Source organism: Falco rusticolus, chromosome 2, assembly GCF_015220075.1.
Source record: "Falco rusticolus isolate bFalRus1 chromosome 2, bFalRus1.pri, whole genome shotgun sequence".
Classification (NCBI taxonomy): domain Eukaryota; kingdom Metazoa; phylum Chordata; class Aves; order Falconiformes; family Falconidae; genus Falco; species Falco rusticolus.
In genome coordinates, this window is record NC_051188.1 from 33,322,844 (window position 1) to 33,383,791 (window position 60,948).

Here is a 60,948-nt window from a genome sequence, read left to right on the forward strand (position 1 = left end):
GTGCTTCCTTTTGGGGGGACAGAAAAATATCAGCGCAGTTCTGCAGTTTTGTTTTAATTCCTCTCACCTGGTTGAGATTGATGTACCTACCTCCTCCTCTATACACAAAGTCTAAAACACCTCATACCAATGAAAGTATGGGAATCCATCTGCACCAAGACTTCCACAGCTCACGGCTTCCACTTAACAAGCTGAGTAACCTCTTCAACATCTCCCCATTCAGCGAGTTTAAAAACCGTGTTATATTTAGCCCTGGAATTAGCAGATGCCTGGTTTCATCAGAGATTTAATTTGTTGGAGTCAAAATGCACTGATAAATAACAAATATTCATCCCTTGTGCCTCAAGGTAACAGGGTTTGTTTATATTTGCAGAGCATCCTTATATAGCCTAAACAGCTTGCCTGAGCAGAGAGGAGATGAGCTGCCAGCGACTGCCTGTCCTCCTGACAGAGTGCCAGGACCGACTGTGCATTGCAGAGCGGAAAACGTAACAGGAGACACGGGGAGGATGTCATGTACCGCAGACAGGGCACAGGGTTTTTGGTGGTTAAGATGACAACAAATGCGCACCTCTGTCATCAATCCCCAGTAGGAAGCCATATCCATGGAGAAATTTAGAGAAAACAAAAAGGTCCTCAAAAACAACTGAGGTTTTGTTTTTTGAATAATGATAATGTACTGAGGAAAGCCATTATCCTATTTATGGTTTGTTGTTCAGACTCCCAGCCAGCAGCGCACCATACTCTGTGAATACATACATTCTAATGATATGATGGGGCAGGACACAGATGTTACGGGTTTGTCACACAGTCCTGCATGGTCTGGCTTAACCAGCGTGTAATCACCAAGCATCAGAAGCATTTGCAACTTTTGACAACTGCCAAGCCAGTGTCTACTAATTGCTGTAACATGATTGAACATGACAAGAAGAGAGAGGGAGGAGTAAGAAGGAAGCGATGGAGGGAAAGGTTCAGGGGACCAGCCCAAGGAACAGAAAAACTGCATTCAAAACAATTCAAGTTGAAACCACGTAGCAATTCTGTTCTGTTCTGTTAAAGCAGAACTGTGACTAATTTGATTGATTAAAGGATGAAAGAAGAGTCTGATCTCAAATACCATCAAAGACCATCCACTGCTGTTCTCCAGGGATGGCCAGTCAATAAGAAACTTTAAAGGTCAGGATTATGTATCGCTTTGCCTCTTCCAAGAGAACTGCTGAGATGCAGATGTTTCCCAATATTTTAAAAATTTGGGCATTTTAAATACAGGTGCCTTGCCCCTCAGGCCCACCTAATGTGACAACCTGAGCAGTGCTTTTAAAGGAGATAAATATTTGCAGTTCCACTTGTCTTTGATTGCAAATTCCTTTAAGTTCTTTGTCCCTAGTCAGTCCTCCAAATATTGGAGGCACCGAAAGTTAGAGGCCACTGCTGTCAGCTGAGTTTTTTTATGAATAGTCCAGGACTACGCAACATGAAAACTTAGATAAATACTCAGAAGAGTGATTAGAAGACAAAAGGTGAATTATTGATACAGTGCAAGTAAGGAGCTGCCTGTATTTGGGGCTGGATTTCCAAAGAGCATTGCCTTTCACGACATCTTAATGTCAGATTCCCACCTCTTCTATACATTTTTGTGTCTTAAGAGATAAACGAAGGAAGGCCGGGTGCCTGAACTGGGACTGGAGGTCCAGGTGAGCCTTTGTCCTCACTGCACAAATCTAAGCCCCCTTTAATAGCAGGTTTGCCTTCAAGTCAGCCACTGAGGGATGTCTGAAACAGTGCTGGAGAGCAAGCCAACTCTTCAGCACCGTTGGAGGATTGGGGTTCAGTGCTCAAGCTCACTTCCCAGCTCTTTCATATTTGGCAATGTAGATTTAACCTTAGAATCTTTCCACTGTCTATGAAAATGAACATGTACATCCAGCAGCCTATTCAAACTTTGGGAAAGTTGCCTTGTCTCCTTTGGGAGATGCCTCTGTCCCTTCATTTGCTATAGCAGGACTCAAGTCAATTTGGTGAGTAAATCTTCTTGTAAATCTAGTCATTTATGAAAGAAAGGAACAAACTGAGATTCCTGTGGGATTTAATTTTTTTTTCCACAAATATTTGAAGAGCCATCACATATTTATGAAGATGTTAAAAAGCCAATAATGTTTCAAGCACTTTAGAACATACTAGCTTATCTGAAATTTTAACCAGAAATACATTATTTGTTTTCATTATTATCTGGCTCTACGTGTTTCTAATTAGAAAAAGAAATGGGGTTTTTGATGACCAAACACATATTGTTTGTGTAGGCAACACATATTGTTTGTGTAGGCAAAATGAATAGGTTTTCAACAATTCATAAGCAGAAACGTCTTTAGGCAAAGAGCTGACCAAAAAGAGGAATTTCTATCTAGTGAGAAAACTGGGTGTGTCCAAATCTCTGCACACTTCCAAGTGGGGGAAGAAGCATGAAAACCATATTTTAGGGAGTTACAGCTCAGGCAACTATCTAGGCTACCAGGTCAGATTGTACCTCCATGCTATGTGACAGCCACAGATATCTGTGATGCATCTCACAGAGAAGACAAATTCTAGTATGTCATGAGTCTTGAATGGCAACTGGAATGCTCTTCCCTTTGAAAACAGGGGGGCTCTAGGACTCAAAAAAGAATCCCTTTAGCATTTTACATAATCACAGACTGGTCAGGGTTGGAAGGGACCTCTGGAGATCATCTAGTCCAACCCCCTGCTAAAGCAGGTTCACCTAGAGCAAGTTGCACAGAATTGCATCCAGGTGGGTTTTTGAGTATCTCCAGAGGAGACTCCACAACCTCTCTGGGCAGCCCGTTCCAGTGCTTTGTCACCCTCAGAGTAAAGAAGTTTTTGCTCATATTCAGATGGAAATTCTTGTGTTGCAGTTTATGCTCGTTTCCCCTTGTCCTGTCACTGGGCACTGCTGAAAAGAGCCTGGCCCGTCCTGACACTTGCCCCTAAGGTATTCGTATGTGTTGGTCAGATCCCCTCTCAGTCCTCCCTTCTCCAGGCTACACAGCCCCAGCTCTCTCAACCTTTCCCCATAAGGGAGATGCTCCAGTCCCTTAATTGTCTTGGTAGCCCTCCGCTGGACCCTGTCTCTCTTGAACTGGGGAGCCCAGAACTGGACACAGCACTCCAGATGTGGCCTCACCAGGGCAGAGTAGAGGGGGAGAAGAACCTCCCTCGACCTGCTGGCCATGCTCCTCCTAATGCACCCCAGGGTCCCACTGGCCTTCTTGGCCACCAGGGCACACTGCTGGCTCATTTCAGAGGACATGATTGATATTAATACTAAATTAATGTTGGGTGGTTTTGTTTTTTTTTTCATTTGGGTTCTATCAAGCAACTTACCAAGCATCCTGGTTCATCTCAACTTGAGGCAACAAATGTTACGTGTTGATGGAAACATTTCAGAAAAAAAAAAATAAACCTTTTTCCTGTGGTAAATTTTGATTTTTATGAGAACCACATTTTCCATTTTTAAGACAGAATTTCCAAGCAACTCTTAACTATGGCTAACAAACATATCCATAATCATCAGAAATCATTGGTTAGCAAACGGAAAGAAATCTCAGGTTCAAAACAAACCATGTGGGTTTGCAACCTTTTGCGGTTTCATCATAGGTATCATGATAACTAGACTTTTTTCCCCCTAACATCCAAGAGAATGAATTAATTCACTGTCTCAAAACCTTACAAAGAAAACAAAAATGTGAGCCCTGAATGCTCAACCACCAGCAAGCAAATAAAAACAACACAAAACACATTCTTCTCACGTCTCTCAGTTTTTACTGGTTGGGGTCCTGACTCATGAGTGTCGAAAGTCTGGGGTTGCCAAAACTTCTTTTGTTTGTCACTAATAATCACTCATCCCGAGGAAAATGTGGTTTACTGTCTCATGCCAGGCCTCCAGTGCTAGGGGCTGAGGTTCCTTGGTGAGACAGCCTCTCCCAGTTCCAAGACATAGTCTTCCGCATTATCGGAATACTTTTTTTTTTTTTTTTTAAGCATCAAATGTAAAATAAATAGGTCTTTCCCTTGACAGACATTATGATTTATTTTTTTTTTAAGATTAACTTTGTTAGCCACAGAACTTTTGCAATATTTCAAGACCACTGATAACTGAGCAGGATGGAAAAGAACACAAGTACATCCAGTCCGCTGTTTGTTTGGTTTTACTTTCTCTGCTATGGCTAGAGACTTCTGGAATTGTCCTCTTGGTGGAAATAAAGTAAAGCAGTTGGGCTTTTCTATCAAAATACTGAGTCATAAGGGTTGGGGAAAAAGTAACGCAGGATAAGCTGACAGTTGTATTGAGCCGCCTGGTAACCAAAGGTACATTCTTCAGAAGTGCCCAGATAAGTTGCATTTTCTAACGTGATTTCATTACCTGCCCTCTCCCTTCCAGAACAGTCCCAAGACTAGTCACGTGGTTTTCTGTATTGCCTCTTGCAGGCAGATTCAGGCTGTCTATAAATACCACCTGCCCCAGAGAAGCCAACACCGAATCCTTCTTTGGCAGCCATTCCAGGAAGAAGCTCCCACAAGAGAAGACTCCAGTCCATTTTCTACTTGACAATATCTCTGCACTAACAAGCAAGTCCGCTTCAAGTACTGACCATGATCAATGCCCATTCTCTCCTCCCGATTTCTTCCAGGACTATGGTCACCTCAGAACTAGCCCTAAAAATGGTCCTACAAGGAGGTCGTATAGACAGAAATTTAGTGTAAACTGTGGGACTGAGCAGTTTAGCCAAAAGCCAGATGCCTAAAGCAGGATTCATCTCTACTAACATCAAACAACTACTACATAACCATCCCGATACAAGAAAGAGAAGTTTTATAGTGAGTATGGTCATTCACTGGAACAACCTCCACAGTGACATGGTAGAGTTCCCATCACTGGAGGTTTTCAAGATGCAACTGGACAGGGTGCTAGATGAACTCATTGAGGCTCCCTTTCCTACGAATGATTTCTTGAAGTGTCTTCCAACCCGGCCTACTCTGTCAGTCTATGATACATATCAACACATTAGCTAGTAATCCAGACTGCTGTATGGTTAAAAGAAATACAGCCCAATTCATTTGACCTGTTTTCAGATTTCTACACGAAAATGAGACGAATCATGCCGTAGAAGGAGACTTTTCTGTTTGTTTTTGTTTTCAATGACTACTACAGGGAACTTGTGGCAACTGATTCCAACACACGCTGCAGTCCTCCAGCAAGCTGAATCACCCCTTACATGCCTATGTTTCTCACAAACAGCATTTCAGCTTTGATAAGACTTTGCTTTTGAACTAGGAATCTTTTATTACATTGCAGGTTTTATGGTCAGGGTCTCATCTACACCCCAAATCTCTGCTGTAGTTCCAAACAGGAGAGGGAAAGGCTCCAAAACCCTGCTAAATTCACTAGGGAGGCCAGATCCAGTCTGCTCAGTCATAGAGATCTTACTTGCTTCTTGGTAGGAACACTGTTCCCAGAAAGGATATGCCTACTGCTAGGCATGTCTCATCTGAGGGGGCTTTAAACCACCAAGGTCTTGCACTCCAAGAGGTGGTCCTCACTGCTGGACTCCATCACAAAATTAGACTTAGCAGTTTTAATCAAGCCTCATCTACTTGCTGCAAAACATCCTACAGATATCATGGAATAAGCAATAGAAATAACAAGAGTGATCGGACTGTAACCCCATAAACTGGCATCTTCCCATAAGACAGGGAATGTCTTGGCCTCACCTCTAAGCCTGCTTATGCATTTTAGACCTACTGCTTTGGCGAAAATGCATAAACAGTTGTAACAGAGCTGCCAAAAGGCGGTCTCCGGCCCGTTTCTGAAAATAAGACTTAAATCCCTCTTAGCAAAAAGATCTTGGCCTGACTATTCATCTGGCTGGAGCTTTACTGTTGTCAAACATGCCAAAATGAACGAAGGGGAGATGTTAAAGAAGAAGAAAAAAAAATCCATCAGCAGAACAGGTGTTTTAGCTTCTCAGCCCTTCAGAAGTGCACTACAGAAGTTTTCAGGGGGACACCTGACTGAACTGGACTCATGGCAGATCCTCAGCCTGTCCATCAACGGTCTCAAGCTGCCTTCATACCTGAGGACAAACAAACCAACAGAGGTAGTCAGCAGTGTGCCTTGGGCTGGGATAAATGTTTTCCATTAGTGGGCTGATAATGCTATCTTCAGCATGAAGCAGTGCGTGCCACTATATTGCCAAATACTGATATTTATACACAGGCAAAAGGTCATTGTCCTGCATGTTTCTGGAAAGTAAAAGCAAAGTGCTGTAAAATCAGCCTCTAGCGGAAGAAACAGATTCTATCTACGTAAACACACTGCTTTTAAATCCTGCTAGTAATGTTTCAGTCCAATAAAACAAATCTGATGACACCGCTGTGTCTTTATTTGACTCTGAACCTCAAAAAAGCCAATAACCCAGTAAGGAGCCCTAGCTTTACAGTTTTCTCTGGATTCTTACCCATTAGTGTAACGAAGTGGTCATTTTCCAAATAGGCATTTTGACAAATGCATTTTACTGATCCCTTTTACAGAGGACAGACATTGGGGGATATGTAGAAATTTCTGCAGAATATAAGTTCACTGTTAAGTAGTAAGGACATTGGATGTCTCCATCTCAGCTATCTGTAAATCATCTTGGTTTGTCTGATGCATGAGCTTTTAAAAAAGCTCAAAGGTAGTAAGGATACCCACAGAACAGCAAGCCTTGTCAGCTTCATTCTGATATGTTCTTAGCAACAGTCAGTAACAAAGGTGTCATCTTCCCATAGGATTCCTGTACTTCCAAAAATCCTCCTTCATTTACATAATGCTATCAGTCTTGAAAGATTTTTCCAGTAAGTACAAACAATCTCACAGTTTAAATAGTTGCCTAATCAGAAATCACTACCAAATTCTTCAGCATCCAATTCAGGGTTCGAAATATGTAGATTGCAACCATCTGTAACGTCGGTTACAAATGAATCTCTCCAAGTAACCCAAAAGCTTTGCGAATCTGTGAACTTGAGAACTCAGCTTATCTTCCTTCTCTCTCCATCTAAAAAATCCTGCCAAAAGGTGGAACTGGTGATGCTGCACACATTCTCTAAAGAGCTAAAACCTGTGGACAGCTGTAGAGTCTAAACCCTAAAGTTAGATACGCAGAACTGAGTTCATAAAATGCACACATCTTCAGCTGGCCTTAAACCTGGGTATTTGCACATTCATAGCAATTCGGGTGTTGAGCTGAACATGAGCTTATGCTCATAGCCAATCTGAAGAACAAGCAGACAGGCATAAGGTAGATGATGTCTGATTTGGTGACATAAATAAGCATGTTCATATTTGAAAATCCATTACTGTCACTGGGTTTTACTACACCTATAGTTTTAACTTAAAACTTCTATCTGGACTTTTATTTCTGGTTCTATAACCTGTGTCATTTTCTTCTTTAATTGTACACTGGCTGGGAGTGCACACATACAAATTAATAAAAGATCCATACTTTTCTCCGAGGATTCATATTGAGTCCTCACAGCAAAGTTATCTGGTTTCATTTTGCATTACAACTCTGACATGTTACATTGCCTGGTTTTTGCTGTGACTTAACATTTCCCCAGCTCCAACACCTCTTTGTTGTTCCAGTAATCTCTGCTTTTCCACTGACCCATATCCCCGCAGTTCTGCAACTGAGCCATACTGGGTGCACCACTGGTGCCTGTGGGCAACCTCATCTACCTCTCGGCCAACTGCTCTTCTCACTCTCTTGCAACACTAATCAATTGGGGAAATTCCTTTTGCAGAAACCTACCTCTGTCATCTTCACAGCTGGGTAAATCTGCATTTTCTTTTAAATCTAGTACTGAAAGCACTAGATAATCATAAGATTTGTAATAATTTCCTACAATCTGGAATTGCTCTTGCTGCAGTGAAGAGAAAGGTGACAGGGTTTTAAAACAACACAAGGATTTTAAAAGTAAACGCAGCTGTGAGCCAGATTTTGCTGTAATTTCTAGAGCAAAGTGATTAAAAGAGGATGCAGGAGAAAATAAAGAACTAAAAATGGGTTGATATTTAGAGAATATGTGGTCCCTGAACATAAATTATGGGACATTGTTGATCCTGAGTCTCTCATATTGTTTTGGTACACAGTATTTTCTTCAAGGTCAAGTGAAGGTGGCAGGCAGGTGGGAGACACAGAAGATCATTTAAGGCTACTGAAAATAAGGATGCATCTATCTCACAGACACAGTTCATGTATAAGTATTTAATAGGAAAGGTTTGCTTCTTAAGATGTCAAAAAGCACAACTTTATCTTAGACTTCCAGGGTTGTATGTTCACCCTTAATGTAAGAGACATGTATGTTTGAAACCTCCTGCCCACCTACAAAGAGATTATAGCTCCAAAGAAAAAAAACCCTGAGCAGAGGTAATCCCTCTATAGCATTTTGAAGTCTTAATTATGAGTCATTCTTCTCCTTAAAAGGCTGGTTTTTTAAAAACATTCCTTAAAATTTAAAAAAATTCCTTTAAAAAAAGGATTGCCAGCTATTAGTGCAAAGATTAAAGCTGAGCAGAACTGATAAAAAACCATGTGCAAGCTAGAGAGGTACAGAAAAACAGAGTAATACATAACAACAATAAAAAGTGGACCGGATGTACTCACTCATCACTAGACATTTTACATGATTAATCACTTGTCCTCATTTTAACAAGGAAGCCAGGAAATCCACAAAACCTCAGTATGTATGTAATAGTGCATTTCTAGCTAACAAATTACAGCTATCAAGCTACACAAAGAAGCTTGCACTATATTTACTATAATTTAACATACTGGCCTTCCCTGAAAACCTGGCAAAGTTTGCTACCATGCAAGTCCACAGCATCAAAACTACGTATTTCAACGAGGGTAAAAATTCAAGTGTTTAGGATTTACACGAGAGTCAGCCAGAAAGACCATGATGGCTCAAGGCAATTTGTATGAAGTAGCTTGTGTAGGTGATTTTGATGCTCTGGCTAGGCGATCACATCCATTGCTAAACATAAAAACAGAGCGAATGTCATAAACAGGTTGTGGTGGCGCTACCTGGAGCCAAAGCGCAAGCCTGGCTGCATTTCATGTCAAACCACTGACCAGCCCTACTGCCGTTTGGAAAGTATGGCTGACATCCGACTGTGGGCCGCCCCGTGAGGTTCACCAAACCACCAGCAGTGGAGTGGTTATGCTGCTTTCTTCAAAACATTTTTGTGGTTTTCTTGAGAACACAGTATTTGTCAGGTGAGTAGCACAGCCAAGATGGCTTTATCTCCTTGTTGCTATTATCTGTGCTTCGGTGCCATTCCAAAGGCCTCCCTTCTGCTCAGCCAGGTAGTGTATGAAGAACCATTCTCTGGAGGGGCTTCAGGCATCAGAACACATTTTATGGCTAAAAAGGAGCATTTTCAGTCTGAAATCTCATACACCAAACAGGAAATAGCACCCAGTTATTTATTTAACTCTACTTACAGTACTTTTTATTTCTTTCAAGCATAACTTAAAAGAACAATTTTGCCCTTTAAGTTGCAATTTTGTGACAGTCCATAAGCAGTACTTTCTCAAATGGGAGAAGACGGCAATTCTGAAATTGTTACTTCAGGTCTTCTCAAGAGGTGGTTAAATAGCTGTTCAATTAGCTACGTGCATCTCAATTAATCCATGACCTAGCGTGCCTGTTAACATCCATCCGTCACACATCATCCTCCTGACCTGTGTCCCTGGAGCCTCATCAAATTCAGCCTGGCAGAAGACTCCTTCACATGAAGGAGAGAGGGAGACAGTTCTCACCAGCTCCCTGCACAAAGGGCCAGAAGCATCAGTCAGCTTCACAAAATGAAAAACGAAGAAGCATCAGAGAAAAGACCTACCCAAAAGACCTTCCTGGAGCCCCATGTCAGAGCTGTGTAGAGAATTCCCTTACTCCTGTCAAGCAGCGTTCTAGACATCATGCACCTCAGTGCAGCCTTTACTGCTCTGGCTTTTATGCCAATGTCATGCCCTTGGAGACACGACACAAAGAGGGATAACATCATATGGAATTTCAGATCCTTGCATTTCTCCTGTTATCTCTGGGAACTCCTAGACTTTCTGGCCACATAGCCATGGGTTTGCTAATACCTTGAAGGTAAGCCATCATTTCCAACAGGGAGAGACATTTCATCCCTACGACTCATCACTGAAATGTTTCCAAAACAAAGTCAGGTACTTGCCTTACAACGTGACTGGCTTCCAAATTATGAAGGCTTTTCTACATGCAACAATTTTGGACAGTCTCTGACTGATTTCTGGATTTTCCTGAAGAGGCACACAATTTACAAGCTTTATTAAATGAAAGAATATGAAATCGTAAAATATTTGTTCGATTGTATTTGGGAGCATAAGAAAAATGCTAACTATTGTGGGAACTGGCAAATACAAAGAGTGTTCCTCATCTTGAAATTTCAAAACTCTTCAGAAGAGCTTGGGACCGTTGTTCCACTTTACAGAGGGGGACGTACAAGGGCCCTGGAAGGGCACAATTTGCCTCAGGTCAAAGCGAGGCATCAGCAGAGGTAGGCACCAAACCCAGGTCACAGGCAAACTGAAAATACAGTCCTCCAAGTCTCATGTATCTTGTCTGTCCCTCCTCTGACACAGTAAGTTAGGCTGACTTTCATCAGCCATGTGACTGAGTCTTGTTTAGCGGCAGTTCACTGTGCACCTTTCAACAGAAAGGGAGAGGCCGAGCAGCGGAGGGCTGGCTGTTTGCCTTCTCCTGGTTGCTATGCCCCTATTGAGACTGACTCTTCCCAAAGGAGATTTCACCTTCTTTGAGGTTATTAGACCATCTTCAGGGTCGGAGAGGTGTCTGGAGTACAGGAACTGAAGTTGGGAGACCCTTTAGGAGCAGAAAGCAGTGTCAAAGCCAAGTCAGAGAAGCAAAAGGCAGAGAAATTCCAGGGAGCAGGTCCCAAGGATACTGTGGGGGGTCAGTGCAATCCACAACCCCTGCTCAAAGTTGCTAGACTGGGAAGGTGGACTGGCTAAAAAGTTCTACCCAGCAAGGACACCACAACCAAGAAGAAAGAAAATCTTTGCAACCTTTACTCTTCTCAACAATCCAAGACTGTAGAAGCTGCAAATGTAAAAACAGATGTTGAATTTATGACATGACTGTGTGTTTGAACATTGGACGTGCGAACAGGAGACAATTGGTAGGAAATTAATGTTCAAATTAAGAGAGCTGCCAGGGTCAAGCCTGTGTTATGACCACAGTTCATTTGCTTTCTTTATCCTTGTTAATTAGATACAATTACATCAGCTTTAGCTTTAGTGCACTTCCAATCTAATTATCGAAAAAAGGTTCACATTTTAAGAAAGAGAATTAAAAATGAACAATGGCAACAGCCAACCTTCTCATTGCTGAAGTGTATTCAGATTAACGATTATTTCCCTAATTAATCTAAACCACTCATCCAGTGTAATTTGCATGACTGCAGCACAGATGACTTCTTTTTGTACTTGCATTTTCTCTTAACAGTTGTGGCAAGCTAATATGCAGAGAAAAATAAAATAAGTCAAATTTTAAACACACAAACTACAAGCTGAGCATATACCATAAGCAGTGGCATCCCAACACTTGAAGGAGGAAAAGAAAAATCTCACCAAGTAATTTTAAACAAAAATTACCATTACTCCTTCTCTGAAACCATGTCTCTAGAAGTCTCTGAAAAGCACTTTGATCATACTGATGAGGGCCCTCCAGACTCCTTGGGGAATTTCCAACACCCACCTCTTTATTTTCTCAGGCAGTCACAGGAAAAGAGGTTTTGTTGAAGATGCCAGCATGTACTAGGCTTGTCAGGATGTCTCAGGCTTAACCCTTTGATAACTCTGACCACCCTGAAGATATGATCTTCAAGTCATAGTTTACAGCATTAAATTAGGAAATAAGCCAAGTTCCAAACCTCCTAAACTAACAGCATAAAAAACGTGTATGAACTGTTGCCACAGAAATATTAGCTAAACAACTCACAGTCCCACAACAGTTAGCTTGGAACATCTCTTATGCCCAGTGCCTTTTAACTCCAACAGACTTACTTAGCTGTGAACTCTTAACTCTTCCCTGATACATACTATATAACATACCGTAAAGTGTTGTTCAACAGGCCAGTTGAGTATTGCCATTTCCCTTGACATAGTTTCTCTGAACAACTTAATTCTGAGGAGCTTCTTTCACAGTTTGTTTTCCACAGAGTCATATTCTAGCTTCCTTGACAAACATTATGCACCTCCTCTAAATCTACGACTTCCAGCATAAGGAGATGATTCTTTGTTGTATTTCTGTCCATACTGCGTTAGGATTTTTGTAGCAGCATGAACAGTCTGCTTGATTTTGTGTGGTTAATCAATCCAGCTGCAACATCTGCTCAGAACACAGTATTACAGGGCAATAATTATGAAACACGTTTTTAGCAGAAACCAAGACACTGACTGTTTGTTATTAAAGGTTACCATCCATTTAAACCAAGACCAGATGTAAGCAGGTGAGACAACTGGGATTTTGCCAGCTTTCAAAAAGGGTGAGTTTTGCCCTGCCTGTGTCTGGAAGCCGCTGTTATGCAGCACACTGAATATACATCCATATGAATAACATAGTATGTTAGACTTACATTATTTCAGTATCAGCTTAAAAGTTACTTTCAGATCAGCATAAAATGTAAGGGTTTTGCAAGCAATAACTTGTGTTCCAAACCAAAGCAACCACAGATTACTTTCCTACAGGAGTGAAAAACTCAGCCAAAAGCAAGTTTTGCTCTTCTTCACTGCTTGATGATTTCTGGTAGGCAAGCCGTATTCCATAGCCTCCCAGCTAAGACTCCCCTTGCTGGTTTCTAACCACTTCCACCAGCCAAGAATGAGAAGGCCAGAAGTCACATCAGGACAGCAGAGCAGGGTCAAGAAAGAAGCGGAACACGACAGCCATACTACAAGACTGGACAAGGGTCAGAAATAAGTCGAAACCAGCAACGGCCACAAGGAAAGCGTAGGAGGAGACTTGGAAGTTATACAAGGTGGAGGCTGTACAAAGTAAAGGATTGGCAGTAAGTGGGTTACAGGAGCAGATGGCAGGAAAAAAATACACTTCTTTTGTCAATATTCATCTTATTCCTGGCCAAAGCACGGGCACTTCAGGAAACCAAGTCAAGTGACTTGTACAAGTGTTCTATTTTGCCCATTCTTAACTAAAACAAACCAACCCCAAACACACACACAAAGGTTCTTCACGGTCCTCTAAGCAGCAACAACTTTTGGAGGAATGAAAGCAAGACAAACTATATTTTTTGACTACATAAAGGCCCCAATTTCAATCTTTGCAATTCCTGTGGAAAGGTGTTGTGTGGTCATGGACTAGAGCACCAGTACCTTGACCACAGACATGGTCTCATGTTTGTCACGGTTAGTTCCTTGCCCCAAGCAGTCACACACTTTGTGGTTTGCCTCAACAGCAGGGGAAGAGACAGCATTTGATTAATCTGGTGCTCAATAACTCAGTAAGGTTAGCGCTCTGGGTACATTTCTTCTGCCTTGGCATGACTCACTTTCCGTAGCCACCTTCCAATCAGAGGCTCAGAGCAGTAACCAGCATGGAATTCAGTCACACCAGAAGCTCAGGCTATGAAGCGAGAGGAAGGTCCAAGCAACAGCAGCAGAGGATGGAGTAGCACACATGTTGGGCAAAGACTACAGAATAGCTGGAGACTTAACTCTCAATTTAATACACCAAGGTTAAACAAAGTGCATGGATACTGTTCTGTGGTTGAATAAAGCCAGCCAGAACCAGACTGCTGAAAGAAAGAAAAATAAAGTCCAGGCAGGAAGAAAAAAGCTCAGACTGATCTTTCACATGAATATACTCTCCCTTCCCTTCACAGAATATCTTTTGTTGTTGTTGTTGTTCCCAAATTCACCACCCATCTTATTTTGGCTGTTAAAAAAAAAAAAATGAAGAAAAAGCTAAATGTTTACTTGCTTCAGTTAACGTGTATTTTCTATGGGATTGAATGTGAGGCATTAGCCACATAAAAAAAAATCTCTGACACAGATACAGTAATGAAACAAAGAATTCTCTTTTTGGAAGTAATCTCATAAACACTACAGAAACCTCCTTTAAACAACCACTGCACAAATAAAGAATCAAGGAGAGTTGCACATGCTTACTGGTTTAAAAGTAACTTCAGCACAAATTTCCTAATTCGTGAAATGAAACCCAGCTGAGATTAGCAGATTCACAAAATATACATCAAAAAATTTTAAGACAGCTGTTTGCAACAGCAGTACTTCTAAATCTTAGAAACCGTATCTGTGCACATCTCCGCTCAGCATTACTATTTTGGGGTACTTGACAATATGCTGTTTGGTAGATTTCAGAAGATACCAAAACACTTGAGGATTCTGAATAAGCCTATAAAACTTCATACAACATTTTCATTGTTATTCAAGCGTCTTTTTGCATTTGCCCAGAAGACTCTAAAGCTGGCTTTTACGCCGATTCCCCAAATACTGTACAACGTACCACAGACCAGTCCCAGTCCACACGGAAATATCAAGCCAACCGCCCTAACCTAGCTTCCAGGCAAGATGAGACTGAGGTACACTGGTCATTACATCCACTTGTGTTGATGTTAGACTGGATTTCTTGCCCAGTTTCTCCTTACAGAATCCATGCGACACTTCACGTAACCAGAACTATGGCTTTACCTTTCAACCAAAGACGGTAAAACAGCGTTCTCACATTCTTCCTGGGTACCAACTTAATTCTGTAAGAAGTATGCCATCTACTGATGCACTATTTACTATACCGTTCTTCAAGTGCCTTCACACAACCACTGACCAAGACCAAGCTTAGTTGTGTTAGCTGAAAAGAAAAATCATATTCCATGAATTTACAAGAAATGACAGTGCTCTTGAAGCCAGTGAAATGTTTTATTTTAAGCCACTGCTAAAACAAGGACAAACTTAGTGCAACCTGGAGTTCATAATCTGAAAATCGAATATAGTTAAATTACTAAAATGGCAAAACTCATCACCATTATACAGTACAAGACCTTCATATTCATTGAGTACAGTTACATAAACATTTATAGTTATTCAAACTGCTTTTGGTATACAATTGCATCACTAACCAGGCTGTGAATTACTGTAACACTGCACAAATAAGCGGCAGTTCCAGCAAATTATAATAAATTTTAGTATTAAATACTATTCAGACATTACAACAGAACAAAGGCCCTCTAAAACTACAACTCCAGCTATACAACAGGAATGTACAAAGATGGTATAAAATAAAGTGACTACAGTGGCTGGGCTCTGTACTTGCCCCTTCAGAGCTCAAGTACAGTAAATGCGCAACAGTAGTGGCTCTTGCTGAAAAGCCAACATTCTTACACTAAAATCATTCCTGAATCCTGTGTTTTTCTTTGCAAATCAACTGTGTAAAACTACAGGGTTTTGCGCTGGTGACAGTGTTTACTACTTACTGTGTTCCCATCTTCAACAAGATGTGGCTCTTTATAGACAAGGTCCCAGACAAAAGTTACATCAGAAAATGTAACATTTAAGATCTGATACCATTTTTGAGAGACCTAATTAGTCTCGGAATGTGGGTTGCTGGGTTTTGGGGTTTTGTTTGCTTTTTAAAAAGCTTACACAATCTTTTAAAACTCAAGAACAAAGATGCTATACAAATTGCATTCAAGTACATTGTCTTAGCTTACTTTTTCACATCCTTATTTTGAGACAGCAAGTCCTCTTCAATTTTAGCATATGGGTTTGAGTTTTGTTTGGTTTTTATTTTAAGGCTTTCTGCATACTTCTGTATTATTTATGCACCCTCTTCTGAATGTTTACATTTGTTTTAAATTACGGCCGCTTTTAATTGTTAATTTCTAGAGGAACTATTTTCAAAGTGCTTTTTCTAGAGAAACTTACAAAACATCTGAACACTTCCTTTTTCAGAACATCAAATGTATTCCTGAAGTGTTTGAGACAGGGCGTCCTCTGGAACAGTAACACCACTGGATGTATTTTCCTCAACTTAACAATTAAATTACCAAGTCAGGTTTCCCATACAGAAAAAAAGCTGGATGAAACAAACTCCACCTTACTGTGTTTGTTTATAAAGCAGAGTTGTCTGCTTTAAATGGACCAAAATGTGGCCTTTCATGTTTTTAACAGTTTTCATTTAGGCTTCTATATTTGCGGTCAGGAGTTTAAAATAAACTCAGTAATAGCACGATTTTAGACCAGCATTAGCAAAGAACAGCTTTCTCAATAATATGGCAGACAGCACCAGTTAGACACAGTCAAAGTAAGGTTTCCCAATTATTATTAAAATTATTAACTTATAATAATTTTGCCAGGCTAGTTAAATGCTTTTCCAATTCTGATACCCAAAGAGAAAAATCAAGTCAACCAGGAACAAATTTTAAAAAATTTGTATACAAAATGGGTTTGCTTTTTTGTTTAAGTAAAAATGAACATTCTTCTCATGTAAATTAGGAAACTATGCTACTTTCCCCAGAGGCCAATAAATTAATTTCTTCCTTAATATAACACCAATCAACAGTTATGTAATGTATTTGATCCAGTCTGAAAAGAAGATTCCATTTATAAAAATCATTTTTAGTGCAACTATTGTCCACTAACTTTTTGAATAGTTGTAATTAGTTGTAATAGTTGTAATAGTTGGGAATTGTGCAATCTTCTGCCTTTCTCCAGAAAAGTAATTAAAAAGAAAAAACACCTCAGCAACTTTATAAAATCCAACATACTGAATAATTCAGTTTAAAAATGGCTGTTCCTGGCATTTTGTTGGATTTTTTTCAAATGTACAGCTTTGTACATTTATAATGCCTTCAGTATCTTTCTCAGTTTTGTTTTGGACATGTACAGAAACATCATACTATTACTACTGTATCCTCATGTCTTCAAATTCCACTTGGTGAGAATTCAAGGGTCCAAACCCCAGAGCAAAATTCAGTCCTGAGGCACTGTTTTTAGTATTTTATTTTCTTGGCATTTCAATTTTATAGTAAATTTGTACAAGTACATTACTGTTGTGTTAAAGGGAATATGTTACAGAGAACGGTTTCAAATTTTTGTCTGGAACAATTTCAAAAGTCAACTTTTTTTAAAAAGAAAGGAGTATGCGGGGGTTGGAGAGAAAAAAAAATCTAGACAATTTTTGTACAACTCTTCAAAAATATTTGTTACTAGCCCCAACTTCCAAAGACAGGAATTAAGATAACTTACACACACACACACACACTTTGGGCTCTAGAGAAAAACGATTCCTGATGCTTGGCATTATATTACCTACGAAGAAAAGACCTTTTAATGGTTCTTGGTCTTCTTGTCACATGGCATATATAGATCTTTCAATCAGTGAAATCATGTATGAAGTGAGGTAATAATCTATGAGCATTACAGAATTTCAAGTTGGTGGTAAAAATTTACATTATGAATTCGTATTTGTGAGATCCTATACACATATAAATACACACGCGTATCTATGTGTGTATGCACATGTGTGAACGCACCTATGTGTGTATGCAAAAACATTAAAAATCCTCAACTCTGCCAGAAAGGTGAAATTTGCGAGATCCAGGGCAGAAATCCAGACAAATGAGGACTAGAGCAAACCAGATCTCTGTAAAAAGACCACCAAAATGGCTTAGTGAAACACAAAGACACTGCAAGGAGACTGCTCTTGAGTTTACCAGTCTGACACCTCATAGTAATTTAGGGTGTAGGGGAAATAGGAACTGTACATATGCCATTAAAATTCATTAATATATTTAGAGACTTTCTCTCTCCTTGTTTGGGATCAGAAACTTGTGCACCCTATCAACAGTGTATTTTTCTATGAAAAAGCTATTAAGATTCTTTTGTTCATCCAAAATAAATAAGACTCCACGATTTTCTTGCAAGTTATATGAGTTCTGAGGTGGCAACCTTGTAATTACCAGCACGTGCCTTTTTCTCTCAAAGAATGTATAAATAAACCCCAAAAAGCATTTTCAAATGACAGAATACATAAAGGTCCAAAGTCCTCTTCAGACACAAAGGCAAGTCAGCAGCACTGGTGAAAAACCTGATTAGACTGCTAAAAGACTTGATTAAAAGTGCCTTTAAAAAAATTCTGTGAAGGTAGTTAAGAAAAAAATGAAAAATCAATTTGAAAGAAATTTCCTCTTTATGTTTTAATTGGCTTTCTTTGCTAAATGCTTAAGTGCTCACTGAGTAACAAAATTCTCTTTATGACTGAAAAGAAAATTCATATATGAGGGCTAAGAAATAAAGAATTAGACTAGTCAAAAAGACAGCCAGAATCCTCAGAAGTATCTATCTGCTACTTTCAACATGTCTGTGTGAGAGACTAATACACAAATTCTTCAACACAGAATTGGCGTCATAGAAGTATCTGCATACAAAAAGCTTCAGTAAGAAATTTAGCAATTTAAACTCAACTGGCAAGCTTCAGGAAGCCTTGATGAAGAATTGTGTGTGAAATTATGCTCAGCTACCCACTCTGCTCTTCTACCAGAAGTTAGCAGCTCTATAGTAGTCAACAAAAGGGAACATATATTTGGACCTCGATTTCAGAGCAGACTCTCTCATCCTCACATAAAGTTAAACCTGATAAAGACGGCTATGAGGCCGGACTGTATTAAGGGGCCACTTTGGCAGGTCACAATTTTCTTCCTGGCAATGGTGCCCTTGGGCACATAACACCTGGCCAATGTCACTACTTTTCTCCATTGTCTGCTGCAAGGTATTCCAGAACAGATTTTTGCAGAATGTCAGTGCTCTTAGTCCCACTGTGAATACAGCACACACAAATGGGAAAAAGAGGCATCCTGGCACAGCAGGAATCATGAATAGCATGCCTGAGACTGTCCCTTCTGAACTACTATCATAGACAAGGGATTTTTTTCATAAATATTTCAACAGTCTGAACACAGCAGTAAGTACAAGTTATGCGTGGGTGGACAATACCAATCACAGACTGAATAAACATACCATGTGCACAGTATCACAAAGCACAGCACAGCTATTTTGACTTTCACCTCAAAGTCTTTTAAACGCTGACAACTGAACATTCATTAGTTGAATTTTACTTTACATATCTGTGTTCTTTCTATCGCCTTTCAAAAGAGGAATGAAGTGAAGAGTGTTGCATCTTTGGATTTTTCAGACATTTTCCAGAAGCCAACCAACCAAAGACTTATTTAGAGCTTGCTCTCCATCAGATGCCTTCTCTATCATTTCACAATATTTCAGCACTGCTTGCAAGAGATCTCCAACTTTCCAATCTCTTTCTCGCAGTCTTCTGGTAAGCTGAAGGGAAAACAGGGGAACACAAAATATTTTGACCGGCACATCCTGATTAACAGTTACAGAAGTTATTCTTGAAACATTAGCTCATAAGAGATCAGTTGTAATGAGTTAATCATTATTCCCACATGTACAAAAACAAAAACTTCTGCAAGAATCAGGCACTTTTCTTAAAGGCAGTTTTCACAAAATTTTCTTCTGGAGGGAGTAACATTTTCAAATGATGTGGTGCCACAGGTATGAGGACTGTGGTTCATCACGACTGCAGAAAACAGGAAATTCTGAACACAAGATTAAGACATCTGCCACCCCTCCCATGCCAATAATGCACATATAAAACAGACAAAACTCAGTCTTAATAAAAGGATGTGGATTTTCCTTTCACAACATATAGTGTGGTTTGAGTGGCACGGATGCCACCCTCAATGAAAACAGTCTTCAGAGTTGGGAAATTATAACATCTTGGGGAGGAGGAAAAGGTGAGGGTTAAATTAAACTACCACTTGGGAGCAGAGATCAGTGTAGCTAAAAACATATTTATTTTTTTTTAATCCAGGATCCAAGCACAAAAAAACCCCACCAAAACCCCCCAAATCTTCCTATGCCTATGTGTCAAGCTCAGCTATACGTGGAAGAAAGTCTACCCAAGACAAGGATGAATTTGCCAGTTTGCCTAGAAATAAAAAAAATCTTTTACTTTTAAAAAACCCAAACAAAACCCAGCACCAACACAAACTTTATGCTCTGTAGCTTTCTGGACAACTATCAATGCTGCATTTAGCAAACACAATTTAGAAACGCACCCTACTTATTCTTTGGAACTGTAGAAGTTTAATTGCCTTTTACAGTCCCTACCATGACATTCTATACATTAAGTTCAAAACAACCCATAAATGGAGTTCAGTGAAATATCTTCCACAACTACAAAATTAAAAATTCATAACGTTTCTTCTATGACACCTGTCAGATTGAAATACGAAATTCTTCTAAAAAATGAAGACAATCTCCACTTCTTCACCTAGGTGATATTCCAATTGCAACAAGGCAGGTGATGGAACTGACAGAAAGAATGTGGGCACAAAAACATATAAAACCATTAACTTCTTGAGCAAACAATTAACTTGAATGAACAAAAAAGATTCTGTCTAATTTTGAGTACAATATATCCTGAACACTGAAACTTTTCTCAGTGAAAAAAAGGTCTTGTCTACTTAAAGAGAGACTGAAATCTGTAGTTATTTCTATGAATTTTAAAACAGAGCACAGAACGTAAGAGTTTTATAGTCCACAACAGGCAATTTTGTAAATGGTGTTTGGTGGTTTATGAAAGAATAGACATTTTTCATATGCCAGAGGAAAGTCTGGCTAAGCTAATGTCCAAAGACCTACTTCAGCAAATACAGTATTAAACTCCTGTCCAAAAAGGAAGATACCACCATGGTAAGATGACAGAGTTGGCACCTTGCTTCACTAATCTTTCTATTTTAATTTAGAGTTCAAAGTTCAATCCCACTATTTCTTTAGCTGACTGTTCTGTTTCTTACTGTCAGACAATTGAAATACTGGAATTTACTCAAAACAGACACCAGGAATCCTAACACAGCTAGATAAAGTCTGATTAAAAATTGAACATGTGTTTTTTTAATCCAGGCACTTGCATATCCATGCTGTCAGGCTTCCCAAAGATGCCAAGAACTATCTATGCTAAGTTACTGGGTTTTTGTTCTAGCAACTGTTTGGTTTCATACATAGGCATTTAACGTCTTTCTGCCTTGCTAAGCATAACATCTATCCTTAAGTAAGAGTTCATACCCAGCTGCAGCATAATACCTTGCCTGGTACCCACACTAGGAGTATTTTTATCTTTTTACAGTCACATCGCATCAATGGCTCATTACCCTGCTGTGATCACTTAACACAAGCCGTTTCTCCCTTCCAGAACCCACCAACTGTTTACAGTGAAAATTACTGTTTTCAGTGTGATCTGAAGTCCAGGCTCAGCCCCCATGTAACGGAGGTAACTTACCGAAGTACCTATGAGATGATCAAAACCCCACAGCTGGCGAGAGATCAGCGTACAGAGGTCAGTTTAATTTTCTGCTGGGCTGCAATGCCCTCTGGAGGTGCTTGTCTGGCTTTACAAGTGACAGAACAGTGACATTTCTAATTTAAGACCCTCAGTTTGGGTCAGAGATCATTCCAACGGGGAAATGGCATGGAATAAAAAGGAGGTAATCTTTTCCTGCCCTCTGGGGGGTAAACAGGATTTCAATTCATTTTAACATAACTGCATCTGGAGAACTAAAAATTAATTTATAAAACTAAGTGAATCAATTAACTATTGTAACATTTTCAGGACTGCATGAGTACTGCCTGCCTGAAGGTCTTGTTTCATCTTTAGGTGTCAACTCAGTACCAACTTATGACTGAAGTGTCAAGTAGAAAAATATTGTAATTTTTTAGGAGTGCATACATAATAGACACTGCTATTTTCCAGAGTGCTCTTCTCAGTATATTCTCTTATTAAGGTAGCTAGAGTGGTGGTCAGACACACAGCCAGCTAGTAACACCTTTCCTGTGTGTCTTCAGGCATTGGCTCAAACAGTAGCATCAAAACTTTGCAATCTACTAAGTCAGAGCTTGCAGAAGAATGAGAGACTTGAGGGCAGAAAAAGAAGCACCTGCCAACTGTTTTTTGTCTTCCGTGTTATGCTGCAGTGTAAGACACAGGTCTCTCTCTCATATAGACACACAAAGGAGATTGCTATTAACACTTGTAGGTCCTATTACCATTCTGCACAAGTATCTGCAACATGGCACTTCACATACGACAATCATGAAATAGATGGATAGATCTTCAAAAAATGGCAAAAACTCACAAGGTCAGAATGATTGTAGTCACTAAACCCAACTAATCCAAATCAAAACAACTTCAGAGAATGCTGAGCCAGGCACGTGTGAACAGAAAAAGTGAAGTATTTTCTTCTTCATGTTAAGACACGTATAAACCATAACAGGGAAGGAACATATAAATACAAGGATTAAACTCAACACTTTCAAAAAAAAAAAAAACCAGGAAGGGAGAAAAGTATTGTCAAACTGCCTTCTAGTTTATGTAAGCATGAAGTCACTCTAAGTGTCCGAACTAACATACAGCAAAGCATATTTCTGAAACAATTCTAAATGAAACATACCAAGCTCCAGAAAAGGAGCACAGGGGATGTATTTCAACTTGCCAAAAAAACCACTTCCCAATTTTCTGGTTTATTTTAAATAAGAATGCAAGACTTCCTACTCTTGAGATCAAATACATATACCACACAATTACATAGACAAACAGAAAACAGAACTAGCATTCCTCTTCTGCGCTAGAAAGGGAGAAGCCACTCTTCGAAGAACTCAGCCCAGGTACAACCTGAACTGACCTCTAGGCACCTTTCATGCTCTTAATTCAAGTCTACAGTAACTAAGCACCATAGGTGTGTACATTTGTCTAAGTTTGGGAGTTTATTTGGTCATGCTGGCCTCTGCTTACCAGCCACTCTCCTTTTCTCCCAAAATGATGATTTGAGCTTTGGAAAGCACCAAGTTGAAGATTCATTGCTAAATTTTGAAACACAAAGCAAGCTTCTCCTTCCTTAATGTACTGATATGCGCATTAAGTAGTTTTTATCAAGATCTTAATTATTAAAAACATACTAATGGCATCACATTAACACTTTTTCATGTTACCAGGTTACAAAATAAAAATTTTGGTAATCCATCATTCCTATTGACCTTATCATTAGAGACAATGCCTATAAAACTGTTAAGTTAGCCTTTCAGTAGCCAGGTAATGTTAAAATAATCCCTGGTAGAAGATTAAAAAAAGAAGGTCAAATGTAATAAATGCCACATTATCATGTGCAGTTTTGTGTGTAGCCACAAAAGAATAATTTTAGTGATTTTATAGGAATAAGAAGTTTCTCTATGTTTGTGATGGAAATACTCAGGCCAGTACACATACCAAAATTTTGACCCTTTCCTAAGAAACACAAATTGCTAAAGCCTCATTGTTTAAACTTCCGCCTTCTATTTGTTCATATATTAAAACTGATCTATAAAACCACAATAAAGGCACCTAAAAATGAAACAATCTTAATGACCCTTCTTCCTTTGATTGCCGTTGCTTACAGAATAAAAATATACTTAATATTAATTAGAATCTAAACTTCCTTCTGATAAGAAAATGAGCATTTGCCAGCAAAGAAACCTGAGGCAGAACACATTAAGTTAGAAATTAATTTGCACGACCAAATTCTCAGATTCAATTTAAAGACAATCAAATACTAAGAAAAAATGCTTGAAACAACAAAACTTCACTAAACAAAAATGCTGTAATTGTATCCTCTTTAGAGAAAAACAAGGAAAACAACTTGTGAAACAAGTTAACTCAGCTTTGATTAATACTGGTTTATGCAAGATATAAGCACATGCTGAACAGGCTGTTTCACTTTGACCTCTCAGGATTTAAATAATTATTTTCAACAGCGAATACTCATTACTGCTGAGTGGCAAATAAAACAGTAGCAGCTGCTGTATCAACGCAAATGGAAATCAAGCAAATCCTTCCCCTTCCCCCCAACCCATCCAACCCAAATACTTACAAAGACGAAGTCCCTTGTAACGCTGTCATGAAAGTAAAGTTCAGACACCTCTGTTTCAGAAGCCGCCAGCCACTGAAGAGTTGCTCTGAGCTGGGGGTCCACTAGATTTGGTTCCAGATCAATGTTCACTATTGCTAAAGTCTTTCGTATTTGCTCCAAACCTAGTATTAAAAAAAAACACAATCAAATCTATAGCTTCAAATTATTTCAAAAAAATCTCTGTAGTTCACTGTTGAGACTATGTTGTCTTAATAACCTCAGTTTAGTACACACAGATAATATGAAAGGAAAAAATCATGCTGGTCTGAAGTGTTTCTGTACTTTCACATAAGGAAGTACTGTTTACCCCATTTACAATTATATACAAACACAGCTGAGTATTAAGACACCTAAACTTTAATGTATATTCCAAATTACAAGGAATTTAACACAGCCTTTCATAAACTGAACAGCAATGGCTCTCACGTTGTCCATCAGTCGTTTCTGTTTCCAACTGCTATTTTTTGGTGTACTTCATGTACTAAATTTTAAAAAAAGTCTGTATTTCAGAATTCTTTCCTGTAAAGGCAGACTGATCAGACTGCCTCTGAGTTTTTTCAAAACAGTGCTGTTTTTACTAGTCCTACCCAATTTTTCAACACTTCCTTTACAGCATGATTTCAAAAAATTAACACATTCTTAAAAAAGCAATTGCATTAGTAACACAGAGAAAATACAGTATTGTCATCTTCTATTCCCACACTGAATTTCTGTATCCAGCTATCACAGTAATCCTTTTTCACACTCTCAGAACCAACTAAGCATATGTGTAGTACTCTCCAAGTTCTTCTTGAAGTCTCTACTTCCAGGCTATCAGAGTTGACTCTCTAGAAACAAGGAATATATTTGCAATAAAAACATATGTTCATGTGCAATTTACCTCAATCTCACTACTCCTTCAATCAAGCTTATGAAAATTGAGGTACATAAGGTATTCGTTCCCAATTGGCAAAATTAAGCAAGGTGAAATTGATTCTCCCAGAAGGTAAAAGAGAGAGAAAATTTAATTAGCAGAACTGTCAATGTAAGCGTGCTTTTGGTAGATAACAGAGTATTTGTCTAGGAGTCCCAAAATCTAGAATCTTTATAGGAGAAAGTACTAATCATAAAAAAATTATGACACTTAGTGGATGGAAAGCATTGTGGTAATCTATCGCTGGGAAGTTTTGACCTATTTTTTAGTTCTACAAACAAGATGTATGTTTGGTAATAACAAGGCTTTGTTTCAAATTCCTTGGTGAATAAGGTGCAGTCAGCTTAGAAAAAGCCACACATTTCTAGGTATGACATAACAAAACTTCCAGATGTTCAAGAACAGATACGAAGGTTTTCTGTCTGGAATACTACTTAAATGGTCCTACAATGAAAGCAACAGAAAGAGTCTTTTCAGAACAATAGTGAAATGGTAAAGAAATTAAACCGGGAAAACGTCACTAGAAAATCCTTAATATAGCATAAAGCAGTCTGTTGCTCTCCAGTTGACACCTAAATTGTGTAAAGAAATAAAGCCAAGCACTATTTTAATCAAGCCATTTGAATATTTGAGATGCTGGAAAGAAAGCAATGGTATATTGATAACCTAGATAAAACCTATACACAGCAGAAAATATTATCATTATTCTGAGGAAAACAACCTCAATAATTTAGTTCAGTTTTATTGACTGATAACCTTTCAGTCAGATCTGATTAAAAAAAAAAAAAAAAAAGAGATGTGGTTCATGTCTATATATGTTTCCAGGAACTTAAGTGATTACCTTAAGCTAAACACACCTATTTCTGCTTACATCAAGACTATTTGAAGATGTGCAACATGGCTGAATATCTTCCGTAAGCAGGTAGCAGGAATTTCCTGAAATGCTTATTTCATCCTCAGAATGTACCCAACATAAAGACAAGCTCTGTTACAACCTTCTGTAACATCAGCTCATCTTTAAATAAGCCTCATACGCTGTATAGTCAGGCTGTTCTCATTTGAGTTAACAACCTCTGGCACTTCAGTCAGACTGGAACCAGTGCAGAGATCATCTACGAACCAGAGAGCGGTAACATGTCTGGATAGACCCTATTTCATATTTCACTAAGAAGAGAGAGTTTATAGCAAATGCATTGAATCCAAGTTTTTTCATTATGTCTCATGACTTCCCTTCCCAAGGTTAATATGGTCAGTTTGAATAAATTCTTCAGTATCTCAACCATTGCCATGCAGATGGCTCCTTATCAAATATTTTACAAAGAAGTCATTCTATGCATATAAATTTACGCATTCAACAAGCTGATCAAAGTTCACTACCATACATTATTAAGTACATGCATAAGCATCAGACTACCATTTCCCAAAGGCTGTAAACTTCAGAGCATTAAGAGCTGTATGTAGGGTAATAATCTAAGAATATATTCTGACACTTGACCCACATGCATTATGATGAACAGGGATAACTGGGTTGTCACCTTGTTTTGCAGACTACAGAAGCAAAGAATTAACAAAGTAATTAATATAGAGTGCACAGGTCAAGAACAGCAATATATGCTGGATATGACATTACCTTCTACAGCATCCTTGGAGTCTTCATCTTTATCTTCTGTTCCATCACTGTATTTTAAAAACAAAACAAAAATATTAATATAATCCAATATATGCACAATAAACGTAGTCAATCCTAAGACTGTAATGAAGGTTAAAGGACAGGAAGACCATAAAAGAATTCAGATGTGATCATGGAAAGAAGCTTTGCTTCTCACACCATTTCATGTTGGAAATATTTATCATCAACCTCACAAGATTTGCTCTTAGGGAAAGAAGGGAGAAGACAAAAACAAAAGAAGGCTGTTAAAAAGGACTGAAATATGAAGATTTTTTAAACTAAGAAGAAAACTTTTATTTTAATTAAGGAGGTCAGTTTAGTTTTGCTTCACACGGGAAAAGGTTGAGTCATCTTATGTCACTGGTATGAACAGCTATAGGTTATTCAAAGCTGTAGGTCATAAGTGTTCTATAAAAGTCAACTACCAAGCAATTTTGAAAGTTTCCACAAGCTAAAGGAAATAACAGAAATCCTGTAGGAAGCAAGCTCTAGTTTGCATGAAAAAGTAAATCTAAAGACTCTTAGAACTGCAAGCAAGAACATGCACAAAAGGGACCTTTCATTTTGCAAGCAGAACACATTCATCAGTTCAGCAGAGCACAGCAAAATTTAACCATTCAGTATGGATTAATTAATGAAAAAATCATATTGTGATTAAGTGAGAAGAGTGTGAATAATGTATCAGCATAAAAAATGCACCATAATTTTATTTTCCAAAATGATGATTTCATGCATTAATTATGAGGAACCCATCTGGTTTATATGTCTCAACTGAACCAACCTGTCTGATGTTGGAAAGGATAAATTCTCCTCATACATATCCCCTTCTAAACCAAGACTGCTCCAGCTACTGCTGTTACCATTACTGCCAGAAGAAGAAGAGAACACAGCTGAACTAGAAAAGAATAGCTCAAACTAGAACCTTCATTTTCCTTAGAGCTGTTTTGTCAAGACATTTAATACAAGAGCACTGAAACTTCCTAGACAGGTTTGCTGGAACAGAGTACAAACATGATTGTCAGTGCTATTCAGAGCAGCAATGTCCACAATAATGCAAACTGCTAAGTGTCAGCACCCAGGTGGAAGTATAACTTGTACTCATTAGTTTTCTAGATCAGTGCTAGCCGTAGGTCTGTCCTCAGGTCTAAGCACATTGCTCACTATTTATACAAGCTCAACAATTTCAATATGATTACTAAGAGCAATATGGATTACAACTGTAGTATTTACTTAAGGACTAGCTAAGAGTTCATAAAATTACACATTGTGAAGACAACTGCGTAAAATCCCTCCAATTCATTCTAAAAATCCAGTAATGATCTCCATCAGCCTCATGAGAACGAATCCTTAGAGCAAATACAAAATATTGTTTTTATAAAGTAATTCTGAATACTGTCCTACAAGCTGATCTTTTAAAAACAGGGGAGTTTATAGATCAGTGAAAAAAATACTAAAAATATTGATTACTTCCCTCACAGTTCATAAACATACTGCATTTATTCCATGACCACATTCAAGTCAAAGTGAAGAACTGAAAAAATGGAGCACATCCTTACGCTAGTACCTTTTAGGCATTATAATTAGCAGAGTTTGTTAAACCCATGCTTATGTACAACATTGAGCTATTCGTATGACTAAATCTCTGTTCCCCAACTTCATACCTCCCCCAGAGCACGTCTGGAAGCCTTCCAAGTACAGTATTTCAAGAAAACCAGCATTCTTTGAGAAAGCTAAATTGTCTACTATAGATGGTGTAACAATCCATGAAATAACTCCAGAGAACAACTGCTGCAAGAAGATGCTTTCTTCACCTAAGTTGTGCGAACTGTTAACGCTCTTCTTTTCCACTTATTCCACTCAAGGCAAACAATAAAATTTAAAACCACAAATGGTGGAAGCATTTCAAGAGACAGACACTGATCTGTTTCAAGAGTCTGCCAGTAACAGTATCACCTATCAGTGTCCTTTGCTTTCCAATACACCTGCTTGGATCCCAAGTTTAAAACAGTAACAGTAGGTTAGCAAGCCTGCAATATGAACACAGCCTAACTGGAAGAAAAAAATAAAAAGTTGCAGGTCCTTCATTCACCACACTGTTGCTTATTTAGACTACATATGCAAAGAACAGTCACTTTCCTAATTATGCTAAAAAGACAAAAGAAAATTAAAGAGGAGAACCTTTCAAAGAAACCAACTTGATTTCACAGAGAATGCAAACATAGTCTTAGGAACATTTCTCAAGTTACTGTGTGAGACTATCACAGTATGTATGAAGCATTAAATTTGCTTTGAATTACACATATAGAAAAGATTTAATATAGCCTATTGATACTAATACTTTGCACTTAAACAGCCTCTTTCACTTAAAGTTATAGATGGATAACATAAGTGGAAGTAAAAGCTGCCCCAGTTCTTGGACTAAAGGAAACAGTATTTGCAATTTAACAGAATGGCCTCATGCATACTACTATTCTGATTTGGTAAGAAATTAATATATTTTACAGATGTCAAACGTGGTCTGAAATAACCATATATATATTGAACCATATGATTACAATGCATAACAATCTATGAAACACTTTTCATAATGTGACTTTTGTTTTAAGATGCCAAATTAACGGTCTTGAAAATAAAGTCCTGCAACCACAGAACAAAAAATGAACAAAGGCATTATAATGCCTCTATAATGCTTCATGCAGCTGCTCCACATGAACCAGCAGAAGAATTACAAGAAAAGCTTTCAGCTTTTAAGTATACACTGTACCTATGGGAACTATAACTCAGATCATCTGCTTTGAGATTCTGCATTATGTACATAAAGTCAAAGGCAAGAAGCTTCTGCTCTGAATAATAAACTAACCTGGATACTCTGATTCATCCCCTGGAAAAGCCTATGTCCATGCTTATACCTATATATTAACTATAGAGAAAACTTAAGATTATTTCATTTCTAAATTTAAATTGTTAACATTAGGCACACAAGGCAGAAGATACAAGCATTCACCTGCATAACTCTGCAAAGTCCACTAAAAAAACTTGAACCTTTTCCATTCAAATGGAACGAAAGACCACACTTTGATAATTCTTTCCAAGTTGTCTTGCTCCCTTGTTTACACATAGTTTAATCCTTTGAGAAGTAATGAAGTACTATTTTCATACTGATCTGAGATGCAGAGGGCACGTACCATTTCAACAGAGCTACTACAAAAAAAAGTCTCTTTTTTTTTTTTTTTTTTCCCCTGAAGTGAAGCAAAGCAAGGTACATTGAACTGGATGGCTGTAGCTTGTATTGTTGTTTTCTGGTGACTGTGATCCTGTGTTCCAAAACAATTTTAACTACCATTAATAGAATCTCTAGGTTTACTCTTACGAAAACAATTTCCAAAATGTCAGCTGAAGGAGTCTCAAGTACCACTATCCACTGAATAATGCAGACAGCCTGGAAAATACCGGGGAAAGGGAGAGGTCCTCCCTCACCAAGTGAAACTCGCTTTACGCTCACTATGCCACTTAATTATATCGTACTAGCACTACAAACAAATTGGTCTGATGATATCTAGTACCTCAAAGATGGTACAAGCAAGACTGCTGACAGACGCTTAGACACAAGAAAGCCACTTACATTAAGAAATAGCTGCCAGGGGAGCATGCTACCTGATAGTGCACTTAAATGCTTCTGACTGACATGGTTTACATATAACCAGCATGGTGTTTTTTCAAACAGATGGCCCTAACTATAAGAAGGAAAAAAAAAAAACAACCACACCAAAACCCAACAAATCCAAAAAACAACAAAACCCAAAACTTTCAGCTGTTGCACCTGTATAAAAGAATGTTGCTCTATGACCGAATGGCATTTTCCTATTTAACAGAACAGTTTCTGTTAAAAAAAGGAAATAAAAGCAATAAATCATCATCATTGTCATGCAGGTTTTTATTTCCTTAGAAGATGCTAGCACTGTTCCACACATGGTTGTGCTGGTTTCGTTGGGATAGAGTTAATTTTCTTCAGAGCAGCTACTATAAGGCTATGCTTTGGATATAAGGCTAGAAACTGTTGATAATACAGAGATGTTTTTGTTATTGCTGAGCAGTTCTTACACACAGTCGAGGCCTTTTCTGCTTCTCACACCACACCACCAGCGAGTAGGCTGGGGGAGGACAGGACTTTGGGAGAAGACACAGCCAGGACAGCTCAACCCAGCTGACCCAAGGGATACACCATACCATATGATGTCATGCTCAGCAAATAAGCTGGAGGAAGAAGGAGGTTGGGGGGGATGTTTGGAGTTTTGGCATTTTGTCTTCCCAAGTAACCATCACACATGATGGCGCCCTGCTTTCCTGGAGATGGCTGAATACCTGCCTGCTGATGGGAAGTGGTGAATGAATTCCTTATTTTGCTTTGCTTGTGTGCACAGCTTTTGCTTTACCTAACTGCCTTTATCTCAAACCACAAGCTTTCTCACTTTTCTGATTCTCTCCCCCATCTTGCCATGGGGGGAGTGAGTGAACTAAATCTTTTTTTGTTACAGAGGGTTCCCCTCCCCCCCCCAATCTTTTTACTCAGAGCAATAAGCCCAGATCCTGTCACTTCCACCTGCTAAACCACAGAAACACAAACACATCTGCTGTTACTAATCCACATACAGTTTTGTAAAAGTAGCTGATTAATTTGTGCATGCCAGTTTCTTCTGCCAACACCTTGCTATTCCAATTATGCTTCCCCTTCTTTGAGTAAAATGCTGATTTACGTCATTCCTCCTCTAATGAGCCACAAATTTTCTTGCAAGTTATAAAAAATTACCTTTTTTCATTTAAATCTACTGGGGATGGCAAACAAACAACAAAATACAATATGCAAACTACAGGTCCTGCAATTTTTTTATACTTTTCTTATCCCAGCACCAACTAACCTATAATTTATTCGCTATTTTTAACTGTCAATATGCTGAATATTCTTCCTTATACTGTAAATTTCATCATGTAAATCTAACTCACTTTCACTCACTCAACAGATCATGTTTTATTAAAACAGCTTTAAGGCAATGTATTCTCTTACAAAATTATTCAGTTGTATAAGTGATAAATTATAGTAGTAGTTTAATTAAAGTATTTATTGAAGCAAAACATGAACAATAGTCTAGACATTTAAGAGAGCACTTTGGTACCAAATAACTTATTTGTACACCACATAATGAAGCAAATCTCCTATATTTTCTTTAATCTCAGGGATGTTGGAAGTGCTAACTAAAAAGAAAAAACCTCTCCCCCATTTCTGCTGTTCTTCAACAGAAATGCTGAACTTTCTACAGTAGCATATGTGGTGTATCAATCATAAAAAATATACGTTTACTCATTCCTCATATAGCCTTTATATAGAAGCTCGGGCCACAATTCTCAATATAATTTTCCCATTTTCTGCAACAGGCAGAGATGTTGTAGATTTTTTAAATCCCCATTCTAATCTTTGTTAGTTATCAGTCAGCCATGGGAAGTGTAGTGAGAAGCTCTGTGGAAAAAATTACTACTCTAAACAGGTAAGTTCCAAAATCACATACCTTTAAGCTTGTGGTTAGTAGTACACAAATACTCCATCAGTATCAGTTAGAACAGCTTACAAATTCAAGTCACAAAAAAAAAGACAAATAGAGCTGTTAAAGCTCCTTCTGCAAATTAAGCTCTTATTACTTCTTTTCAAGAATAGATGAATTTACATAAAATACATTCTCAGTGATTAAGTTTTAATATTTCAGAGCAGAACTTATAAACAGTACTTTCAAGTTGTATTTTACACATGGTGGTTGTTTTTAACACACCTGGATCTTTTGTTAATACTTATATATGTACAGTTTCACTTGATGTGACTCCCTGACATCGATGCCAATTCATACTCCCTATTTTACAGTGTACAATATGAACATTTGTGGGCAACAACATTTTGTAAGAAAACAAACAGAGCCATTTTTAATGAAAAAGTCATTGTGTGTTGAGAACAAGATAATCTCTTCTCCCCAGCCCCCAGGAGAAAACCACTTGATGACACGTTAATTGATCTCATAACTGTCCCAACATGTTTATAGTTACCTGTCACTGAGGTGAAGAAAACTGCTGCTCTCATCAGGATGTTCATCTTCAAAACTTAGATTGGACCAACTCCCAGTGCTATCATCACCAATACTAAGACTCATTTGCTGGCTAACAATAGATTCAACAGAGTGAAATCCTTCTCTTCCAACAGAGCTAAACAAAAATTTAAGACAAAAACATCACTGCATTTCACGCTGATCTGTGTTAGTTCATTTACAGCAATTTAACCATTTCAAAGATACAAAATTCCAGGGGAAAAGGAAAAGGGGTGGGGCAGGGGGGGATCCATTCATTTGTACCCTGTTCCCAACACAAGAAATGGAGCAACCAAATTAATCTGAAATTTCAACAGGTTTAGGTCAGGGATTCCTATTTGGACTTCTTTTACTAGAAGACAAAGGGAACGGCATGAATAATTCCCTCATTTGGAAGATTATTTGCTATAAAGCATAGAAGGCATTGCAGCTTCACAGACTGTATGTCAAAGGTACACTTTTGAAGCAGAAAACTTACCATTTCTGAACTTGTTCCCCATAGGACAGTTTGGCTATTTTCCCCTGACTGCTTTCAGTACAATCAGCTAGGTGGTCTGCTATCGTAGGCATGCTTAAATACACGCTGGCGTTAAAAACATTAGGATTCAAATTTTTAAAAAGGTCTTTGTGTAGATAAAAGATTTCTCTTCCTGCTTCAAGAAAGTGTAGCAACACATGACTTGTACAGAATTTTTCCCTCAGGAAACAAATTTAGATTTTTTTTATCCAAAAAACAAACAAGCAACAATCAGGCAATGATGCTCAGTAGAAGGCACTCTTTAGAAGACATTTCGAAAGATCCAGTTTGGTAACTTTAAAGAAGTATGAACTCCTTATAAAAAAAGTTACAATGTCAGAACATGCAGTTATGAAGTAACCATCAGGGGCAAACTCTCATTACCTACATACAGGTGAAGTGGTAGAAAGTTCAAGAAAAATGGTCATCCTACTACCACCACAGAAAGCAGCCACTGTAACATTCACTATTTCCAAAGCCAACCGTAACCCACATTCCTGCTAACACTTTGCTCCAGTGAGCAAGGGTTTGTGCAAATACGTAGCTTGAATTGGAACCCCTCTGGGCAATACAAAGGTGATTTTTTCCTCATTTTTATTTACAGTTATACCAGCACTAGCAGCAGTTCTATTCACCATACAAGGGAGATTCTCAAGAAACATGTGCGTTATATACCATACATTAGATGACAATGTTAAAAACATTTATAAATTTTTTCATAGTAAAACCATAATATTGCTTCCTTATCACAGATATAAACATTATCTCTTTGAACCCTGCATTTTGTCATATTCTAACTAGAATTTTTAAATAATATCTTTAAGTGGTTTAAAGTGTCATCTTTGATACTGTAGGTATAGAAAAACAACATCACATTATTTTTTTTGTCACACAGTGAGTAATGGCTTAATCCTGTCGTGCAGAGAGCCACAATATACATCTCATGAACACTTTTATGCTACTAGTATGTATGTATTTCATATCAAACCTTGAAAAACTTAGTTCGGTCCTACTGTGGCCTTTAGCCGCTGAATATATAAAAATCAGGTTTATTATTCATCATGATGTCTCTCTAGAAACCAGGAAAAGAAACCTGTAGATAGTGTGAGGAATACCCACACACAAAAAAAGCAGGAAAATAAATATTACTATAAACTGGAAAAAAACCAACAAAACATGGTAAAGATTGCTCTCAGACCTGAAGAGAAAATTGCAGTCCACTCTGATCACTACACAGTCTGTTTTAGGAAACAGTTGCTGCTTGCTGCCAAGTTACTGTGGCATGTATTTCCTATTTATAGGCCTATTAAAGTAAACAGTATAATTAGCCTTTGCTAAATACTCCAGAATTCGAAAGTCAGTTTCTTGCCTATTGTATTACTATTTCATAAACTAAACTGCGTTATAGTAAGTTGTTTTTTTCTTAAAGGGTTGTGGGGGTTTTATTTCCAGTAATAAGGACACTATCACAACACAGCCATAACCAAACCCTTCATATTATAATGCAATGGCTAGTCTGGCCAGTACCAGATGTTGGTCCTACTGACAACAGCAAAAATAAATTCTATTTTTCAGCAAAGAACAGGAAACAGAAAGAGCAGGCTACAAACCAGAATTCTGTCATGGCTCAAAAATCAACAAAACCCGTAAGTTCTACTATACTCTACTGTAGGTAAAAATAACAGTATTTCAAGTTGAAATAATAAGTTCTACTTATCAGTCACCTACTGGAACATATGCGTGCTGATATACATAGAAACCTCGGTTTCAAGCTCCCACAGGTGGAAAAAAGTAATTTTTTTCTAGTTCTGAATCATTTAAATATCACCAGAAGAATCAAAAGAAAACATTCACAATATAAAGTGTGTATTTCTAAAATTAAAAAAAAATAATAAATTAAAAATTCCTTATGAGAACATATTTGTATTAAAAATCCTTCCTTTTCAGGTACAGAACGCAACAAATAAGAGAAAATTAATATTACCTTACGTTAACTGTCTGACCAATATTAGTCATAGCTGATGTCATTATTTCAGTTGTAAGGCTTTCAGCAAAACTGACTCCATCTTGTCCAATACCACTGTCAGCCGTCAGACTTGTGTAACTCAGCTCTCCTTCTGCCTTCTCTATGGCCGCAGTAGCCCCCTTGTCAGAAAGCACTGTCTTCTGTTCTACATCAACATGAATTTTAGGAATATCAAGCTGAAACACTCTTGATTTTTGACAGGCACCACCCAATCCAGAATGAAGAAAATGCCTCACTGGGATGGAGGATTCATGCGCAGGGAGATGATGAGATGTACTTTCTGTACAGTACCGATGTTCCTTCATACTGCAGCATCTACAGACAGTTCCAGAAAAAGGAGACAGTTTCTCAGTATATGAGAGCTTATCCCCATTTTTTCTGTTTTCAGCCACATGGAGAACAGCTGACCCTAAACTCATTTCTAGAGTATCATCTGCTACTTTCCTAGCATACTGTTCTATAGCTTGAATTATGCCTTCACTGTAGCCATTGTCATTTAAACTGCCTGTACTATGATACAGTTTATGATCTGGGGAGAAAGGAAGAGATGTCCTAGAAATTCTTGTTTTAATGAGATCCCCTGTGACTTCATCAAATTCAGTCTTTTTATATAGACAGGAATCTGTTAGAGACTTTGGCAAACATGCTCCCGATATTTTCAACTTCTTCCTGACATCACAAGTGATACTGCGAGCAAGGGATTCTGAAAAATGTAACAACTCTGTACATTCTGTTCTCTGTGTGCTGTTGCTCCTTCCGTACGTTTGGTCTTCACAGCAATGAACGCTGCTTTTCATTTGCTGTACTGCATCTTTATTCATTGCTTTGATCAGCTCCAGCTTCCCATGCACCTGTGCATTTTGCCCAGGAAATGCCTTTCTGTTGTATCTCAATTTGTTTTTTCTAGCAGCTTGCTGTAAGCCTGATTTGATAGACCTGTAAACAAGTCTGCTAGCATACTGATCCATTAACAGTTCAGCATTACCACCTTCTCTTTTCAAAACTCGAATAATATGATCTGCGTATTCATCAGTCACACTTTCACAGCTTGGGTATTTGGAAGTCAAACCAGTCATGCCCGAATCCTGCGGTAAAGGAAGTGCAGATGAATCTCTCTCCCCCAGCCACTGCTCTCGCGCTGGACCACATCGGTCTTTTGAACGATAATCACCTTTTCTCACATAAAGGCAATCCACCTGACAGTTAACCCTCTTCAATCTCAACAGTTTACAATGCCTTGATTTCACTATTTTCTTGGCCTCACTGATGACTTTTCCTGCCATATCACCTGCATAATTCCATAAAGAATTGCACATCTGTTCTGGGACATTTGTAAGCGCAGTATATCCGCATCTTTTGTTTTGCATACCTAACTGAACCTGTCTACATGCTTCTCTTTCATTTGTTTTACCATCTAAATGGGAAGCAGCCATTTCAGTCGCTACTGAAATTATATGGCTAGCTAAGCAATCTGCATACTGATTTGTTTTTTCTGAATGCTCCTCTTTCTCAACAGCCATTTCAGAATGATCTTCATCTTCACTACTCTCCACTTCTTCAGAAAGTGACCGCATGAGTTTCAGCATAAATTCTTCATTTTCCAAAGAGTCATGTTCAGTTTCAGACAATTCAGTAACAGATGGATTGTACGGTGTAGAAGGTGGTGTCGCAGGTGCAAATTCCTTTGCTAGTTCTCCCTTGAGTTTCTTGGATAATTTTCTTAGGTTTCTTTCAGAACTACCTTGACATGGTACTAAAGGGGTTGGGGGGGGTGTATCAGGCATTACACGGGTATTTCCATCTTGGAGACTTGATTTATCTTCCATCTGCAAAGCATCTTCACTGCCAAACATCACTGAAGAAAAGCTATTTGCACGCAGAAAACAATCAGCCTGCCTGTAAGCCAAAGGTCCTGGCGATGGTTTGTGAGTATCGTGTTTTTTAGAGGGCCTGTTTAAGCACGTTACTGAGCAGCTTCCTGTGTCAGTGAAGTCCTCTAGAAAGTGCCTAGCAAAAGTCACAGCGGAACAAGGTGGTGGCGATTTTGAAGAAAACCTGTGTCCTTTTTGATCCTGCCAACAATCTTTAGATTCTGAAAAACACTGAACAGAATGAGTTGGAGTAAGAAGAAATTTACATGGATTATTCAAAGGCATCTGTTGTTGTTCTGCAATTATAGAAACATTACTTTGTTTCTCAGCCTCTTGCTTCTTTATCACACATTGTTCTTTTCTACCGATACCTGTGTAAGTCTGTGAGCTCACATGACATGCTAAATTCTCACTAGTGCTGCACAACACAGTTTTACTTTCATCCACAGACTGTTTTATGACATACTTTGCCAAGTGATCTGCAAACATATTCTTGGGGAAATCTTCACCAATACATTGCACATAAGGTTTTTTATCTATTATTTTTCTCGTTAAAAAATCTGTATACTCTTCTACTGCTTTTGTTACCCTAGATGAGGTTATGGCTTCGTAAGCTTCATTTACTATCATATCTACCATAGTTCCAGAGAAAGTATTAATGCCTTTTGACCCACTTGTTAATTCTGAATTATTGTTCATTCCAGATCTGTTATTTGGACGTTTTGTATCATTTTGGTTATGTAAGCATGATGGAGTACTTTCGGTGCTTTGACTGTGATCTGAAGTTAGGTATATATTTCTGAAAGAAGTGACTTCCTCCTCTCTCTTTCTGCTTGTGGAAAGTGGATGAGCGGGGTCTTTGTACACTTTCATATTGTCATCAGAATTCAGAGCAGGGGATATTTTTGCTTTATGAGCAACAGAGGAAACCTGAGGTTGACAAAGAGCTCTTCCAGCTAAGGGCACAGGTATTGAACTTACAACACCAGAGGTGCAAAACAGAGCTTGCTGTACTGTATATTCCTTCTCAGAATCTTGGATTGGCTTCAGTGTTGCCCTGTCATTAAGATTAGGAAAAACTGTGGAAGTCCGTGTTGACTCCAACATACTTTCTGCACTCACATATTTAATGTTGTCCATGGAAACACTAATGGCTGCTTGTGTTGTGAAGGTCACATCAACCTGAGACAGTTCAATAAAAGCCTCCTGAATGACAGATTCAGACAAATCTCTGGCATAGGATCTTACCACTTTGTCTTCGTAATCAAATGATGAAGGCTGTGCAGCTGTAGGTGTCGATGGATATGAAAACTGGCATACTTCCATGATTCCTTCAAACACAAGCTCTTCAGCAAGGTCTGCTGCAAACCGTGCAACAGTGTTGGTAAATATTTGTTTCTTTACATGCCGCAGTTCCTTCAAAGCACCAGTTATAGCTTCGCTCACCAAAAAGCTTGCTATCCCATTAATGGCACGCTCCTTCAGGGAGACTGCTCTACGTCTTCCAATCTCATAAAAAGCCATCTGAAAGACCGAAGAAGTCAACCTAGCAGCCAAATGGCAAAGTGCATTGGTGCATGAAGAAACACCTTTTTGCAGGTCTTTAAATGCACTGCCAAAACTTTTTTCAACTAATTCAGTTGCAAATTTTTGAATGCTGTCTCTAATCATCAATGACTTATGTTTAGATTTTGCTTGTTTATCTGGCTCCTTACTAGTTTTCATCTTGAGATCTCCAGCTTGACCTTTTTTCTCTTTCAAAGCAATCCCTTTGTGTTTTGAATCATTTTCTGCACATACTTGTTCTGATGAGGACTTGGAATGAAAAACAGAACCTAGTATTTCAAATGAAACACTATCAGCATATGCTGAATAACTGTTATAAACTGCATCATGGTGATTTTGACCCGTCCCATCTCCACCAAGGTTAATTCGACATAAACATTCAGAAGAACCACAGCTCCCTAGTGGACTGAAAGCTGATGATCTAATAGGGCTGAACAAGCCTCCATTCTCTTCCCCTGGTGTTTTAACTGGGCGAGGGGAATCCGGGACATCAAAGACGCTGCTATATGGTGATTCTGGTTTAAGAGGAGTTGGTTTCTTTACATTGGCTGGGAGAGTGGGACGATCAAACTTGAATTTCTGAGGATTCATTGTAATGCTTGCAGAAGATAATTGTTCATGGCCAGTCCTCCTTTTCTGGGAGGGATTCCCTAGGATGGGATCCCTAATAACTTTACAAGAGTTTTCCAAGGCTTGTTCCAGCTCATCAAACTGATCAAAACTATCAAAAAATTCACTTACTTCTGAGTCTGAATCCTCTATACCATCTTTCACTACTGGAATTTTTGGCAGCTGAAGTTTTGCCTTTAAGCTTTTTTGATAGCCTTCTTCATCTAAGAAGATTATGGGGCTTGGGCTGGAGCAATCTGACTCAGAGGATTCAGCTGGAGAGGAAGAAAACAATGTTTTACACAAAAAATTAACACCTTGATCACAAGGATTATATGGCTTATAGAAACTCCTTTGTATCCAAGGATCAGAAATTGAAGTTGTAACTGAATTTTTTACTGAGGACAGTTCCTTAAGTCCCAAAATATCAATCAAAGTAGAAGATCTGGTAGATGACTTTCGATGTGCAGAACCCACAAGGAACTTTGAGTCAACAGCTTCTAAACATTGAGAAGGGATGGTCTGTGAAGCAGTATCTCGATGGTTTCGAGAAGTAAAGCTGGATGTACCTGAAAAGAAATTAAAAAAGAAGGAAAAAAAAATAATAAAAAAAGATTGCTTCCAAACCAAGACTTTCCACATAACTACATAAAACAGGACAGATTTTGACGGCAACAGCTGGGCTTGTTATTGTTGCAAAATGCTAGCTGATCTTTCATGATTAAAGCATCTTTCATTTTTTACAAATCCTATTATACTAATCTAATCACTGACAAATTCACGTATTTTTTAGCACATGAAGTAGAATAAGACTCTATTTGATCTGCATCTGACACTGTGATTAGAATCTTTGGTTTAGATAAACTTGTGAAAAGAACAACAAAAAACTTAAATTTTCAATTGCATAATACCCCTTTACAAACCATGACTAACGTAAAAAAACTCCTGCTTATTTACATTTACTTTCTCATAAGATTCTGACAGCCTAAATTTCAAATAACAATTTCTACAAGTCAACAGCATGCAAGAACTTACCAGCACTTTGTATCTTTGAAGGCTCATCTTCATCTAAGTGTTCAAAAGCAGTGACAAAATCATCCTCAATTGAAGAAACTGACTGATTAGTGTCATCATCTTCTCCATGGGATGCCTCTGTTTGATGTTTTTGCAATGAGTTTACTTCCACTACATATCTTACGCCTGTGGTATACTTGCTCAGCAAGGTAAATATATAATCAACCTTGATCCTTGGGAACGAAGGAGACAGTCTCATCACACAAAACACTTCAGGAAGCTGATTCTTGAAAAAGAGAGCAACAAGAAAACAAACATAACAATCTTAGAATTATTTCAACTGTCAGGAATGGCAAGAGATTCCTTCAATGCATTTTTATGAACAGTAAACAATTTACAAGTATTTTAAAGACAAGAAAATGCACGTTAAAAATCTGTAAAGGAAAACAGTATTTCAAAGCATGTTTATGCTGAACAGTACCTCAGTTTATATGATATTTGTTTCTTCAATGTATTTTTTCCCTTATATGCAACATAACTACATTTAACATGTATAATTAGTCGATATGGCTTTAAGAAGTTTGCTTTAACAACATTTATAATTGGAACTAATAAAATTAACATAATAATAATGGAAATACTAGTAAAATAAAAATAATGGCACTTATACAATTAACATCATTTATAACTGTAAATAATTTTTTGGTAAGAAAAGAGCCCACTGAGTTTCATGAACACCTGACACTCTCTTAATTTTTGGCACCTCTGTTCCAGGAAGAAAAGTCCGCTGAGGGTGAAAACTGTATCTGAGCAGAGATAGGTAACTTGACACGTTTCATCTTCTTCCCAAATTGGCAGTGAAAGGGACTAAAGCCTAGCAGAAGCATTGGATCAGCACTATAATTAAATATCTGTTAAATATTTTCTGTTAATAACACAGCACTTGAAAACACCAAGTTTGAGATTTTCTAACATTCATTTTAAAGAAACCACAGAAACATAACGACATTAATACTACTGTGGTTAAGATGGCTCAAAAACAAAAGCAAGGCAAGTTGTGATATGACTACACTCTTTATGAAGCCAAATATAAAGCTTCTGTAATTAAGACATACAAGAAGACACAAAATTTTTACCTGATGTTTCATGACATAAGGTTTTGCCAAGGTTTTCTTTAAATCTTTTAGAAATATAACCTCGTTTTCTTTCAGTTTGCACAACTGGAACGATTTCAAAACATCTGGAAGCTCTACAGAAACAGCTGCCAACTCCTGATTTAAATATACAAACATATTGAGAGTACAAAGTGAAATAAATAACATGTAAATGATAATGGTTTTGATCTCATATCCCCCATAAAGAGTAACAGCTGCTTATTTTGGTAAAGTTTTTCTCTTCTTGCCTATTCCCTGACCCATCCCCCACTTATTTGTTTGAACTGTGGTGTAAAGCTCATGTAAACAAGCTTTAATTCAGTCCACACTCATCCCCAGCTCACTCTTCTACCAAAAGAAATTCCACTGTTTCTCATGGGACAGAAGAGCCTTGAAAGTCACATAGGAGAATCTTGTAAGCACTGAAAAGCAGCTGCACATCCTGTAAGGTATGAAACTATAAAGAGGACACTGAACTCTGCTAATAATGGTTCTCAGTGGATCTCTACATGCTCTTAGTGTGCTTTACTGGAATGGTGTTTTAGTCCCCTATTACAAAAAAAAGGACAAGGCACTTCTTTAACCATGATCTTAGATAACTTGTACATTTACCTACTATAAAAAAGGCCTATATTTTTTTTTTCTCAAACACCAAAATTCATCCATCTAAAGAACTAGGTACTACTAAGAAGACATCACCAGTGCTGAAGAACATTATTTTCCAATATAGGTAAGATATATACTGTACCTGCAAATGAGCAGTACCCATCTCTTCAGCAAAACCTATAAATGTAATCTGTAAAATAAATACATGAACATATTGAAATACAGAAATAACTTTTTTGTCTTCCGCAGATATTTAAGAGTTGAAATTCAGCAGGATTTACCATAAAACTTCATTCTACTGCCATGAAAACCGTATCTTGAGGGTAGCATAGCTTGCTCAAACAGTAGCACAAAGTCTTAGATATAAGAATAATAACGCTACACTGTTTGATTTGTGAAAGGTCAGATCAGACTGAAAAGCATATACAACATTTAAAACCCACTACACAAAAGCAGCCCATTGGCTGGTATACACCGAGCAACACATACAAGCCTCATTACATCTGTTAAAATAAACATGATTTTGCAAAGATCAGTGCTCATCTGTCCTTGCTTCAGGCTGGACACATATAAATCAGTTCCAGTCTGAAATCTGTCCATGCTAACAAACTGTGATACATTTGGATATACTGAAGAAAGCATAATGCTAACACATTATACAATTTACCATGTAAATTGATTAGCCTAAGGCCAAAACACAACAGATTACTTAGCCACATGTTTGCATGCAATATCCAAGTAGACAAATCGCTGAAGTAAAAGAATTAAAACCTCCATTCAACCTCAAAAAAAAAAAAAAAAAAAAAAGTCGTCTTATCAGGCTCAGGAACCTGGAATATGTCAGAAATGTCAGCTTTACCTCAGGTTTTTGTGTTTGTGGACCGGGAGGTATTTTATCCCATATTGTCCGTCTATTCTGTCTGCAGGTACCTTGTATTGTTCAACATGAACAGACCAAAGTGAGACAGTCACTACTCAAACTTTGTTTCAAATGTCGGATTGCCTCAGTCCTCATTTCGTATCTCCCTGATGACAAATCAATCAGGTATCTGCATGCTCCAAAAAAATCCCAAGGCATTTCTTTTCAAAGCAAGGTTGTAAGAAAGTAAATTTTGCTCCCATTTTGTAGATATGGAATAAAGCACAAAGATTAAACACTTCCACTGATGCTTGGACTCAAGTCTGATATGGCTTGGATTCAATTATTTCAGAGTGATATGCAATAGACTGAATTTTATGTACTCAAACCACAGCTCATATGAAATTTCTAGCAGCTACACCCTGTTACTCTAAGGTAGCTGGTTGGTTCTCAAGTTTAGAAACAGCAAAGAATATAACTATGTTTATAATCATTTATTATTAACAGATTCACCTACTTGCTTGGGCATATATAGAATCTCTGAAAGGGACAGAGCTAGAAAAAGAAATGGCTGAAGAACAATTCTGTTTTGAACTGTATTTGAGTTCTGAATGTCTTATTTCAATGTGTGACCCAAAAAATTCCAAGTTTTCTTTTAAACTGAAACCATACTGAAGTATGAAAAATTCTGACTTTTTTATTTCAGGGGGTCTTACGCTGGGAAGCTATGCACCCCCAGAAAAGATCTTGTTTACATCCACTTACCCTTAGTTCAGTTATGACATCGTAAGTGAAACAATGCTTCGCAGTAGCATTCCAAGTAGCTCCAGACAAATTACAGGTCTCCAGCACTGTATTCACTGTGTTAACTATGAAATGATCCTGTTTGAGCAACATAACCCTCAATTCTTACATCTTTTCTTCAACTCCTAAATCTCTCATCTGCTCATCTGCAAGACACCTTTCAACTACTACATCTTTTTATCTGTACAGTACCCACAATATGAACTGAATTCCTCCACAGAAAAGGCAAAATAGCAAACAATTTAAAGGACTTGGAAAAAACTAGTTCTCTGAAGAACATTATGGAGGCTTTAGGGTTTGTTGTTCTTGGGGCTTTTTTGATAGCTTGCTTTTTTTTTTTTTTCTTTGTATGGGTGTTTCCTCTTTTGTCTTCCTACATGTCCTTTCCTTTTCTTCAATATAATGATTCCAACCCTTTCCTTCTCCCATGGGACAACTCGTGCAAGGTAGGGCAGTACGCAGGAGTCACAGCTTCACACAAATGAAGGCCAACCAGTCCATATGTACACTGATGGGCCACCAGACTGCTGTCAAAGAGAACACACCACTGCAGAGTCTGCGTATTTTTGCCTCAATGACAACACTAATTTGGATTTCTTTACTGTGCCTGAACTCCAGTTTTCACAGGATAATCACCTTTTAATACCTCGAACATATCTGAAGTTAGTACACCAGTTCAAAAGTTGTTGGGGAGTTGGCCAGGGTGATAGAAGGCCAACAGTCAGTAATACAACTCTTTTCTTTAAACTAAAAATAGTGCATGAGGCACTGTATTTGAAGGTTATCATAACCCATAATCCCAGAGAAAATGAAATAAAATGATACAGGAAAACCTAAATTCTGGGTTTTACAAGTCTAATTATCTTTGCAGTCCCAATAACACTCTTTTAACGTTACTCTGCAGGTGTCATTCCCTGTATTTCCTAAGAAAAAAATACCTGTTCTGTTGCAGGATATCGACCCCCATATTTCAACTACAGGGCTCTTAATTGCTTGCGCTAATAAGGTAACTAAATATAGTCAGCTATCTTTCTCCATAGGGACCATCATTACAGGCATATAAAACATGCTGGCAGCTATTTGTTAGGTTTGCTACAAGATGAAAACAAAACCTGGGGGTGGGCAACATTTGAGGGGTTTTGTAGATTCTAGAGCACAGCCTGTCTGAACAGGCACAGACAAGGTTTTACCTCCTCCTCCACCATTTAGGTCTTCTTCCTTACCTCTGCTCTGTCACAGCTCTTCATCTTTAACAAATTCAGCTTCCTGCCTGCTCCCTAAAGGTTTCATACAGCCGCAACCACACCGTGCAGCAAGTCCCAAACCCCCTGGTGTTACCCATGCAATCCTAACCCATCTCTGCTGGTCACACAACCTGCCTCTCCCCTTCCTCCTTATCCAATTGTCAGTCTTCCTTAACCACTTCCTAAGTCTTTTTAGCTTTATTTCTCCCTATTTCAGTTCCTCCACCTGGCGAGTTCAAGTCATCCTTTCCTTCTCTAAGCTCCTTGTCAGGCCTGTCAACTACTACTTAGTAGTCTTCTAAGACACTTGATAAGCGATATATGGTACACATTGCTTCTTACTTTTTTCTTTTCCCTTTGGAGAAGCTGCTGTCTTCTAACTCAAACTGCTCTAGTCATTTGCCCACACAGCTTGAGATTTATCTAGACAGTCCTGCATTCTGCCCAGATCTACTTCTCTCCACACCCTGTCCAGCTATTGGCCCATCTGTATTAATGTAAAAGAAGTCTAGATCTGTGATGTTGAGGCTTGAGCTTTTAGTGCTGAGCACAGGACAAACCAAGAGCAATCAGTTAAAATTTATCCTCAGAGCTGGATCAAAACGTTCTGCTACTTTGTTAGGATACTGTCTCCACACCCTCAACCACAGGAGTGCTCACAAATGCAGAACACTCAGTTACACAGTTTTTACTAAATCATCTATCTACACATTTTGGTTTTTTAGTTTCATAAATTCTACAAATCAGAGAAAAGTCATCTTGAAATGTCACAGCTCTTTTCAAGTCTACAGTGACTGAATTCAAGAATGACAACAGCGGGCAGAGATTTTACAGCCAGTAACAGCACTGTTCACATTTAATATCATGCAACGTCCCATACTGCTTCAAGCTAAATGGTTTTATATCATAGCCACAAAATATATATAAATGGTCAAGTTATGCCACACCTCAATAAAATTATCTTGTTCTTCCTGACTTAGACACTCCTCTGATGATACACTGCATAACTCTTTTCTGCTGTGTAGCAGTGACTTCATAGAGTGCAGTACACCTTCACCAAAACTCTGAAAAACAATGAAAAAAATGTAAGAAAAAAATGCATTTTCAGTTTTGGATACAGGGTCCATTCATCTATCCCCTGCCCCCCATCGGTTTCCCTACTCTAAGTACCATGTTTGAATTTTAAATTTACTTCAGGACATGAAAGTGAAACAGCTAAGTTGTTTTCTTCAAGCAATACTTTTGTTCCAAATGAAGTGGACCATTCTGTATTAAAAAAAAGGTGAGAACATGCTGACTTGGAAAAAAGAAACAGATGAATCCAAGAAGAAATCCAAGCCCCATCTATTCCTTGCATCAAAGCCCGTATATGGAACTTCTTCATCAGCTTGTCCTTAAAAAGGATGAAAACCAAATTTAGTCAAGAAAAGTAATGGAGGTGGTTTCAAAAGTCAGAGGGGAAGAAAAACAAAAAAAACCCAAAGAAAATCTACACACATTCTCCTTTCCCATTCCTTGAAGGATATGAAACAACTGTAATTTAATTCCATGTAAATACTTCTTGCAACGATTCTTATATTTACACTTATGGTGACATGCAAGTACCCACACATGACTATAAAAGGCTTAAGAATCTAAGACTTTCTCCTAGTGTAACAAAGTGCAGCAGAACAGAAGAATTATCATCACTAGTATCTGAAGGCAAATAAAACATGACAACAGAACAACAAATCCTGTTTCATTCAGCTTGTAAAAATGACAACATCCCCTCACTTGTTTTAGGAAGTCAGCAACTTTTTTACTTTAAAATTGTCAACTCATCTAGCAAGTGGTAGCGTTAAGAAGAAAAGTAAGATCACGATGTGGTTACAAAATGTTAATCTGGTTATTTATCTCTACACGAGTGCCCTGTTAAAAACGAAGTGAGAAATCAGTGTGTCCAACTTATGACGAGTTATTTCAAATCTGCTATTGTTTAAGAAGCTATGCAAAAGTACTAGGTAGCCAAATCTAGACAGATAACGTTTTGCATTTCTGATACTCCCACAGCAAAAACTTTTTTTTTTTTTAATTTATGGTAAAAAGTGATCTTACATATTACAGTTAATCCTCGAAAAAGATCTGTTTTTTCCCTGTAGAAAAAAAGGTATCAAGTACTACTACATGGGAAGCCAAATTATTATATCATGTCCAGTGTCACCATGTTTGCACTCATGCTGATAAAAAATTAGGAAAGCATTTCTAGAATGAATAGACAAAAGCAAAATAGAAACTTCACTTCAGAATCCTTCAAACTACCAAAACATATTTCAGATTGTTAGCAAGCAAGGCTCAGACTACCACCCTGACAACCAAGGCCAAGTGACACTGAAGCAGTCGAACCAGTCATTTTTATAGAAAATAACAGCTGAACTATTTTAAAATGTGTTTTAGGCAGTTACAGGGTCATTTGAAATAAATTGATAAAATGTTCATCTATTTTCCACTTTCATCTACTCCTTTGTCTCTACGTTAAGATGCAATCTACCTCCACACCTTAGTAACACATCTTTGTACTTTCCAAAGTATGCTCACAGTGTCTTTCTCTTTGATTCTCTGGATCTTCCAAATTTACAGGTGGCTGCAATACAAGTATTGCTCAAAGACTCTTCCCCAGTAATTGCTCCATTCATATCATACAGAACTCATTTGTGAAGTCCAGCAAGCATGTTGAAACGTCTCATTTTCAGCTTCTACAATAATTTAATCAGTCACAGCACTCAAAATAATAATTAAAAAAAAAAAAGCCATAGAACGCAACCTGCTAATTTTCTGCAGACCAACAGTGATCCAGTTTGAGAAGGGCTCATCATTATTCTCTATTGGTTAAGTTTTCAAAGGCTACAAACTATTATATATACCATTTTTATAAGCAAGTACTTCCCCCTAGTTTAACATCCTGAAAGGCAGGATGAATAACTAGAACAGAAGTATGGTATTAGGAAGTACTGAAGTGAAGGAAAATTCAAGACTTTGGAGAACCAAGTTGAAGTAGGAAAAGAAGAATGATGCAGCCATCAGAAAAATCTCCCCTAGGTCTGGAAGAACCAGCATACAAGACTATATGCAGGTCTGGCAGCACACTGATGGTGGCACTCCACAACTGAAGAGATAAATAATCACATTTAAAAGGGAGGAGGAAGGAGGTAGTGTGTGTTTTTAAGATCATATTAATGAATATTAAAAAATCAGAACATGAAAAAACAAAGATATGGAAATTAACAGGCACAATACATACACAGAAAAAAGATCTATCTATTTGGACTTCCATAGATTATTTACATTGAAATATATGAAGAGTTAACAAAACCAGAAACATACACAGAAAAAAGATCTCATCTATTTGGATTTCCATAGATAATTTACACTCAAATACATAAAAAGTTAACAAAACCGGAAAAACACAGTCTTTACTAATAAAACTGTTTCTGGAAAAGAAGAATTTGCCTGAATGCAGATAGCAAAGGGGGTTTTTTGAGTATAGAGTAGATGTAGTCAGTAACCCAGTAATCAACTTCCTCAAAATTTATCTTGAGACTGAAGTCAAGTATCATCATCATAATTAATAAATTTAATAGAGAAAAAAAAGTAAATATGTAGATGAAACCTGATGATAATTCAAAGTAAGCAGAAGTCATCAGTGAAGAGGAAGAATAGCAAATCACACGGGAAGAACTTGTTCAACATGAGAGTATTTTAAAATGCAACTATAAGAAGTACAAATTTATGTCCTTAAAACTATAAGCAAGCTTTAAAACAGAATTGTGAATTCACAAGCTGTAAAACGGAAGACCTGAGTTGACTTCTTGAGGTCAATATGACACAGCACTGAAAATAGCAAACGTGACCCTAGTACTCATCCTTTAGTGAAAGAACTGACATCAGTCATTGAGAAGGACATCCTATGTAATTGCACGTACAGTAACATCCACATGTAAAAAGAAGATTAACTCACGACAAGCCCAGAAAGTAGGACTATGAAGGATAATCACTGGAATACAGAGGCTTTCATATAAAAGCAGACTAAAACCATAGTTTACAGAGTTTCCAAAAACCAAGGCTAACAGAGGACAGATCACTCACTGTAAAAACATCACGAGGGTGAACATCAGCCGAAGAATAATGACATCCATGAACAAGCAGGCATAAATTTGCTGTGAATAGCTTCAGCCTGGAATTCCCAAGATTCTTAGCTATTACAGCAGTGTGGTTTGTAAAGACTTAAAACCAGCAGTAGGTGTTTTTTTGTTTATCTCTCCTCATTAATTGTGAGACTACATTTATTAAGCTTTTCATATTCTTATCAAAATTGGGCTTGTGACAGCAAAGGACTGGACTTATTTTCAGAGAAATTCTGTAATCCAACAATGAAAGCAAGCTCCCTCACAACCCCAGCCTAGGAGACAGACAACTACATTGAAAACTGAAAACCAACAAGTTTCCAAGACTATCAGTTCAGTTTAAGTAAGGACAAAAGGTCATCTTCAACAAAAGCATGTAACTTGTTTTTATAAATAGTATAACTACTTCCAATATACATCATCACATGGGCAAAAAAACCCTAAAGGAATCTAAAAAGCTCTACTTGCTAAATCTGCGCAGTCTTTCCTCACAGAAATTCAAAAGTCACATCTCTCAAGAAATCATATTTCAATCACGAGCACAGATATCAAACTAAGTTATACTAGGGGGAAAAAAACAAAAATATCCTCAAATGTGCACAGAGCAAGACAGACCCGAACAATGCAAATCCTCGTCACACCTCTAGCTCAAGTGAGCAATTCAAAGTTTTGCACTGTCCCTTTTGGGGCCAGCAAATCAAGAAGTCATTATCTATGGATCCTTCACACTACACTGGAGGAAATTCTATACTAATCAGTTGCATTAACTATTGTAAACATCTGTTCTCTAACATCCCAAACAACCCACAAACCTCTAAGATGCCATGATCAGCAGAGAAATCAAGTCCAGTGCTAGAGACATGTTTACTCTGCTCTTAAGTAATAAAGCAGCTCTTCCTGATTTCATGTGCTGTAAGATTTAAATGGACTGAATATTCTGAAGTCATTTTGTAAAAATGGAAACTTAGGCTTTACCAGTTTAGGCTGCACTGACTTTGAAGAGCTACTATTGCAACAATTCTTGTTAAGTATTAGGAAGTGTTATGAAAAGGACGTGAATCAGACTGAAAGCTGTGAATCAACAGAAAATGAAACACTGTGTGATTCTGACCACCCTACTGCCTGGCTCTATGAGAAAGAATCGAAGTTCCACACTATAATCTCAGTAGCCACCCCTCAGGGAAACACCAAGAGGACACAGCCACAAATCAAAACACTGGCATCTGCCTGTATGAAAATGCAGAATTCTGAAGAACACCTGAGAAGGGCCAAATTCATGTTCCTAGAACCACACAATCCAGAATGCTCAATGGCAATTAACAGAGTGGTTCTCAGAGCTAATATGGTAGGCAACCATTAGAATCAGTGACGAACCACTGGTCACTATCATTATTAGAAAGATGTTTCTGCAACACAAAGGTCTAAAAACCTGGGGGGTAGGGGGTATCAGTTTGTTTGGGTTTTTTTTAACTGAAGAGGAAAAACAAAGGGCAGACTAAAAAAGTCCTCTAAAATCCAGTTTATGTTTAGGTTAAGAATGCAAAATGACTATGTAGTTAAAGAACTCTGTTAGAGCTGGAAATTTCTCATAAATCAATAACATACGTTTTTATACCATGTGTCTTAAAATGAGAAAGCATCACCCATAATTACAAAATCCTTAATATGTGGCAGTTAACATTCCATATCAGGAACAACAGATTGATTGCAGTTTCTACAGGATATATACCACCAACACCGTTTCCTGAAAACAATAAAAGCTGCTTATGGAATAAAATAAAGCTATTTTCATGCAACAAGATACTTCCTTGCACAGTTTCTCCTCTTAAGTGTTGCACACACCTGCAAATAAAGAATTTATTAGTAATCAGGGAAGACCTAGAAAAATACTCATCTGTATTCAACTGCCTTGAGAAATATGACTGGATATATAAATTTCTTCCTTCAGGACAAACTGCAGCTTTCATTTGAGTAAGTACTCACAGCAGTTGCAAGAAAAATTGAGGAAGAGTATTGCAGTTCTCCAAGCTGAAGTGACAAAATTTAGAAGAATAAATAAATACAAGCTGTTGAAAAAGAGCCTACTAATGTCCTTCATAAATGCTAGACATATTTTCTTTTTCACCAAAGCACTGCCTAGAAGTTCATGTAAACACAAGAATAAGACAGTAAAAAAACCAAGATGTAAAGATACAGATATTACAGCAAGCCCTAACACAGAGTTCACAGAACAGTTTTCAATGAACACTACATATTTTTTATGACATATAAACTTGAAAAATCTGTGCTCAAAATAAAAGTTACACTCCAAAAAATAAAGCAAATTTTAGCAAGCAAATGCATCATGATTTCATCATCTCACCTTAAAACAAGAGATGAAGACAGGAGACAAAAGCATGCACCCCTTGCTTAAACTACTGTCTCCCAGGTCAACTACACTGAATATGCCAAAGCATAAAGCAAAGGCAGTTTCTTTGCCTCCTTGAAATGTTAGACAACTAAAATTAAAAGGAAAAAAAATGCAAAAAACCCCAACCAAAACTACCAGTCCACCTGGTTCACTATTAGACTGTCGTGATAAAGACTGAAAAGCTCTGAAATATTTTTCTTTTTTTAAATACAGATAATTACCTTTTTCATGGATATCCTTGGTTTCATTCGATTGCCCTGAGTCCTGGCGTACATATCCATGATTTTACCAATCTTAGTATTCGATGAAAGAAGTCAACCCAAAAATACCTACAAAAAACATTTATACCCATTATTTTGTTTTCCCATTTAGTTTGTATACATTTTGAAAATGCAAGTAGAGAAAACAAGAACCACTGAAAACAATTAAAAAGCATTTTAAAACAGAAATATTGAACATCACACTATCCATTCTGACTGTTGCCCTTAAAAAAGTATCGCCTTAAATTTCATGCATTGTTTTAAAAATTGTTAAAACACACACCTTCCAGTTAGTTCCAACATTTTTCTTTAACTAGATTTCAAGGCTGCACTGGTGGGGTCATGGGAACTTTACATTAAATATGGTTTCACTATCACTGATACCCTGGTGAAGTTTATCAGCAGATTCCTGTACCATACTATGCATCAGAATCACCAGAATTCAACAATTAAGAGGAAAATGTACTACTTACCCACTCAGCCAACTGGCTTATTTATTTGTCAACTGTTAAGTACCACAGACAAACACTAGTGATCCCTGTTAAGGCTAACATGTATCAACAACCTTGTTCTCTGGCACTGCTCTGGGCAGTCCTGTCTTTGCTGGTGAAACACAGGCGACCAAAGATGCATTTACCAGCACTCTTACTTCACCAAAGCAGGCCAGAAGCTACCCTTATTGATCTTAAACGTAATCCTAATAACAAGAACCAAAAAAAACAAAATCAAGAGCAATGAAAATCAAACCAAGTTTAGCAAGTTTCCCTGTTTAATCAGCAGCAATGAAAAGAAATAATCTATTTTGTTTCATTCATCTCTAAATCCCCCCAAACAGACAATAAGTATAGAGTATTAATGAAGAAATTTATTAATATTATTATTAATGTGCTGTGCTTGTAAGTTCTATGAAACTTTTAATACTTCATCTTTTCCCACAGTCACACCATTTAGCCAGGAAAAAGAACTCTTAGACTATCCAAAATAAACCAGGTAAGGAGGAAATGCATGTAAAAATGACTGCAAAATAAAAAATAAACACCAAGACATCAGAGTATAGGTCTCCTTTGCACAACTGCTGGCTGGGTTTTCTTGATCTCATCTCAAGCACATACTTAACCTTTATATGGGAAAGAAATCTTTATATAGGTTTGTTCTTGAGTATACGTAATCTAGATGAGTAGTGGCACCAAGTAATTGTATTATCTTCCCCCTCCAACACCTTTAAAAGTAAAACCTCCTCAAGAGGCGCTCCAGAGAACTACAGGCCTGTCAGCTTGACCTCGGTGCCGGGGAAGGCTATGGAGCAGACCATCTTGAGTGCCATCACACAGCATGTGCAGGACAACTGGGGGTCAGGCCCAGCCAGCACGGGGTTATGGAAGGCAGGTCCTGTTTGATGACACTGATCTCCAAGATGACCCACCTAGTGAATGAGGGAAAGGCTGTGGATGTTGTCTACCTGGACCTTAGTAAAGCCTTTGACACCATCTCCCACAGCATTCCCCTGGAGAACCTGGCTGCTCGTGGCCTGGGCGGGTATACTCTACGCTGGGTAAAAAGCTGGCTAGCTGGCCGAGCCCAGAGTAGTAGTGAATGGAGTTACATCCAGCTGGTGACCAGTCACAAGTGGTGTTCCCCAGGGCTCAGAACTGGGGCCAGTCCTTGTTCATCAACAACCTGGATGAGGGGATCAAGTGCACCCTCAGCAAGTCTGCAGATGACACCAAGCTGGGTGGGAGTGTTGATCTGCTGGAGGGCAGGAAGGCTCTGCAGAGGGATCTGGACAGGCTGGACCAATGGGCTGAGGCCAGTTGCATGAGGTTCCACGAGGAGAAGTGCTGGGTCCTGCACCTGGATCACAGCAATCCCACACGTGGCTTGCAACAACTACAGACTCGGGGAAGAGTAGCTGGGAAGCTGCCCAGCAGAAAAGGACCAGGGGATCCTGGTTGACAGTCAGTTGAACATGAGCCAGCAGTGTGCCCAGGTGCCGAAGGCGGCCAACAGCATCCTGGCTTGTATCCAAATCAGTGTGGCCAGCAGGACCAGGGCAATGATCATCCCCCTGCACTCAGCACTGGTGAGGCCGCACCTCGAACCCTGCGTTCAGTTTTGGGCCCCTCACTGCAAGACAGACACTGAGGTGCTGGAGCGTGTCCAGAGACGGGCAACGGAGCTGGGGAAGGGTCTGGAGCACAAGTCTGGTGAGGGAAGTGGCTGAGAGAACTGGGGCTGTTTAGTCTGAGGAGACTCGGGGGATCTTACTGCTCTCTCCATCTACCTGAAAGGACGCTGTAGGCAGATGGGGGTCAGTCTCTTCTCCCAGATAACAAGCATCAGGACAAAAGGAAATAGCCTCAGGTTACACCAGGGGAGGTTTAGAATGGGTGTTAGGAAAAATTTCTTCCCCATAAGGGTGGTGAAGCATTGGAACAGGCTGCCCAGGGACATGGTGGTATCACATATCCCTGAAGGTGTTTACAAGTAGAGCGGTACTTAGTGACATGGTTTAGTGATGGACTTGGCAGTCCTGGGTTAGCGGCCGGACTTAATGATCTCAAACCTCTTTTCCAACCTAAATGATTCTGTAATTCTACAATTAATACAACAGCAAGAGATTATTAGGTACACCCATTCACATTCCACTTTGATTTCAGTTTTCCCTCTTAAAGATAAACTTGCTAGAGTCTGAGGGAAAAAAAGTTACACTGATGTAAATAAACTCCAATATTTTAATCTCTGGGGCACAGCATCTCTCTTAACTGGATATCTGAAGTTTGGAAAATTCTGACAATGGCATGAAGCAGCTAGGTCCATGTTAGATTACATAAATAATTTATAAATACAATAAATACAACTAAAAAACTCAAATCGTAGTAAACTTGTGTGGAAGATTAAAAAACACAACATGTTTAAACACAACGTGTTTTTTAAAAAAAGCCATGTATACAAGAAAAAGAAATGCACCTCGCTTTTCCCCACTGCTGTATCTTAAATGACTAATCCAGTCTGTTAATCTAATCATATCGGGGAAATACCCTTAGGAATATCCTTGTTCCAAGAAGAGCCATCTATGTGAAAAGCTGGTTTCTCACATAGGGTCAAGTCAATTACTTGAGCTCTATGTTTTTGGACTGATCATTCCTTGCAAGAATTTTAATAAAGCCCAGCATAGCAAAATCATGGAGGTGACTACAACCATGTTGGATTCTGCAGTATTTACTCACTACTATCTACAGTAGTAGATATCAGTGATACAGTACTATTTACTTATACTATCTACAGTTGCGCTGCCTTCAGGCAGTAGGTTAAGTACTTTCTTATGGCACCGGCTAGTAAACTCTGGAGACATGAGCATCAACACCGAGCCACCTGCACTGTCACCTACCTCATGAAACCAACAGACTTGTAAATCACAGTACAAAGACTGAAAGAAAGATGCTGGACAGAAACTGTGCTGATTTATCAGCATAACACCATAACCATTTTGTCCTGTCTGCATAGTGTCGTTCAGTACTTGAATTATACAGGTTCTCCCCATGACCTGTAGCACCTCAGCTCTCCATCATCCATTTCAAAGAAATCTGAAGGTTCCCACTTGTCCAACAATCCAACAAAACCTGAAAGTGTCTTTTTAATATACAAAAATACTATCCATTTTCAAAAGAGCAATGGTCCAACCAACTGAGAAGTACCTAAACATTAAAACTAACTGGAATGGAAGTGAAAGCACTGACAAACAAAACAGCCTGGAAATATCTCATTTCTTGTGTAATTAAAACCTACTCTTTAAAATTATTTTTACTTCTGCCTACTGTATAAACTTAATTTCCTCCTACTGAAAACTCAAAAAGGGGGGAATAATGAAAGAAGTATCAGATGTAAGAGGAACGGGAGTTTCCTCTCACTGAATACTTACCAGAAGACACTCAAACAGAAGAAAAAAACTGATCATGCAAATAACAGATGAATACCCACACAAAGTTTAACCATCCCTACCCTTCTACTGAGTCGGATCACCTTAAACACACGCAGCATGGGCAAGAAACAGGAGTTGAAGGTCATTGTGCTGCTAGAAAGCTACGACCTAGGTGCCGTTTCTGAAACATAGTCGGACGAATCCCATGACTGGAGTGTGGTTGTCAGTGGCTACAGGCTGTTCAGAAAGGACAGGCAAGAAAGGAGGTGTGGAGGCACTGCCCTCTACATCAAGAACCAGATAGTGTGTGAAGAGTTGTCTCTGAAGAATAGCCACAAGCAGGTTAAAAGCTTATGGCTAAGAATTAAGGACCGAGGCAACAAAGAGAGCGTTATGGTTGGTGTCTACTACAGGCAACTTGATCAAGGGGAGCCTACTGATGAAGCCTTCTTACTCCAGCTACAGGACGCATTGTGCTTGCAGGCTCTTGTCCTGCTGGGGAACTTCAATCGCCCTGGCATCTGCTGGAAAAGTCGGGTGGCGAGCTGTAGGCAATCCGAGACTCCTGGAATGCATTGAGGATAACATCTTAAGCCAGGTAACAGACAGCCCTACCAGAGGGAATGTGATATTGGACCTGTCAGTCACGCACACAAGTGAGCTGATCAGTGATGTCAAGGTTGGAGGCAGCCTGGGCTGTAGTGATCATGTACTGGTGGAGTTCACAGTCCTGAGGAGTATGGGTCAGGTGAAGAGTAAAGGCAGAACACAGAAATTCAGGAAAGCAAAATTCCAGCTTTGCATGGAGTTAGTCAACAGATGTCCCTGGGAAACTGCCCTCAGGGACAAGGGAGCAGAAGAGAGCCGGCAGATCTTTAAGGACGCCTTCCATGGAGTGCAAGAGCTCTCGATCCCCGGGTGTAAGAAATCAGGAAAGGAAGACAAGAGGCTGGCATTGCTAAGTTGAGACCTGCTCATCAAACTAAAGGGCAAGAAGGAAATGCACAGGCAGTGGAAGCAGGGACAGGTATCCTGGGAAGACTACAGGGATGCTGCCCAGTTCTGTAGGGATGAGGTCACAAAGGCCAAGGAGCTGGAGCTGAAATTGGCAAGGGATGCAATGCACCAAAAGAAGTGCAGCCAGCAGGTCGAGGGAGGTGATTCTGCCCCTCTACTCCACTCTGGTGAGACCCCACCTGGAGTACTGCATCCAGCTCTGGGGCCCTCACCACAGGACGAACATGGACCTGTTGGAGTGGGTCCAGAGGAGGACCACAAAAATCATCAGAGGGCTGGAACACCTCTTCTATGAAGAAAGGCTGAGAGAGTTGGTGTTGTTCAGTCTGGAGACGAGAAAGCTCTGGCAACACCTTATTGTGGCCTTTCAGTACTTTAAGGAGGCTTATAAGATGGGGAAATACCTTAGCAGGGCCTGTTGTAATATGACAAGGGGTAATGGTTTTAAACTAAAAGAGGACAGATTCAGACTAGATATAAGGAAGAATTTTTTTATGATGTGGGGTGGTGAAACACTGGCACAGGTTGCCCAGAGAGGTGGTGGATGCCCCATCCCTGGAAACATTCAAGGTCAGGTTGGATGGGGCTTTGAGCACCCTGATCTAGTTACTCATTGCAGGGGGGGTTGGACTAAATGACCTTTAAAGGTCACTTCCAACCCAAACCATCCTGTGATTCTATAAATCCACCTTTCCAGCGATTTGTTGAGGAACACCTTCCTCATCAGACCATGTAATAAGCATTTAGTTAGCTTTTCCAATCTTGTTTGAATATATGTAAGGAACAAAATTAAATAATCAGCTTAAGGAAATCCAACAGGAATTCTGCCATGGATTTAATCTCTTTGTATAAATTTATCCTATGCCTAGAATTTATTAAAAGTCAGTGTGTATTGACAGTCATTAGCTGACAGAAAGGAAGAATATCTTTTTTTCTGTAAAGTACAAAAGTGCTGAGTAAACCTCTTAAATTGCTATAAGGGCATACATGTACATGTGCACACCTACGTTAAAGGTATACAAGGACATGTGGAATTTGAACTGTACAGGCAATAAATTTGAACAACATGTAATATGTTCTTATTAGATTTCCAATAAAAGATTCTGGATGATGACAACAGTAGATCTATGATTATGTCTGCAAAAAGTATCTTTGTAGTACTGTCAATAAAGAAGATCTTTTAAAGAAAAAGTATTATTTTCCTTCAACACAATGACCTGAAGTGGCAAAAAGTATTTTGCTACAATTTGCAAAAGCCAGGTTTATATCAAATACTGGGCTTAGAAAGACTCACTCCAAATACAAAATTTAAAAATACCTTAAAAACAACAATATGTACTTTTATAACCTTAGCAAAACAATTGCTATTGAAAATCAAATTAAACAAGCCTACACTGACAAGCAGGCAGAACAGTCCAATGGATCCTTCTCAATTTCTCATTTCTAATGATTTATCACTTTCACTAATTGGGTTGGCAGTCCTGAAGAAGTCCATTTATAAAATGACAAGCTGTCTTGACCACATCCACACTAGCGGGTGCTTAGGGGTGGGCAGGGAATACATCATTGTTGGTCAGCATTAATGACAGTTATGAAAGGTTGGATCTGCTTTTTCTTGTTTGGTTCTAATTGTTTTACATCGCACTTCTGTCACATAGAACAAGCTTCAATAATTTCAAAAGAATCCTTCATTTTCTCTGCCTAGATCATCACCAAAAATCACGCCCACCCTTCCCCCTAGTCCTGGGTCTGGATTCTCAAATACATCCTGGGAAAAAATATTACTTGATGCACTAGAAATATCCATTAGTCAGACTTTGTGGTTTGCTCAATTAACTTTAAGTTTCTGTACTTTATTCTGTTGTGTATCTTGTACATAAACCAATTACGGGGGGGGGGGGGGGGGGGTAGGGGTGGTGTTGTACTATTTTCTAAGCAGTAGCTTTTTCTTAAGAGAACTTCCTCTTAGAGGAAACTTCACCAGGGAACACCTTGTTTAGGAGGTACTTTTTGGTTTTGTTTTGGTTGGTTGGGTTTTTTTTAAGATTGTATCATATCAAAAGATGAACAGGAAAAGGAAATAGTCTCATGTATTTTATTATTTTTCCACACCGAGCAAGACTTTCTCCCCTATACTTTTTCAGCTGCCAACAGATGTTAAAGAATCCCTGAAGGATATGAAATTACAAGGCATCAACCAAGATGGCATCGTTCAATTACCATACCTCAAAGAGTCACCTTGCCTGCACCCCAAGAAATACTCCTGGATGAATGGGACCAACGTTATTTAAAAACACTTATTTTCTCAAGGATTAAGTAAATATTGGCAGTATCTATCATTAAGGCTAACTACAATTCTGAAAAAATCTTGCAAATACGAAGCAACGTAAGACTTACCAAGTGTAACATGGTTAAACTGGGTGCACTATGTCACTTCTCATTTTAGTACCACTGATCTTTCGCGGATACAATAAAAGTTGGTTTTTTCCTCCTAGTCTCACTCTGGCAATCTATCAGGGCACCAGTCAGAAGCCTATAACACCGGATCTACAGTTCATAGCCTTTTGGTTGCTTTTTCCCCCCCGGTGGACATCGGGGGAAAAACAGAGAAAGGTACTTCAGTCGTAACAGACATCCCCTCAGAAAAGCCAAGAAAGCAGACGAGCAACACCCGTCGTTCCTCCTCCGTTCAGTGAGGACAGGAATGAGGAGGAGGACGTGGGGAGGGAGGGGGAGGAAACACTTTAAAAGCGCGATGTTGAGACCGGGCTGAACTTCTTTAACCCGTGCGCATCAAGCACAAGGCAACCGCCGCAGGAGGCAACGCCAGCACACCCAGCCCCCGCACCAACCGCAGCACCACAGCGCGGCTCAGTCCGGCCGAGTCCGCACGCAACCCCGGCCGGGCAGCCCCCGGCTCCCCGCGAGGCCGCCCCGCCGGCGCAGGCCGCCGCGCCCACCGAGGGGCGCTCCGGGCAGGGCGGGGGCAGACACGGCGCGACCGCCCCACGCCGCGGGGCCCCAGCGCGGCGCTGCCCGCCCGCCGTTCCCTCTCCGCGCCGCGGCGAAGGGCGTCCCGCGCGGCGCGGCCCCGCCGGCGCCCTCCCCTCAGGTGCGTGTGCGCGCCGCCGCGGGGACCCGCCGCGCCCGTGCGGAGGGGTGCTGTCCCCGGCCACGCAGAGCCCGCGGGGGCAGCGCCAGCGGCGTTTCCTCCCCGCGGGGAAGGGCGGCGGAGGATGCCCTGCCCCTCCTCCGCCCCCCGGGAGCGGGACACCTGTGGGAGCGAGCCCCGCCCGGCAGGCCGCCCCCCGCCCCGCGCGGGGAGGGCAGCGGCGGGCCCCTCGGCCCCCAGCAGCCCAGCGGGGTGGGGGTGGCGGGCGAGGGCGCCCCGTACCTGGCTGACTCTTCAGTACCCGGCACGCGCAGCCATTTCGCCGCCGCAGGCAACGGAGCAGGCGCCCGGCCCCGCCACCGCCGCGGCGCAGCGACCCTCGGCCGCCCCGCCCCGCCCCCGGCTGCCCCGCCCCCGGCGCGCGCCTCCGCTCTCGCGACGCTTCCCACCAACCCCACCCGCCTGCCCCGGGCAGGAGGCAGGAGGGCGTCACGTGGCGGCTGTCGCCGCGCTCCCATTGGCGGAAGCTGGAGACCGCCCCGGAAGGGAGACCCGTGGAGGGCGGGGTCGGATGGCCGCGCGCAGTGGCACATCGGGGCCGCGCGCGCCGTTCGCGGCCGTTACTCGGCCTCCCGCGGGCAGGGCCAACCCTCCCCGCCCCTCATCGCCCCGCCCCGCGCCCCGCCCCGGCCCCGGTCCCGGCCCGAGCCGCGCGAGGCGCCGCCTGGTCGGGAGAGGGACGCGCCGCTCGGCCTTGCCAGGCTCCCTGGCAGAGCTGGCGCAGGCCGGGCGGAGCAGCTCCCCGCCCGCAGCGCAGCGCCCCCGCCGGCCCCCGCCCGGTGCCGCCCCCGGCACCACTGTGGGTCGGCGCGGTCACGGTCGGGACCTGCCCGGCGGCACACGCGTGGTGTGGCACAGGCCTCGCAGAGCCCTGGGGAGTCAGGGGGCCGGCGAGCGGTCGTG

The 60,948-nt window shown here is 39.5% G+C and overlaps 1 protein-coding gene across 7 annotated transcripts; it reads right to left on the reverse strand.

Annotated features, from left to right (window-relative positions):
• Positions 1-15,013: 15,013 nt before the first annotated feature.
• AKAP11 (A-kinase anchoring protein 11) lies at positions 15,014-60,372 on the reverse strand. Of its 7 annotated transcripts, XM_037375867.1 has the most exons (14): positions 60,268-60,372; positions 51,899-52,006; positions 46,055-46,171; positions 42,343-42,390; positions 41,577-41,711; positions 40,462-40,726; positions 38,500-39,995; positions 35,339-37,482; positions 33,316-33,420; positions 32,800-32,955; positions 27,494-27,577; positions 26,674-26,720; positions 24,092-24,252; positions 15,014-19,448 (listed from the first exon to the last, which is right to left on the reverse strand). In XM_037375867.1, the coding sequence occupies exons 2-14, from the start codon at positions 51,956-51,958 to the stop codon at positions 19,302-19,304; spliced, it is 4,965 nt and encodes a 1,654-aa protein (XP_037231764.1). In that variant the 5' UTR covers positions 51,959-52,006; positions 60,268-60,372; the 3' UTR covers positions 15,014-19,301. The 7 variants fall into 7 exon arrangements, with proteins under 7 accessions (XP_037231764.1, XP_037231758.1, XP_037231759.1 ...); XM_037375861.1 differs by having other exon boundaries at positions 35,339-39,995; XM_037375862.1 differs by lacking the exon at positions 60,268-60,372 and adding an exon at positions 59,271-59,784 and having other exon boundaries at positions 35,339-39,995.
• Positions 60,373-60,948: the final 576 nt, after the last annotated feature.

What these genes read in the sequence shown, in the direction of transcription:
- AKAP11 (XM_037375861.1), bottom strand. Translation starts at nt 51,958, where the DNA reads ATGGATATGTACGCCAGGACTCAGGGCAATCGAATGAAACCAAGGATA. An exon ending in CAAGGATATCCATGAAAAAG is followed by an intron (nt 46,172 to 51,898) that starts GTAATTATCTGT and finishes ATTGTTTTTCAG; the next exon opens with AGTTTTGGTGAAGGTGTACT. An exon ending in CTCCAAGGATGCTGTAGAAG is followed by an intron (nt 24,253 to 26,673) that starts GTAATGTCATAT and finishes TTTTAATACTAG; the next exon opens with GTTTGGAGCAAATACGAAAG.